The 72,089-nt window shown below is 37.8% G+C and overlaps 1 long non-coding RNA gene across 1 annotated transcript; it reads left to right on the forward strand.

Annotated features, from left to right (window-relative positions):
- The first annotated feature begins 1,876 nt into the window (after positions 1-1,876).
- LOC117599916 (uncharacterized) lies at positions 1,877-43,068 on the forward strand. The gene is made up of 3 exons (XR_004580245.2): positions 1,877-2,398; positions 40,675-40,787; positions 42,891-43,068. It is a non-coding gene; the product is annotated as an uncharacterized LOC117599916 (long non-coding RNA).
- The last annotated feature ends 29,021 nt before the right edge of the window (positions 43,069-72,089 follow it).

Here is a 72,089-nt window from a genome sequence, read left to right on the forward strand (position 1 = left end):
TGATTTCTTAACATTAAAGCTCTCCACCATGACAGTCAACAAGTTTAACACTCAGTGTTCTCAAAAGTACATCATACAGCATTTTTTAAAGCAATTGTCATAAAAACACAGGAATCGGCTTCAAACTCTAGTTCCCAGATTCACGGCTTACAAACATGTCTGCCTCAAACTCCAGTTCCCAATCCACTTCTCACCCTACAACCAGCATTAGTATTGTAGCTCCAGGGCAAAACTGAAGTAAAAAAATTCTGACAAAAAAACATACTGTATCTTTGGCTATGTTTAAGTTAAATAGATACATTTTGCAAATTTAATTTTTGGCTACACTTCTTCGGCACTTCTTCTGTAATGATCACTGAGCCTATATAAATTTATATATAGTTATTTTTTTAAATAGGGCATCAATAATGAATAAATAATCAATTCAAAGTTAAATCTGAGTGTGGAGATCCGTGTCTAGCCAATATTTATCCTCTGCTGTCTTCACGCGCACACACACACACACACACACACACACACACGCACAGACACACACTCTGACTCCTTCATTCACTTCACTGTGGTCTCTACAGAACAAAATAATCCTGTTAGGGTATAATCTGAACCAGCTCAAGTGTAAAATTGGAATTATAAAAAAGGAGCACTGTATAGAGATTGTTTTATAGTAAAAGGGCAGTGGTCCAGGCACTGTGCTAAAAAGTAATACACTGAGTAAGTAGACAGATGATTGGACTAAATGTAGCTGACACATGGATAGCCCAAACGACATAGTAGATATATTTAATATTAAAAATCTTACAAAATTCAATGACTTTTTGATACACATTATAGTCCTAATTGGATTGCAGTTCTTGTTTCTGATTGGTCAGAAGGTGTTGATTAGTTTCCTACAATATCAGTCTTCAGGAAAGAGCATTTCTGTTTTCTTGGTAACATTACAAGGTGATTTTTTTTTCTTTTCTTTTCTTATTTTCTTATTAACTTCAAGACAGAGAAGAAAAAGAGGCTGGTGAGGGAATGACTAATTAGAACTGCTATGACGTAAGTGATAACAGGAACGAACTGGAACTAACACTGAAAGTAACTATAAATGGATAAAAAAGTACAATGTAATTTTTTTATACATGAATTGCAATAAGTGGAAATTGCTGTGGTTTAAGAGGAATACAACACTTCGGAATGTGCTTTTATTAGAAAGTAATCAATTTCTGGGTGGTAATAGTGACTCCGCTTCATGGTGGGTTGACCCTGACGTTGATTATTTTCCTCTAACAGCATATTCCAAAGCGTTTTATTCTTCTTAGAGCATAGCTATTTGCCCCTACATGATGTATTCCTTACATAATGAATATTAATGAAGGACTGCAATGGAGAGGTAAGTTAAAGATTGAGAAATACACGTTTTAAAGGTGGAAAGTGTGTGGGAATGAATAAGTTTCACAGCTGATGTGTTACACAGAAAAAAAAAAAAAAACGGCAATTGCTGAGACTACTAAGCTTGGACACATGGACAGTGATTAGAGTGAATGTTGAATGTGTGAAATGTGCCTTTGGGTGCTGTGACACAATGAAGTAAAAAAAAATAATTATAGAGCCATGATATTTTTCCTGAGCAAATATCTTTCAGCTGGAAGGAAAAGGGCACGATGTGAAAATGGCTCATTACACGACGTGCACTCAGATTTGGACCACTGTGCCCTAATGAAACAGTGAATGTTTTCCAGAAATAGCCTCATGTCTCTTTTCAAACTGTATTCTGGACAGAGGCCCAATATAATCTGCCATAATCATAGTAATTACGTTGAGGATCTCTCTGAATCAAAGTGTGTGTGTGTGAGTGTGTGTGTTGGCATAATGGATGGACCCCCATCACAGAGGCTGTGTAGATAAATTAGGCTGCAGTCCTTCATCTCGCCAGTCTGGTTCTTCTCCCTCTCTCTCTCTCTCTCTCTCTCTCTCTCATATCTCCCATGCCATCACACATCAACCAGCCCCAAGATGTTTCAATTACACACCCACACACCTCAGCTACAGTGTCAAGTGTCCATGTGTACCCCAGCACAGCTCCTGTACTGGCTCTTGGTCATACGTTATGCAGTAATACACACTCGTACATTCTGTACCTTCCCCCAGGAGGTCAGAGCTACCATTTTGTCCAGCACTGTAATAAAAGCTTTGCCCATTACTCTCCCACCGAAAAACGCCGCCGACGGTTCACTGACAGGTTATTGGTCCCGCTGCGTGAGAGTGTGAAAAGCCTCGGTGAATCGATTCTTGACAACGCTCTGGAACTTTCCTTATGCGCCGCCTCAAAGACTTGATTTTAACAGCAAAGTGAAGATCTCAAGGTCATCATCCTCCCACTCTCACCTCTCAGAGGGATAGCATATGCTCTGTGGTTGGTTTCTAAAGCACGCTTCGCTTCGTCGGTTCTAGTCCTGAAAGACCGTCTCTTTTATGCACTAAACGGTTTCAATTTAAGAAGAGTAGTAGGTAGTAGTAGATGGCGGTTCTTTATGTGTTCTCAATTATTCTCAGGTTGAACTTTGTGTAGATGGAAACACTTGTGAAATATGATGGCAGCATCAAAGCTCCTTTTTTTTCCCGTTCTGATCTGTGGGCGTTCATTCAAGTATGTCTCCTTTGTTAATGCACTTTAGCTTTTTAAAGAACCTCCACTGCACTTGTAGACTTCTGTGTTGTACTGTAGTTATGTTTCAGTGCTTAAATGCTATTCCACTACATTTAGAATAAAAATTCACATTGCAGAATGCTTACTGCATGTTTTCGTTTCTTTTTAAAAAAAATCAATATCACATAATGGAATGATGTGACAATGATGTGACATAGCTTGCCATTTAAATAAGGGTTAAACTGTAAAATTGAAAAAGGCAACTTGGTACATGGTGGTAAGATTGACATGAAAGCCTGTGATATAGCACTGCTACATACTCCATGCTAAGGCAATGACAGACTTGTTTATTTTCTGTTTCTTAATTAAGATGGCTTTCTTATGTCTGCTTATAATAGTGTTATGTCATGACACCATTTTATGTGGCCCTAAATTAGACTTAGGGCATTTTCACACCTGGCTTGTTTGGAGCATTTGTTTCAGAACCTGGTGTGTTTTGTCCCATGGTTCGGTTCGTTCAGACATATATGAACACGGCAATTGCGCTCAGATCCGCGCCAAAACAATTGGTCCGAGACCACCTGAATGAGGTGGTCTGTAGTTATTATAATTTGTCTGAATGAGGTGGTCTGTAGTTATTATAAGTTGTCTGAATGAGGTGGTCTGTAGTTATTATAATTTGCCTGAATGAGGTGGTCTGTAGTTATTATAATTTGTCTGAATGAGGTGGTCTGTAGTTATTATAATTTGTCTGAATGAGGTGGTCTGTAGTTATTATAATTTGCCTGAATGAGGTGGTCTGTAGTTATTATAATTTGTCTGAATGAGGTGGTCTGTAGTTATTATAATTTGTCTGAATGAGGTGGTCTGAAGTTATTATAAGTTGTCTGAATGAGGTGGTCTGTAGTTATTATAATTTGTCTGAATGAGGTGGTCTGTAGTTATTATAATTTGTCTGAATGAGGTGGTCTGTAGTTATTATAAGTTGTCTGAATGAGGTGGTCTGTAGTTATTATAATTTGCCTGAATGAGGTGGTCTGTAGTTATTATAATTTGTCTGAATGAGGTGGTCTGTAGTTATTATAATTTGTCTGAATGAGGTGGTCTGTAGTTATTATAATTTGTCTGAATGAGGTGGTCTGTAGTTATTATAAGTTGTCTGAATGAGGTGGTCTGTAGTTATTATAAGTTGTCTGAATGAGGTGGACTGTAGTTATTATAATTTGTCTGAATGAGGTGGTCTGTAGTTATTATAATTTGTCTGAATGAGGTGGACTGTAGTTATTATAATTTGTCTGAATGAGGTGGTATGTAGTTATTATAAGTTGTCTGAATGAGGTGGTCTGTAGTTATTATAAGTTGTCTGAATGAGATGGTCTGTAGTTATTATAAGTTGTCTGAATGAGGTGGTCTGTAGTTATTATAAGTTGTCTGAATGAGGTGGTTTTGGCCCGATTGCAAATGAGCTCTGGAGCGCTTTGCTTGTGGCGAGAAAGCAATCCGACCCAGTGGACCAACGAACCAACCTGTACAGCAATGCATGATGGGAAACTGCGCTATGAAAATAGCATGTGTGTTCTGCTAATGGCTCGCAACTGAATTGCTAATGAATTGTCGTTTAACTTGAACCAAAGACAGGGTAAAATACCTCATTGAAATTTGATCTGATGAAACACAGAGCTTTACAAGGTGTTTAGTGAGCGTCCCAAGGAGTTGGGCTTTAATCACTCTGTGAAACATCGATTCCTGCTCAAACTGATAAACTATAATAACTACAGCTAAAAAGAAAGCCACACTAAGCACACAGAGCTGCTGTCTATCCATCTTGATGGATGACCAGTATGAGCAGAAGCCTGGAACATAAACAGACTCACTCTGACCAATGAGAGGACAGTTTACGCACATGTGACTTGCATAAACACATTTTGATACACTTTGAAACGTTGCCTCGTGAAAGTGAACCGAGCCAAGAAGAAAACGCAAGATTGTAACAATGTAAGTCCCTGTTTTGGAACAAAGCACAGATCTACAGGTCTGAAAACTCCTTACTGTTACCAACCCAAAGTAGATTATTTTCCAATAACAGCTCATGCTGAATTGTTTTATGCCTCTAATACCACAGCAATTCACCAATGATCGTGATGATTCTTTATTAGAGAACGGCACGCCTTCCTTTATGTCAATTTGTATTTACGTTCAGTGTTGTAGTGTGTCCATGAAACAAGTTACAAGTTATTCCTATTATCACTTATGCTATAGCAGCTATAAACAGTCATTCTCTATCTTGAAGATAATAACTAGCTTGTCATCTTACAAAGAAACCGGAAAGCGCAAAGTCCTCCTTTCTTTAAAGTTACCTCTGATTATTTCAAAGTGTTGACACTGGAGACTCCTTCCAAAAAGAAAATCTTCTCAGAAAATTTTTATCCATTTATGTGAAGCATCCACCATACAAGTATAGAAATGATAATGTTTTAGAACATACAAACCTTGTAGCTGGAACTATTGTTCAAGCTGCTGTTATGGAAAATGAATCAACACCTTCTGACCAATCAGAATCGAGAATTCAACAGCACCGTGGTATAAAATGTTTTCACATACGCCAACTCAGAAAGTGCCATAACACAAGCCATAACACAAGTCAACAAAAATGTACATCACTTGACGTGAGTGTAATGTCCAGTTTATTTCATTTGATGCTTATTAGAATATTTAAAATGTTTAAGTAGATTATTTCAGTTGTGATTATGAAGGGCAGGTGTCATGTATTTCAATGAATGCTACTCTTAAGTAGAGTTTTAACAATTTTTCATAGCCTAATTAACCTGCATCACACATTTTCTCTAGGATAGACCATGTGCTAAAGATTTTGCAAAGTTTAATTATTTAAATTTTTTTATATAAACTATTTCTACCATTGCTTTTGCTTACTTGTGAAATCTACAGCTGATAAAGTTCAAAATAAAGGTAGTCATTCAGAAATCAGCCATTTAAAAATACAGAAAAAAGCTTTGTTGTCTCATTTTATTTAAGGTATATGGTGTTACATTATTCCACTGTAATTTATTTTTAATAATAACAATAAATCCGCCCAGGAGCTGTAGATTAACTCATGCGCTTGGGTGGAGAAAGGCTATAAAATGGAATTACAATCTGAAATTTAGCTGTCTTAAACAGTTTTCATGGTAAACATTAAACAGAACTGCATTAATGAGATGCATGGTTAGAATGGATAACAATGGGAAGCATTAGCTTGTGTTGTAATTACTGAGCTGCAGCCAGTAAACATTATTCACAGCAAGCCTTACAGGCTGTTAAAGCACAGCATTTCGGCTTGCCGAGATATCCTTTCAGCTTTGATCCGAAGGTCATGTTCTCATTTTAAAACATATTTATCAGACATTCTGAACACACTGAACACACTCTGAACACACATTCATCTTTGATACCTAGAAAAAAAGTGCTTGATAACTTTTCTTTTCTCTTTTGCTTGAAGCTAATAAATTCACTGTAAATAAAACATATACTACAACATGTCTGCAGTGTATGTTTGTTAAGGGTTTTACGTAAGAGATAATGATGGCAGCATCCAAGTTCGATTTTTTTTTGGAAGGCACATTCACGGTTTATATTGATTCACTCGTTCTAATGAGTTATTGTTTCTATAGCAACAGATCATTCAGAAGGACTTGCTTGGAGGATGCTCAATAATAAACAGATGTGTGTAGTTGTTGATATGATATTTAGCTTATTTTGGAAGGAGTCTCCAGTGTCAGCACTTTGTCACAGTCGGTTTACGCAGTATGGTAGCACGGGTATTTTCAAAACGTCTGTGTATTCTCAGCTGCGTAAAGAATTTACAGCTTTTTCAACATTTTGAAAATACCTGCCTTACCATACTGAAAAGGAGGTAAAGTCTAATTGTATCTTGTGAAACTCTCGAACTTTACTCATGAAGTAGCCTACACTCAATATACTTATTTATTACATATAGATTATTATTCAAATAGTGTCATGATAGAGGTGGACTTGGTTAAATTATATTGGTTCGTATGTAAAGTATGCTCGTGACAGAATGTTAATATTCATTGAATAGTAGTTGCTGCAGATAAGTTGCATGCAAATGTTTTTTTTTCTTGTTAGACTAGATTGGCTATTGCTCATAAATACCAACCAACAAAAACCTAATATCTCACAATCTCATATCTGTACAAATGGAACTTTGTTTAAATGTGAAAGAGGTATTCACAGGGCTCCATGATGCCTACATAATCCCAACACAACAGCCAGCATAAAACTTGATAAAAGAACCCATAGAAATTAGGTGGTTTTGCACAAGAACCAGACATCTATCGAAAGCATTATGAGAAAATGTTAACTCAGCTGGTCAAGGTTGTGAATTCATATCAGGACTGCCAGAGAGCTCAATTATTTCCCTTAATAATGGCCCTTACCCTCAACTACTCAGATTAATTTGTTGATTGCAATCTTCCTCACTTCCTCACTTTGAATAAAAAAAAACGCCTACCAAATGAATACACGTCCCCCTTCATTTGATTAAACACAGACATTTCAGCATGGATTTCAGTCTGTAAAGGCCACAGCATACCTTTTCCATTGCCCATCTCTCACTTTCGTTTTTGTCCATTTGGGGGAGCCAGCAAGCCACGGTTCAACTTTTAAAGCTCAGATAGCAATCAGGCCCAGGATGGGTGTTTCTTTTCTTTTCTTTTTTTTTTTCCTACTCAACCACCTCAGAGCCCTGGCCAGACAGTTATTGAAAATGGCGAAATTAAGATGCAGGCTGAGCTCTCAAAACTCAGCAGTCAGTCTGTACTGATGCCCACACTGAACAGAAAAGAAAAAAAGAACGTACAAGGGGAAAAACAAATCCCTAACCAGTGGGTTGGAATTAAAATCGGATGCATTTTTAGGTGCATTTTTAACATTTACTAAAAGGAACTAGTGTATTAGTGTGTTACATTTGTAAAGCATGCGCCTTTTTCTTCCTCTTTCTTTTTTTTTGTCAGACAAGCTGACAGACACATGCATATATCTATAACAGGTTGCTAAGTTGCTTCTGAGTGGAGTGTCTCTCAACATTACGTGCAGCCCGGAGACAACAGTGTCAGCATGACAGCATCTTTAAGAGGTTTCAAAGAGTGTTTACCAGCCAGAGGCAGGTTTTCATTTCTGAGTGCAGTAAGAACTCCTGATTCGCAGAAACAGGGTTTCTGCAGTGCCGAAATGGCAAGAGAATAAGGAAGTGCGAAGTCGTGGTGCCTAACTAGGGAGAAACGCAGCAGGACCGTGCTGTTTAAACATCAACAAGCTCATTAAAGCAAAAATAAATAAAATGAAATAAAAAGCTTATCTATCACCCAGGCAAATTCTCTCCGAAACTCTGTAAAGTCTGCTCGGATACGCTGCAGCTATTAGGATCACTAGGACAGACTAGTGATTAAAGTATCTCGGTATCTTGAAGTGTCTCTAAGTCAAGCAGCCTTGCTCAAGGGCAAAGCAAAGGCACAGAGAGCATGAGAATCTCGCCAGTGGTGATTTACTGACTTCCACAGCTTCAGAGCAATCAAAATGAGCTCTATCTCTCCACTGTCTATGTCTGGCTCTCTCGCCCTTCGCTGCCTCTCATCACCCCGACTTCAAAGGAGTGCTGGCTCCTATACAATTATAGCAACTATATCCCCCTACTTCCTGGATCCTCCTCATCCTGTTTGCTGTTTGTTTTAAGATTAAAGTTGCTTTTTTTTTATAGTGCCTATTTAAGATGAACAACAGTGACCTAATGGATGTTGTGTATCTTGGATTAGATTACAGAAAAAAAAAACAAAACAAAAAAAAAAAACAAAGAGCCATTACAGAAACCAAATCGAATTCAAATCTGCAAAAAAGAAAGAGAGACTGAATTGACACAGAAATCAAAGTGATACTTTTAATGCTGTCGTTTTTAACCCCAAGCAATAATCACTTGCCCTAAAAAATAAAACACATTTACATTCTCTCATTTCCGACTCCCTGTGCCGTTATTAATGTCTTAATATTTGCAATGCTGATAACAATCAACACTGGGGACAGAGAGGAAAATAAATTATTGTTAAGTGATTCTCCATATCAGATTAGTGCCTGTCCCACACCCTTGTCTGTACACAGTTTGAGAAGAGTAATGCGATCGGGTGGCATTGGGGGAATGGGAAGCATAAGGTTATTAAGATGGCAGTGCAGATATGGATGCAAGCATCCTTTAAGCACCGAGAGTGCACCTAGGTGACAAACAATGCAGGCAAGCAAGCTAAAGAAATACAGCAGCTCTTGAGAGCAAATATGAAGGCGCACAAACAGCATCTGTTCTGTTAATGCGGCGGTCAACAATTAATAATGAATATAATGCTTCAGGATTATAAGTGTAGTAGAAGGAGAAAGTTTCAAGACACGAGTAACAATGCACAGAGTTGCATCCAAAAGTCTTACTCTACAATCAGGAACAGCTTTGCTGCTGCTTTATAGTAAATATCTCTAATATCTTGCTATGAGTACAGTATTGTGTGCTTTTACAGGAAAATAATCAAAGACTGAGAAGTGGAACAATTACTGGAACAATGCTAACGTTGATTATTTGCCTTTAACAGCATGTTCTGAAGTGTTTTATTGCTCTTGTACCACAACAATTTGCCAATGATTACTATTTTATATTTCATAATGAATGACTGATCATTTTTATCTGTTTAGAGGTACTTTTAATGTTGTGGATTGGCCATGGAATAAGGTGCTTCCTGTTATCATTTGTTATACAGCTATAAAGCTATAAGCAGTCATTCACTCACCAGCCTCTCTTTGTACTCTCTCTTGAAGTTAATAAGACAAAGAAATGTACAACCACATGTCGCCAAACTCGGGTTGAGGTTTAGGATCAAGACACAGAGAGTTGAGACAAATCCAAAACAGCCCTGTACTCAGAATATTAAGCAAGCATCAAACAGTATGAGGTATGAAATAACCAAACCATGGGAAAAATTCAATTAATAAGGCTAAGGGTCAAAACACAGCAAAGGCAGTAGAGGGGTAATATCCTGGGCTGGTATTACAGTATTAAAGGTACATCTATGGTCCCTTTAGTTGCAAAAATACAAATAGTTGCAGAAAAACAACAATAAGGATCATAACTGAACTCTAAGAACCAATATTCTACCTTTGAGGGTACATTTATGTTGTAATGAGTTGAACCTTTGTGCCTGCATGGTACATTTCTACAGACAGTGTATGTTATACAGTGGATACGTAGAAAAAATAGAAAGATTTTAAAGGAAAAGAAAAAAAGAAAAAACTTAGAATAACCTGGTTGCACAAGTGTGTATACCCCTTTATAATGAGGCATGTGTCTGTGCTCAGAATGAACCAATCACATTCAAACTCATGTTCAAAAGTAATTATCATACACCTGTGATTCTGTTTAACCCCAAATAAAGATCAGTTGTTTTCTTGACATCTTCTTGGTTTCATCCAACTGCTGAAGCCATGGTCTGCAAAGAGCTTACACAGCATGTACCAGATCTCATTGTCTAAAGGTATTGATCAGGAGCGGGGTACAAAAGAATTTCTAAAACTTGTATGTACCATGGAACACCGTGACGGCAATTAATGAGGCACCAGGTTGACCAAGAACAGGACGTCCCTCCAAAATTGGCAAAATAAGAAGAAGAAATCTTAACACGGAGACTGGTAAGAGACCTACAGCAACAGGTAAGAGAGCTGCAGGAGTATCTAGCAAGTATGAGTCACTCCCTGCATGTGACAACAATCTCTCATATTTTTCCACATCTGGACTATGGGGTAGAGTGGCTAGACGGAAAGCCTTTTCTCACGAAAAAAGAAATAAACATCCAGTCCTGTCTGAATCACCCCAAACCACGTGGCACAATGTGGTATGGTTTGATGAAACCAAAGTAGAACATTTTGGGCATAATCCTTAAAGGCACAAAAACAAGACAGCTTATCACCCAAAGAACGCTATACTTACGGTGAAGCATGGTGGTGGCAGCATCATGCTATGGGGCTGCGTCTCTTCAGCTGGGACTGGGGCTGTAGTCAAGATAGAGGGAATCATGGAAAACTCCAACTTCCAATCTATTTTGGCACAAAATCTACAGACATCTGTTAGACAGCTGAAGATGAAGAAAGGTTCACCCTCCAGCACAATAACAACCCAAAGCACAAATCCAGGTCAACAAAGGAATGGAATTTTAACTGCAATTTTAATTGGGTGTGTAGGCATTTTATATTCATTGTATGTAGGCCTACATGTTGAATGTTCTAGAACTGATTTTCCAACGTGCCGAATGTCGATATACTTGGATGGCAGTGAGGCTCAAAATGTTTGATGATTGATCTTTCTGACTAAAACAGCTGAGTTTGGAGTATAGATCAAAATGGAGGTTCATGTTTATGCTGCTTCCTGCCTGATGATGTGAGCAAAAGTGGTGCCAATGCTGATGGACGTGATGACCTCAATATGTCTTTCTGATCATTAGAAAAAACGAGCCTCCAGAATATCCGGGGGAGTGGAAGTGGGAAGTGGTGGCTCAGTGCTTGGAAGGTTGTGAGGTCATATCCTAGCAGCATGAAGCTAACCTTGTTGACCCTCAACTGCTCAGTTGTATTCTGTCTCAATTGTACACTCTCAGGAAAAGGGCACTAAACTGTACCTTTCCTTGTTGTTGGAGTGGTGCCCTCATGGATAAATATTTTGATGGTACCTTTTTATAGGTTCACATTTCCAGGTGAATGATAGAAACTAAAGGTATGAAAGAAGTACCCTTGCGTGTACCATCTCAGCCACAAGGAAAGATAAAGGTCAGTACCTTTTTTGCCAAAACAGCAAATGTAAAATTTGATATAAAATGTTTGAACTCTCTTTACTGCTTCATATTAACCTACTTTTTTAGGAAGAAGCTCCTTGTGTTTTCCTCAGGAAAACAGCTACCGTGACTACCATTAAGCCATTTAAAGAACAGTGACGTTTTACAGACAGTCTGCTCTTATATTGCAGGAAAGAACCTCATCTGATTGCTTGGACATCTTCAATACAGATACATAAGGCAATTAATCTAAGGAAGTAGTTTACTTAAATTTTGGAGTAGGATAGAGAAGCACGGTCCGGAAAATAATTTATTTTTCACTTCCTAGGTCATAACTATGAAGTCTCAAGAATAATGACCCACCAATAGCTCTTAACCTTACCAACCTCCTTGAGCATACATCTCTTTTATATCGCTGGATGGAAGAGAAGCAGTAATTCCTTTTTTTTTGTAATACATAATTTCCGGCAGGCAAACTTAAGGAAATAAAAAGTAATATTTTTCATATGTTCTGAGCCTCAAGTCAAATCCTTGACCTCAACCAATAGCAGTGGCCCAGACGAGGTTTTTCACACACACTATACCGCATCAATAAATTTTTTTGCCCATGCCTTATCTCTGGCTATGACAGGAGATTATTACACAGCAGAGAGGACAGTTTATAATATACAGCAAAAACAAAAAAAAAATGCTAGAGTCTCTCAGCATACAGTATTGTTTCTGAATTTGACAAGATAATAACTGTGTTGCAAGCTAGAAATGCATGTATATTACAACAATACAAGGTATTAAAAATAGAGACGCGGTAACAGTACGCATTGACTCCACCGCTATCAAGCCTGAGAATTCAGACGGGTGGATAAATCCTCTGAAAATAAACTTGTCACAATCAAGAAGGAGAGTGGAGTGCAGAAACTAATTAGAACGGTCTTTATTTTGCCGAGATGGGACGGTGAACTTTAATTCATGCTGGCTGGAGGAGGAGCAGATTCATTTATTTGGGTAATTGAGGATCCTGATTAGCTGTCTGCGACGGAGAGAGGAGGGAGAGAATGATTACTCTGAAATCCAAGCTGAGTAACAAACCCAATCTCCTTCTTCCAATTTCCCCTCATATAGCTCTTTTAATCTCAGCTAGCCATGGCTATTGAGAGAGGAAGAGAAAGATAGCGAGGCAGCCTTTAGGTTGGGAGGTATACAGAACTTGTCTCTTTTTTTAATCATGTGTATTTGATTTCTATGTAACTGAGAAGATACTCATATGAGAGATCTTTACAACTAGCCATACATTATGGATTGTCACCTCTGAAATGCTGACATCCAAGTCTGAGATATTGAGGCAAGTGAAAGATAGACACACACTCAATACCTAAAGTGTGCCTGAATCTCCGGAGGCCTTTACTGAGTGCTCACTAAGAATCAAGGTCGGTTTATGAAACTGTGAAGTTGAAGTAGTTTGGCAATCATGTTTTTTATTCAAGCTAAATATGTGCTCAAATCACTGAGCAGCAAACAATTGAATAAAAGGGACCTAGCATACAGGATATAAAAGATGATGGAAGGTGTCAATGGGAATGTGTGTGTGTCCTTTCAGAAATGAGCCATGCCTCAGCCCATATGAAGAAGTAATATGAACAAATAAACAAGGCCAGACCAAATATGAATAAAATTGTGTGGCAAAAAAAAAAAAAAAATGAATGGTAAAAGATGTGGGATGTGGGAAAAGAAGAGGCCCTAAGAGTGTTATAACCTGGAACTAAAATTGGGATTATGTGTCACGAACCTACACAAAATAGCACATAATATCGAACTGGGGAAAATCAATATAGTTTCCCAAATTATTTACAATTAAAAAAATCATTGTGATTGCATAAATATTCACTCCTATTGCTATTCACAACTTAGTTCGACTGCACCCAGATGCCATCAGAAGTCTCATAATTAGTCAAATGGCATCTATCCATGTGCAACTAAAGTTTCATGTGAAATCAAAAATATGCACACTGGTTCCTGGAAGAGAGCATGGTGAGTGAAGCATGGTGTTTGTAGCATCGTGTTGAGCATTACATTTGACCTCTTGGTTTCTTGTCTGACTTATGCCCTCCTTACCAGTCACTTTTGGTGGAAAGGCTTCATGGTCGCACCTTTGTTACTGGCATAGACTCTAGATCTACTGCAACACTGACAAGGATAAAGTGCTTACTGAAGGTGAATGAATGACTGCAAATTTAGCTGCTAGCTAGCTAATATTACCATTATATTCCCACCAAAAAGCACATGACATCAGAACTGCCTGATTTAATTTTCTTCACCCTGGAGATGAAATGAGTGAAATGAAAATCCACCATCACCATTGTTTAATCATATCATTAATCAAAACTGCTTAAGTAGGATAATGTCCAATGAATTTTGACTGAACTTTACATTTACACATTTAATAAGTACTTATTGGGTTGTATCACTGTTGCTATTAACATCAAATTAATCATTAATCATCATGACTTCATTCAAATGTGGATATAGTGTACCTTTAAAAATAATGTAAAGTACAGAAACGGACCTTAAGGACCTCTGATGTACCTTAACGGTATGGCATATGCACTTTCTTAGGTGAAATTAAAGGTACAAAACATTACCACCCCAGCAACAAGGAAAAGAACAGTTTGCTACCTTTATTTCTGGGAGTACAGTATTAAAAGAAGCATAAAAAGAAGTTTCTCCTCCATCATCCCAGGATAAGTCTTTTGGGGACTGACTGCACATGATAACAAGGACTGTTTGAAAATGAAATATCTCCTTGATTTGATGCCTGAACTTTGACCTTCTTCAAATATGCCTCTTTGGCTGTGGACTTTACCCGATTGGAACAGGCATTGGATGAAAAGCGTCCTGCAGATGTAGCTGCTTTCCACTTTCACCCTTCTTGCTCAGATCCCTGAGGCTGTATCTCAGGGGGAAGGACTATAAAAGTTATCAGAGGATTCTATCGCAGGCACTCTGTCTGGGGCCTGATGAGATTCTAACTGTCCTCTGTGAGAGACTCATAAAGCCTCCAGTACAGTTTAAAAGCCACAGTGGTATGGGACACCGATAACCAGGATACACCTTGCCTGTAATAACTTTAGCGAGATGCCTGACAGTAAGCCTGCAGATTAGAGAAGCGATATCCTGGAGGAGACTGTCATGCTGCCACGAAATGCCTCACTGTTTCACGGTATTGGGATTGTGCGCTTCTTAACAGGTTGATGAATATCAGAACGAGGCTTTCTCCGGGTTGCATCATGCAAACGGATGTCTTTGAAAGAGCATTTCCATACAATTTGGAGAAGCCTATGACTTTATTATTCTGGGCTAAATTCATGTATTGTCCAATCAGAGGCAGCATGAAGGATGGCTTATATAATATGTTCAAGGCTTTTTTTTTTTCTTTTTTTTTGTCAATAAATCTCTAAAGATTTATTCATGTTGAGGTTGCAGTGCAATCCACTCTACAATAAAAGAATAGTGGCAAATTAATAAAAAAAGATATAGAGAAAACCAGAAAAGGGGTGGGTCATATATTCTGAATCCTTATGTGAACCAGTGTGAAGATTTCATAGTTTTGAAAGTAAGTAAGATGCAACCTTCTTTAGATTTTAGACCAAAATGTATTACTGTGTGATTTTACTGTGCGATTTACAAAATGTATTACTGTGAGATTATTAGCCTTGCACTAAGAGATTGGCATTTAAATATAAATTGAAACCAACAAAGTTCAGGACAGTAATCATCAAAAATCATCCAGTGCTGGAACAATTCATTTACATGTCTTGAATTGGCAAGTACTACCGTAATAGCAGAAAAACAAAAGGCTATTTTACAGCAGAAATTTGCAAAGTGAAGCTGATAGCAATGAATACTTAAACCAACATGAAGATTGCATTCTTTAGAAATAATTGAGATGCAACCTTTTTTAGATTTTACACCAAAATGTATTACTGTGTGTGATAAAAAATGATTAGCTTTGCACAAAGAGAGTGTTTAAAGATAAAAAGAAAGTCGAAAAGTTCAGGACAGTAATCATTAAAAACAATCGTCCAGTGCTGGAGCAATATGGTCTCTACATTTGGCAAGTACTAACCTCAATGTGAGAAAAATAAAATGCCTTTTTGCCTTGTTGCTAAGTAAAGCTGCTAACAATGTTTTCTGTTCCATTAAATATGGCTTTAGGTGCTAGTTGAAATTTGTCTGGGATACAAGACAAAACAGTGAGTCACTTAGACACTAACAACACTTTTACTCCCCCACATATATGCCACTTAAGGATATTTTGCTTTTGTTTTTGGATTAATTCACAAAGAAATGGCTTTGTCTATGACAGAAATGCTCAATTAATTACTGCCAGCTCAATTCTTTATCAAGAAGACTTTTTTTTTTTGCTTTTTCCCCACCACCAGCTTACATGACCTGGGCAGTGAAAAGCTCCTTTCACATGCCTCGCTCCTGTTCTGACATTAATTACTGTATCAATACTGTTTGCTCGATCTACATTCAGTGGGAGAAATCAGTCATTATGAAGATCTCATTATTCAAAGAAGTGCCTCCTCTATCTGCAACATCACAACTGATTTCCTTTGATTGGCCTCCCACGCTCACAGCCATGTGGACACTTTGCATTAAGCAGGACTGAATCCGGTGGCCTTGAGTGGCTATCACACAAATATAAAGCGTTTAAGGGTCGAAAGTTTTGTCACAGTGAGGCAGAGGCAGTTAGAGATAACTGCAAGCTGTTTATTAAGTAAGACAGTCCAAATTGGCAAGCAAAAACAGGGCAATGAAGACAAATTACATTTATAGAAACAACAAGAAATTGGAAATTGGCAAAAAAATTATTTATATATATATATATATATATATATATATATATATATATATATATATATATATATATATATATACGCCATATTTTTGTGGAACCTCTTAAAATCTACACTTCGATCACATCTTGATTGTTTTATTTCAAATCCATTGTGGTGGTGTATAAAGGCAAAATCACAAAAACTCTGTTGGTGGTTCCTTGGTGGTTCCTGGATTGGTGCTGGATCTAAACATGACATTACAGTTGACCTGGGAACGTCTTGGCTTGGGATCCCCTCAGGAAGAGCTGGAATCTGTGGCCTGGGATAGAGAAGTCTGGGCTGACTTTCACAGATCCCAACCAGGAAAAGTGCAATAGATATATAACTCTATAACTCTATAAGTATCTGTAGCACAGTATCACAACTAAGCAACAGGTTCTCTATCACCTTTAAACAGGACAATGATAAGAGTTTCAGAAATGCCATTTTCTTAATGAGGCGTGCCCTCAGCTGTGAAAGAACAACTTCAGAAAGAAAAGCTGGTTTTGAAACAGGTCAGAAGTTGTTTAAATCTGTTTTTTTTTAAAGAAGAGGCTGCATGACACATTTAGGAGCAATGCCAGAGTTTAAGTAGGTGTTTATAATATAAAAATACAGAAAACACCCTAGGACCTGTTGAGTCAAACATTCTTTTTAAGAAGCATGGAGAAATAGCATTGCAGGGGTGTAGTCGTTGGCTTTATGTAAGATGCAATATCCTTTACAGACTCAAACTGATTAAAAGGTTTAGTACCACATTAGTTCCTACAGTACAATAGGTAATATAATGTATTATGTAACTTAAATTGCTCATGCCTTTGCTTATACCTTGTATGTTACATAATGTAAATACTTAAATACTTATTTATATAGTATTTATTTTAGAGCGTTCAAGGTTACATAAGCAACTGTATTATACTCTATAAATGTATTTATAATGCTGTATGAATGCAGGAATTACTGGAAGTGTTGCCAGAATGTTGCTGTGAATACAATTAAACCTAAAATGTATTCATATGCCAGGCTATAAGGTGTTATGAAAGGAATAAAACACTTGGGGACGTGCTATTATAGGAAAATAATCAACAACAGGGTGGTGTGATATGGCATGACAACAAAGCAGAGTCACTGTGACCACTACAAGTTGATAATTTTCCAGCTACAGCATGCCCTGAAGTGCTTTATTCCTTTTACGCCACAACAATTTGTCAAACAATTTTTTTTATTAATTAAAGAATGACACATCATACTTTTTTCCATTACAGCAGCTGTAAACAGTTGTTCCCTGGCCAGTCTCTCTCTCTTTCTCTCTCTCTTTTTTTCCCTCTTTGCAGCTTCCATCCACCATAGAAGTCTCTGAGTATGTTGTTCCTATAGAAACAAGCATTCAAAAGTATTATGCTACCAGTATGGTATATAACACATTATAACTGAATTCGCAATGCTTTATGAATACAGCATTCGTAATGAGAGCGTACACAATGTCAAATCCTCCAGGTGTGGAAATGAAAAACATGAGCATGAACCTTATACAAATTTTCTTCCTTGGTGGACTTTTAGTCTAGATTTTCCCACCTGCACTCATATGATCTAATAAAACTGCAGGATTTAATAGAAAATGCAATTTCTCAGTTATTACATTCCAGAAATGTAACTCTGTAATTAGAAACCGATTCATTACTTTGCTCATCCTTTTGGCTATTTAGATTTATAGTTCCAAAATATGTGTGTTTACAGCTTAAGGTGCAGCCTATCATAGATTCTAACTGAACTCCAGGTAGTCGATTTGCATGTCTAAGAGCTTGGAAACATCAGCAGTTAGAGACAGCAAACAAATCACACATCCAGGAGTCAGGAGTCAAAGCAGATCAGATCTCCAGCCACTCAGATGAAAGGTTACACTCTTAAAAACACGCTCTAATACTGAGGCTTGCGTGAAAGGCTTCCAGTGGTGAAAATTAGACCTCCCCCCCTTCTCTTTTTGTTTCCTACCTGCCTGATTTTTAATCATTGCCTCAAGGGCCCTTGCATTGGAATTCCATCTCTGTTGTCAGTGAGACTTGCAAGTTTGATTTCTCCTGTCCTGTTCAAATGCTTCATCTGCATTACAGATGGGTTTTTTTCTAACAGATTTTTTTTTTTAGCAGTTACACATTTGAAACTCCCTTGATATCATCAAGGTAACAAGTTAACATGGGTGCGGAATATTAAAAAGAGTCTCACAGTTTGTCCGCTGAGCAAAATGACATTTTTTAAATCCTAAATGACTGCAAATTTCGTGTGAATTCCCACTGATGAAGGCCAGGGGGAGAAGCAGTAAACATGTATTTTTGTAAAGCTGTAAAAAATTCATTTTTTTACTGACAAAGAAAGAAACCTGAATAGGCCACACACACACACACACACACACTGTCATTGCCTTTTCACTAGATTCCAAACTAAACCCTCAATAGACTTCAGTGTATTTAAAAGTTAGCTGAAAGAATTTGCACACTTTTGTATCAGCATCACTATAGCTCTAGCTTCTATTCTTTTAAAAAAAAATGTACAAAAAAAACGCTTATTATATATATATATATATTATATATTATATTCCAGCCTTTATTTTTTCAAAATGTATTTATCCATTATTTATGTCTCTTATAAGAGACCTTCTCGAGAAAGAAGAAATACATGTACCAAACACAAGAAAAAAATCCACATCAAATCAAGTTAGCTGAATATCATAAAATAATGTAACCATTTCAGTCAATTAAAACTGTAACTGTAAAGGTTTTGTCATACTTCATGCGGAGATGACGGTTAGCTAGCTTCCACAAACAATATGATTGAACAATAATTGTGGAGCAAATGGATGTTGTGCAGAGGCTTTGCTCGGTATGTTGCGTACATGGCAGCTGGGAGAACTCTAATGAACATACTACTTGACAAATCCAGTGATTGGAGCATTCATATACAACGGTCAATGTGATACTGCAGAGAGTATATGAGCTAATAAGTGTGAAGGTGGTTTCATCTTTGTGCAATCCTTGCAGCCATCAAAGAAATTCCCATCCACATGAACAGCATTTTTGAAAACATCTCCATCCACGTGAAAACACTTTGAAAACCACTCACATGGGCTGGAGTGCCAGTGGGCTCCTTGCACTCGGCTATGACGTATTTCCATTTTGATGTTGCGCAAATCTCGTGTATCTGATAGCACTGTTTACATTTGGCAGTACAGCAAGACAGCAGTGCCTTACATTGTCTAATTGTTTTTACAATAAAGTCATAGTGTTGGGCTAGCCTTAGCTCGGGTGTTTGTTTCTAATAATTGCTATTTTCTTACCTTCATAGTTGTATAACATAGTTGTATAACCATGTATAACGAAGCATACAGTCTGATGCCTTTCTCTGGCTTACTAAAAGGGGCTTTGCAAGTGTTCTTACACATATGAGGTTAATTTTGAGGTTCATTTTCAGGAGCCCCTGCAGACACTGCGTCTGCCATTATAGTGGACGAGCCGGAGGCACAAGTGCCATTTTGGTTATAAAGTGTTTGTGCAAGTGGCCCATTAGTTTGCGATAGTATTCCATACTCTCTGTAGATGTGAATATGTCTACATTGTTGTGTGTAGTCTTGAGGAATGGCACGCAAGTAAGAAACTCAATGTACTACTTCAGTGCTCAAAGTGACCTGGCTCATAAGCTGTTATGTTTAAAGAAGAATAATGTTAAGAGCTTACATATTCAATGGAAGAAAAGTGGAAATGTGGGAAAAAACACCAACATCAAAAGCTCATTCGTTCATTCATTCATCTTTAATAACTGCTTTATCCTGGTCAGGAGATGGGTCGGCCAAAAATGACGAACATGAGGATTTATATGTGTGGCCTGACGATGAGGTGAAACTTTTACGTAATGTTACACTTGGGTCTGAAATCTTCGTTCGTAGTGTGGTTCTTCTCAGGGTTTCTTCCTCATATTGTCTCAGGGAGGTTTTCTTTTCCACTGTCACATCTGGCTTGCTCATTGAATTAAACTGAAGTCTCTACATAGGCTTTACAAGTCAGCGTGTCTTTTGTGCAGTTCCATTTCCTCTGCATGGCTGTAATCTGATTTTTATAAAATGTGCTTTGCTTAATATCTAAATCATGTCAAGACAATTAATTTGAATATGAAAATTGGTTAAAGTATGAAAACTGCAATTGTTTTTTTTTTTCACATACTTGTAAGAACCATGGAAATTATGGAAATCATGAAAAAAAAATTTCTTGCAATCTTGGTCACTATTATTGCATCCTAAAATTTAAGATCATGTTTCAGTATGCAAATGTACACCATGTAATCCTGTGAGGGGGAAGTGTTATTAATTAGCATATTCCTAGAATATGGATTTCATGATGTTAGTCATGTTAGCCTTTTTCTGCTGTCTAATGAATTTTTTTTTTGTAGAACTGCTGCATTAAGCCATTTATCATTCAATGTAGCAAAAAATCTATGGTGTTTGGGGGGCTTTAAGATTTATAAAGGCACTATATAAATAGTTTACATATTATTATTGAGAGATGATCTTTTCTGAGTAAACATGAAGCCATGCAGATTGTTATTATTATTTTTCCGCCATGTGTAAGCAGAATCACAAATGCACTGGTTTCTCAGAAGAATTCAGGATATGAGAAGAAGTAAATTACATTTGGGTTCTGTAGGGGAAGTGTTCATTATAACAGTCTGGACACAAATCTCTCAGCTAAGTATTCTCATCTCATAAAAAAATACCATAAAAAATAAGGCAATGCAGTTACCTTGAAGCGATCAGCACAACCCCGGCATTGGAATGATATAGCTTTCAGTTTATGGGACATATTATTACTATTATAACCCTTTGTATCGTTATACAGCAATGTGGTGTTGGTTATAAAATCACTGCATTGGAATAATTATAGGTATCTTTTAGTAATGTGGTTTATGACTTGGTTCTTTACTACAGTATGTGGGTGACATTCTTTGTTTGGCAATAAAAAGTATAATACTCTAATATTACAAATCCCAGGAATATATTCAGCTTTTTAACTATAGCCTAATTTTTTCAAATACTTATCACAAATGGTTTATGAAATACATGTCAAACAGTTGAACTGTATCTCCTTAAACATTAAAAACAAGCATGGTGAAAGGGAAGAAAGCAGCCTCTGGTGAGAAGCAGTGTGTGCCTATTTACAAAGTAATAACAAAGTGTCATGTCAGAATTTAACTGAATTTTACACAGCCCTTATCATTTTATTGCCATTATAATTAATAGTATAGTGTAGTTTGCATCTTTAGCCTATAGCTTTTTTTCCCCGCTGTAGCCTTCTAGCTCAATACAAACCAATGAAGTTGGTTTAAACCATTAATATATGGTTTAGCTAATGGCTAGCTCTCAAGCCTCTATCCAAGGAGATGACTAGCTTCATGTAGAAACTTCATCAAATCATTAAATACACTGGTATGACAGGTTCTTTTTCATAGGTGCCAATAATTTTGCACTGTACAGCCCTGATTTTAGGTCGTGCGCTTGTCTAAGGTATTATGTGGATTAACATATCCAGATGCCTTGTTTAGGAGCAGAAAGTGCCAGAGGTGCCCTGTCCTCTCCAGTGGCTCGCAGATGTGAGTGCCATTTAATCGGGCTGATTGGAGCATCTGGCATGATGCTGTGACTAAAGCGACACCTTCTGACTCAGTCAAACCTGCCAGCAATGTGCCAGGATCGGATAAACAGAGGTGACATTGCCCAGAGAGAAAGACAGAGATGGATCATGGGACATCATACAAAGTTTCTAGTATTGTCTCATACACTATATTACCAGAAGTATTCGGTCACCTGCCTTGACTCACATATGAACTTAAGTGCCATCCCATTCCTAACCCATAGGGTTCAATATGATGTCGGTCCACCTTTTGCAGCTATTACAGCTTCAACTCTTCTGGGAAGGCTGTCCACAAGGTCGAGGAGTGTGTTTATAGGAATTTTTGACCATTCTTCCAAAAGCGCATTGGTGAGGTCACACACTGATGTTGGTCGAGAAGGCCTGGCTCTCAGTCTCCGCTCTAATTCATCCCAAAGGTGTTCTATCGGGTTCAGGTCAGGACTCTGTGCAGGCCAGTCAAGTTCATCCACACCAGACTCTGTCATCCATGTCTTTATGGACCTTGCTTTGTGCACTGGTGCACAGTCATGTTGGAAGAGGAAGGGGCCCGCTCCAAACTGTTCCCACAAGGTTGGGAGCATGGAATTGTCCAAAATGTTTTGGTATCCTGAAGCATTCAAAGTTCCTTTCACTGGAACTAAGGGGCCAAGCCCAACTCCTGAAAAACAACCCCACACCATAATTCCTCCTCCACCAAATTTCACACTCGGCACAATGCAGTCCGAAATGTACCGTTCTCCTGGCAACCTCCAAACCCAGACTCGTCCATCAGATTGCCAGATGGAAAAGCGTGATTCATCACTCCAGAGAACGCGTCTCCACTGCTCTAGAGTCCAGTGGTGGCGTGCTTTACACCACTGCATCCGACGCTTTGCATTGCACTTGGTGATGTGTGGCTTGGATGCAGCTGCTCGGCCATGGAAACCCATTCCATGAAGCTCTCTGCGTACTGTACTTGGGCTAATCTGAAGGTCACATGAAGTTTGGAGCTCTGTAGCAATTGACTGTGAAGAAAGTCGACGACCTCTTTGCACTATGCGCTTCAGCATCCGCTGACCCCTCTCCGTCAGTTTACGTGGCCTACCACTTCGTGGCTGAGTTGCTGTTGTTCCCAAACTCTTCCATTTTGTTATGATAAAGCTGACAGTTGACTGTGGAATATTTGGAGCGAGGAAATTTCACGACTGGATTTGTTGCACAGGTGGCATCCTATGACAGTTCCACGCTGGAATTCACTGAGCTCCTGAGAGCGGCCCATTCTTTCACAAATGTTTGTAAAAACAGTCTGCATGCCTAAGTGCTTGATTTTATACACCTGTGGCCAGGCCAAGTGATTAGGACACCTGATTCTGATCATTTGGATGGGTGACCGAATACTTTTGGTAATATAGTGTATGTAGTGCTCTGATTTATACCACAGCACTGTTAAATTCTCAGTTCTGATTGGTCAGAAGGTGTTGATTAGCTTTATATTAATGCTCTTGCTCTAATGTGTATCTACTATGGACCAAGCTCCACAATCTTCTTTCATCCAGGCCTTGTTCAGGATTTGAGCTGAGATATGACTCAAAGCACCTGCTCTCACTCTGCTCTGGTGGCCCAGTGGGCAGGTGAATGATTAAGTGTGTGTTTTTCTGTTATGTTCATGGATCAACACTTGGTTCTGGTGAAACATCAACAACTAAATGTCAAGATCTTTCTTTTTAAGCACACACTTGTGGGTTGGTGATGTAAAGTGGTGGATAAACACCTTCTGCTGAAGGTAATAGTAGTCTGGAGGCGTGCTCTGATCCGGCACTATGAGGAACACAGGACTGAGGCTGCTTGCATGTGAATTTTGTCAGCACTGGTTTTCTATGAGTTATCATGCACAAGAGAGGGAATTTAGACAGCAACTCTTTTCGTAAGAGACTTTTTTGTGAATACTTGTCATTACTATTGCTAGTTGAAATCTGGAACAATCAGCTACTTTATCTTAAATTAGAGAGAAAATAGAAAAAGTTGTCATGTGAACTTTTTAATGTATAACATATAAGACTTGAAATGAGAACAAGAGTCAAGCAGACGTCTATGTATTTGTTTAGAAAAACTGTACAAATTATACAAAAATTTAAATTATTCCTGTTCAGTCATCAAATCATCAAAACTAAACTAAACTTTAAGCAAACCAGGAAGCCACAGGTAATCCTCTATGTAACAAAAAACACTGGTTATAGAACAAAAGACAGAAGATCATCAAACTAACATCAAGTAATGCACAAGCAAAGTGAGATAAAGGGCTAGACTAGAGAAGGGCCATATATACACAAGGAACACTTGGGACTATTGATGACAAGGTGGGGTAACTAAAGACCTATAGCTGACAAGTTGGAGGCATGACCAAGCCAGGACATGATTAAGACTAGATGTAGAGTGTGAACCAAGACAGGAAGTGACAGTGACACAGTTAGGCAAACCATGACAGAAAGAATCAGAGAAATATGACTTATACCACTCTACTGCAGTACCATTGATCAGTGCATGACTAGTACATGTTTGATTTAGTGAAGAATTACACACGTCTGACATGTCATGCATTGCTTCACAGATCTGTGTCTGGATGTTCCACAAGGTAAGAACTGACCAGCAACTCCTTCTATTAAGTACTTCTTATTCTCAGCAACATGTGATTTAAAATGGAAAATAGAAATCAGTTATTTTCATTTCATTTGCAAATCCTTTGCAGTCACTGACTGGCTAGAGCCCATAGACATCACCAGACGCTGGTTTTCTTCCCTGGTGATGCTCAGCCAGGCCTTTAGTGCAGCTGTCTTCAGTTCCTACTTGTTCTTGGGGAGTTTTGCCTTCAGTTTTTCATCAAGTGAACTGCATGCTCAATTGGATTCAGGTCCAGTGATTGACTTGGCCATAATAGAGCATTCCACTTCTTTGTCTTATAAAAGTCTTGGGTTGCTTTCAACGTATGCTATGGATCATTGTCCATCTGCACTGTGAAACACCATCCAATGAGTTTTGAAGCATTTGGCTGATTTGAGCTGATAATATAGCCCTATACACTTCAGAATTCATCCTGCTGCTTTTGTCAGCAGTCACACCCCCACAGTAAATACAAGGGAACCTTTTCCACATCCAGCCATACACACCCACACATAAAACGTGCTGTAATTCCTACACTGTTCACCCAATTTGGTTTGAGCTCATATATATCATTATTTAATTTCAACACAAACATATTGTGGTACAGGTAAGGACTTAGAACTGAATGAGTTAATTTTAATTTTGTGCTGTACAACTCCAGGGGCTGGCAGAGAGACTTCAGAAAGGATGTGAAGAAAGGACAAAATGTGCCCTGTTGGTTCATTCATAATAACAGCACAACATAATAACAGAGTCATTGGAGACTGCATTGAGATTACATTGAGACTGGCGTCTTCAAGACAACCGGAGAAAAGAGACAAGGCTACAGTGGACCTGATTAGATTGGACACCTTTCTCTCTTTTCCAATTTATTACTGCTCAAATATATCTGAAAGGACACCATTCAATTTAAAGCACACTAAAATGACCTTGTGTCTTTAGAAAGGTACACGTTCACTTCATATTAAACATCTCTGACAGCTATGCAAACAAACTGCATGTCTGTCTCTTCTACTTGGGTATCAAACCTCAAGTTACAACACCACAAACACATGCTCAGGGAGCTACTGGTGCTACAGAAAGCATGTCCTGCTCTGTGTGTGTGTGTGTGTGTGTGTGATAGTCATGGTTTGTGGCTTGGTTTTGGCGAGACAACTGCCTTTTAAAAACACAGCTTTGTATATAAAGATAAAAAGAAAATGAAGTAAAGAAATAGATAAACCCAGCCAGAACTACTTACAACCTTGGTTTAGTGGACAAGGAAACAAGTATGTGTGTGTCTTTGTGTAACAGGCTTGGTTCAGGTGGAATGTTTTACTTATAAGCACATGTGTAGGTGATGTAAAGTAAAAGGTAAACCGCCTTAAAAAAAAAAAAAAAAAAAAACAGCATAAAGCAAACAGTGTGGTTAGTAGGCATTGGTGGCTCAATGGGCAAGACTGCTGGTCACTGTATGTCTGATAGTCACGGTTCAAGGCTTAGCTCAGGTGGCATATTTTCTTTATAAGCACATGTCTGTTTGCGCATAGGTGTTGTAAAGTAAAAGATAAATCCCTAAAAAAAAGATTTGTATCTCAGAAGGTACTGGTGGCTCAGTGGGCTGGGGGTGAGGTCTGGGCTGTCCCTGCAAGCACACAGGATCGAGACTGCCTCTGGTGAGCTGAAGGTGCTGGAACCCAGTGGGGCACTAAATCTGGCAAAGTGAGAGAAAGAGAGTGAAAGCCAGTATGTCCCACCTGGGGCTCCTGGAGAGGTGGAAGGAGGGGTTATGCTGCTCTGGGCCATGTATTTATTGGTTTGTTATTTTACACTATACACACACACACACACACACACACACATACACATACATACATACACCCCTGTTTTCTGCTTACTATGCTGTGCTATATCAGCCATACTGTTTTTTTTATTGTACTAGTTACTTTATTCTACTATCTAACAAGTTACTTAGTATGTTAATAATATAAAGGTGAATTTTATTCCAGATCAGCATAAGCCTCACCCTTCATTCCCAGTCAGGCTTGACCGCAGAAATTTCAGCAGCACACATGTACACACCAGGCCTAACCTGCTGAACCACTAGTACTGATAGATATAAGGCTTTTTTTTTTATTTTGTACTTTTAATTTTTGTACATTTATTAGCATGAAGCAAAATGTGGCCTGAACCAGGAACTTCAGGGTTAAGGGCTGAGCACACTCCCAGAAAGCCACCAAACCTCACAGCAGTTGCTTTGTTTGTTGAAGATTTAGCCTGAATATGGACCAGCCTCCACAACCTTCTTTCATCCAGGCTTTGTTCAGGATTTGAGTTGAGGTGTGACTCAAAGCAGCTCTTTTCACTTTGCTCGGGTGGCTCAATGGGTTGGTGTGTATGTAGTTCAGTATGATAATCATGGTTCAAGGCAGAACTATAAGGAAACCACAAGTCAGGATTTCTGTTTATCTTAAGAATTTTCTTAAGTACACATAGTTGTATGTCTGTCCTGTGAATTGCAGGATAAACAGCCTTTGTCGAAGGTACCAGCGACTGAGTGGTCCAGAAGTGTGCACTAACCAAGCACTATGAGGAACACAGTATCATGAGACCTTGCATGTTTTGTGTTGGTGATGTAAAGTGGAGGATAATCACTTGTTAAATTTATTAGCAGTTCAGTGGTCTGTTGTGCTCTGACCTGGCAATATGAGGACCACACAATTGAGGCTGCTTGCATGTTATCACAAATCAACACTGTATTATTGGGACATTTGCCTTTTGAAATTCAGCAGCATTCATAACCCGGCCTTTCCACTAATCTTCACACCACCCAAGGTCACCTTTTATCACCTTTTAATATTCTAATATAAGAAGGTGAATTAATATTCTAGAGTTTTATAGGACTTTAATCTTCTGATATTTGCTGAATACATCATGTACATGAGGGCAAATTTAGACAGCAACTCTTTTTTAAAAAAAAAAGTGAGTGAGTGTGTAATGTATTTTTATTAGGTTTTGAATATCTGAACAGTTTTAAATTTTGGCAGAAAGACAAGGCAGATTAAGAAAACAGACTAAGTGAAATCATTACCACCTTGATTTCTTCAAATATATTCTTTTTTTTTTTCAAAGTGTATTATTGTTGTATAATGTTATTGAACATATTTTTTTTTCTTCATAATGGCATGCCCTGTCATATTGCATTCCTTTAATAGCCAATATTGCATGATATTACAGATTAATAATTTGACTTCCTGTACAGTTTGGCATCACATATTTATAATGGCTTATTTTTCATTTGGAACATACCAAATGCCTTGGTGGATTCTGTGCTCCAATTGCAAATCTTAGCTTAGCACTGAATCCGTGGCTTAATGTGAAATAATGAGCCGAGAGCCTTTAAAAGTGACTAAAGGAACTGTGAGAGCAGCTGATTTTAAGGTTCACTAATTTGCCCGCCACCTAATCAAAGTCTTACTTATGAATAATTTATTCTGTGGTTAAAATTAGGGACAGCAGAGAAAATTTGTTTCTGTGGTTTACTTTACTTTTAATTAATTCAGAAGCCAAGTTTGCCACTCTGATCATGATTTTTTTTTTTAGATGATTTCATTTATCGGCTCTTGATAAATTCTTAATGTACATAAAATTATATTTCTTTTTTTCTCATGAGGCACCTTTTAGACATGCTGGCAGTCAGTGACATGCAGATTAATCGAACAACATTAGAGTCAGATGAGGAATACAGGCGGTCTCTCCTGGACCCCATTGTAAGTGTTAATTAATTTATGCAAAAAAAATATATATATATATATAAAAAACATATGAGACATCTAGTTGTGACACTGTTCGAGGATTTCTTTGGAGGCATTATGAATACAACTTGCAAACCAGCTTCTTGATTTTTTTTTTTCCTTTTATTGTCGTACTGAGCGATTTTGGTTAAAATATGATGTTTTGTATCCAATAATATTGCACATATGTTGTTTAATAAGTAAACTTAGGATTTTTTTTTAAATGAAAGTCAGCCACTGTCTTTTTCTGCATCTCCTTTTTTCTCTTTCACTTTGACTTTCTTTCTGTCTCTTGCCCTTTCCACATCATCCTCTCTCTCGCTTCGATTTTTCTTTTCACATTTCATGCACTGCACTCCCTCATAAGGTGACTTTAGTCTGCTTGAGCTGTGTATGTGTCCTGTTTTCACTCCATCATGGCCTCTCCTTCATGGAGAAACTTTTCCTTGGTTTCGCTCAGGCAGCACTGGTGCTTAGCGGCGTGTAAATGCCCCTTGGTACCTCGGTCCTGCTCATGCAGCATTTTTGCATGAGTGCTTTTCAATTTCACAAACACTCGTTGCCTTGCTTCAGCCTGATGCCTCTCTAAAACAGAGCAGGGGTATACACATCTACACTCGAACAATCAAAGCTGTGATTACATCTACAGCATGACTTTGCCTTAAATATAATAATCATCAGTAGCAAAAGCCTCAGCGCTCTCTGTTAACAGCATTTCAAAGCAGAACGAGTGGAAAAACAGCTATAGGGTGTATTTTTTAAGGACAGTGACAAATCAGTGAGTTTGAAAGTATTTGATTTGGAAAACTACAGAAATAGGTTTCCCCTTTGCATGTATCTCAACCAGAAGTAAGGTTCTAGCATTTTACATTCTGGTTACCTCGAAAAGTGAAACGTGATTGATCTCAGTTCATGTTAACATTGGTGGGGAAAACGCTCATTCTTAGGTCATTTAAACATTTGAAAACTGAAAATTGTCCACTGTTGTCTGCATAGTCTGTGTAAGCACTCTTCTTTTTTTGACGACAGCAGCCCTGGTTTGTTTCCGGGTCACGGCCCCACTCATGCCCACTCTTCTTGGCATAGGCTCCAGATTCACTGTGAACCTGTCCAGGGTAAAGTAAGTGAATGAGTAAGTGAATATTGTACTTTTGTATTGCCATTTAAACATTTCAAACTTACTTTTTGGGCTGTTTGGCAGAATTCAGGCACAGCAACATCCGATGGGTTTATATACATATATTTAAACATTATTGACAGCAATCAATGACTGCCTCAACTTCTCTTTTGAGTAAACATCTTTTCCCATGTTTTTTCTCCTCAGTACGAAGAAAAAAGTTCTTGTTCCACATTGATAATAGCACATTTTATACATTTATTTCAAGACTTTCTCTATACTAACTACACAAAATGATGCCGCTATATAAAGATGGTACTATCGTGCTAAACGAAGATACATGAATAGATATGACAGAATGATTGAACAGGCCAAACAATGAAAGATAAAAGGGAAACAAGGATTATAAATACAAATGTTTGACATAGGATGCAAACTTTAATGCAGTGCTCTAGTTTGGTCTTATGAGGATTTAACTGAAGAAATAATAAGACATAGGAACAGTTGTCTGTTTATGTGGCATGTTAAATGAAAGGTTGTCAACATGTGTACTCTTTCTTTTTTCTTTTGTACCCCCCTCATATCCCTTCAGAAATATAAATGTATTTATGCTCTTTGTCAGCAGAAGGAAACATGGTCAGAAGGATCAGGCATAGCAGAAGGATAAAAAAAGGAGGAGCGACCTCGAGAGACTGGGCTGTTTGAGAAGCAGTGTAGATTTTAAGACCACTGCAGAGAGATCAGTGTGACTCACAGTTGTGTGATGTCTCTGCATCTGATTTCATGAGTGTCAGCCTCTAGCATACATCTTTCCCTCTATTACAGTATATGTTCTATATTGATGTCCTGTAATCCAGCAAGGGCTGTCAATCCCAAACACCATGAAAGTGTTGATAGAATACATGTGAAAATATAGCACAAAAGATGCAAGAGAATTCCTGGAGTGTTGTAATAATTTTAACTATTTGATTAGGGGACATCATCTGGTGGAACTCAGTCTGGATGCAAACCCAGAAGAGTATTTCATTAGCGCTAGCTCCCTCTCAAAACTGAGATTATCAGCAAAAGGCAAGGATGACTCACAAACTCATGAGGAAGACTCTCCTATACCCATAGCATCCTGATTACTCATTGGCATACTGTATAAAACAGCACTAACTCATTCGGTACTGAGAAATTTGAACTGAACTCCTACCAGTCGAACTCTTATTTTATCATCAAACTGATTCTGTCATCTAGCAAGTTCTTTGACAGGATGACCCACTCACCCGTGCTGACACGTGTTCATCATGGGACCACAGGATCACCGGATCAGATCAGATAGCTGATGATGATGTCTGTCATCTGGGGCATCACAGGGCACGGATGGAAAACATCACTGTCCCACCGGAGTCGCCAAAACTGCAGTAAATCATTCTGGATGACCATCAAAATACTACAGTTTCATCAGAAGTAAGATGACTGAAGAATCAGGAGACCAAGAGTCAGGTTATAGTAACAGACATGGCTTATTGCATGCACAAAGACAACCTGGGTGTCCTATAGTCTAAACAAAAGTTGGACACAGCAGGCTTTTATACTGATGTGTGTGTACAAGAAGACCATATAGATAATGCCCAACACTACGATAGGTGAAAAAGCAAAAGGCTCTAGTCAAAAGTGATAACCTGAAGTGCCACCATGAAAGAAAACTGCTTCGAATTGCATAATTTGTGTCCATAACCAGTTGTTTGCTAATGCCTCATTAGTGGATAAGCATTAAAAAGTAACTATCATTGACAATCATTCATGTTAGCCATGTTTCCAAACTTTCGTAAGGAACTTTATGGAACTGGGCCTTCACAAATCATAGAGCTCATTTTCACTATGGTCTATGATCATTCATCACACATTATTCTTGTCATGCACTAATTGTATCTTGGTAGTCTTTGTACCCATTGGTTTGTACAATTTTGACTTTTTGTCCTTAATTGGCTTTTTGGCAAATGGTTGTCCAGTGGGCCTTTTGCTCCTCTTTTGTATCTGAGGCTTTCTCACTTGGGGTGCTGGCCAATTAACACGTTTAATACAGGGCTCAGGGTTGGCAGGTCTGTTTAGCAGAAGCAGCCAAATAGGCATTCAAAAGCAGACCAATACCACCAAAATATCTAATGTCTCACTCTGCCCCTTCCTTATACCAAGAACAAATAATAGTTCTTTCAGCTAGGTCCAGAAATATTGTCATAAAGAACAGCTGTAAGAATTAATCAACCAATTCCCTGATGCACAACATTATATATTCACAAAGTAACATAGATACTATAACTATAACGTTTAAGAAATAAAACCGCTACATTACCAACCTGAAGTTGATTGTTTTCCGATTCCAGCACATCCTGAAGTCTTTTATTGCTCTTATACTACAGCAGTTTGCTAAAGCTAAAGTTTTTTTAAATTTATTAAAGAATGACACATAATACTTTTTATCTGTTTACAGTTACGTTTGCTATGGTACATCCATGAAACAAGTTTGTTCCTGGTATCACTTATGTTATAGCAGCTCTAAACAGTCATACTCTCGTCAGTCTCTCTTTTCTCTCTCTTGAAGTTAAGACCAAAAAAAAAAAAAATGTTACCAGGAAACAGCAAACTGCAAAGCTGTCTGTCCCGAAGACGTTCTCATGTCTGAAAAGTGAAAGTTACACCTTCACCTCTGTCTGGCACAAAGAGCTGAAACTAGAGACTCCTTCCTAAAACTGATAAATAAACTTTTTTGTGTGAAGTTTGTACTTTAATTCACACAAAAACAATTCACACAAAAACTACTTGTAGTGGTTCCAAGTTCCCTTTTGGGGTAATTTTTGGGTTTGCTCCCTGTCTGTCTCCTTTGAGTAAAATGATGGATATCATATTGTTTATTTTGTGTTATGGTAAATCTAACCCCTGCTCAGATGTATAAATATTAATCTTGAATAAACTCTAATAAAGTTATTCAGCAAGTATAGCTAAATGTCAGTGGCTTTGAATGCAGAGACAAAAATTTAAATAATTCTTGCTAGGAATTAATTCCACTTCTGATGGTCTTGGGAAACAGTCCAGTTTTAGTAATTTTCATATTTTTTATGAAACAATTTCAGGCTAGAATGTGATATGAACCCAATCAAATGCACGCTTGTACAGACAGTGAATTATCCTTAATAATAGCTAAGATGGTCATGACACACTGCTTTTCACGTCAAGTTGAGGCAATTGAAATAGAGTTTGCAATTTGAGACAGAACAGAACATCCTATCACTTCTCTCATGGCAGTGAAAAACCGTATGGTGTTTCAGAAGCGGAAATATGCAAATTGGTACATAATCACAATATTGCAGGATAAGATAACTCCAGGAGTGATCACCGGGGAAACTAATTAACATCCGCTTGCAGATAGATTTATGCTTGCTTTCTTAATTGTGGCCTAACGTTTTAATGAGTGTCTCAACAATGCATAAATAACCCCTGACAGGCTCGAGAATAACATTCCCTTCTTCTCTTTCACTTGTTTCCGAATTGCAAAAGCTCGTCTTTGCCTAGTGTAGACTTTTTCTTTAATCATTGCCTGCTGTTAGAGAAACTACATCGTTAGGGAAGATGTGGCCCCTCTAATTTCCAACTATAACTCACATAAGTCTAAATGCGCTCGCTGAATGCCAAATGTTTCACATGGAGTTTGGCAACCATAGGCTGTGGGAGGCTTGATAAACTTGTACTTGCACAAACAAAAATGTCTTCTCCAGTTCATTGTCACGAAGTGTGATGAAACCAAGATGGCATGATTTGAAGAATTCTTTGGTAATTTTAGTCCAGTGCTGCTCCAATGCCACCGTCTAGCAGTCTATAGGAATCTGGCATTCTAATTGTGACATACTGATTACAGTATCTGTGCAACGTTAAGGAGATGTTATAAATAGCCAAGTGTTGTAGCCTGGTTGGTACTGAATATCTTTTATTTATATGCATTTAAATGCAAACCCATGAAATCAGGTTGTCACTTCTGAGATGTGGGAAAATGCACACCAGCTTTCATCAAGCAAACTTTGAAAGTCTGTAATGTTAAAGCATCATTTAAAAAGTTTAAAGCCCCAGCCAGAATGTTTTTTGAATCACTTCTTTCTGGGGCAGTTCAATTTGTCCTAGCTATATTTCTCATAACAAATGGATGGCAGGAGCTATGCCATCTTGATTTGTCCATCCTGAGTGACATTTTCATCAGATTTATTCAGCTTTTTGTGGGTGCAAGGATATATTAATCAAAGTGGATGATGTTTTGCTTTAAAAAACCTCTTAACTCAAGCCTTTGGAGTGGGGCAAATGTCATCCTTTGTCAAACAATATATGTGTGTGCACTGTATATTGATCTGAGATAATTTTGTTGCCAAAAAGTAAGACAAAAAGTTTCCGTTGTCTTTTTTTCCGTGAGGAAGATGAAATGATAATAAAAATTCATAATCGTTCCTGATGTCGCCATCTTTAACTGGCGCTAGTGCGTTCCTCCCCCTACTTTGCATGTGATGCAATTTTCTTTGTCAGTCTTCCGCAACACGCCCACTATTTGCTAAATCAGAGCCTCACGTTTTCTTTACTCCATTGCTCATTGTAGCTGTGTTTTGCATTACAGACGTTGCATTCTTGGGTTCATTTAGTCAAAACTAAGTCCAGATCAGCTGCCAAAATGAAGTGTCACAGCAACCCCTCCCTGCCGTCTCCTGAGTACTAGCCTAGTTCCCTCATTCACTTCTGGTTTACTTCCTGGTCCAAGTATATATAAACTTGTGCATTCCTCTGCGAAGTCTTACCAATCATTCTGTGTTAAGCAAAATTTGTGCGCTGTTATTCATTCTTGTTTCTAAGACCTTGCTATGTTCCTTGATATTGTCTTTGGATTGCTCTTTGTGTACTGATCATTGCCTGCTCGACTTGATGGAGCTGTTGCAGTTGCTCTGGAACCTATCCTGGGAACACTGACAGGGGTGAGATAGGAATACACCCTGGATGGGATGCCAGTCCACCTCTGGGCATCATGTACACACATTCACATCCTTGTTTACACCTGGGGTAATAATTATAGCCAATCCACCTACTGCCATGTTTTTGGGAGGTGGGACGTGGGAAATGGGACTACCTTGAAGAAACCCACATGGACATGTGATGAACATGTGAAACTCCAAACAGACAGCAAACCAAACTCAGGATTGAGCTAATCACCCTAGAGCTTTGAAGTGGCAAGGGTGGCACTGCTCCCTGTTGGAGGATGCGCACTCAATAAAAATTTATCTACAGAGTCTTGCCAATCATTCTGTGTTATGTAAATGTCATGCATTATTATTTTTGGTTGTTTATGTGACCTTGCCTTGGTCCTTGATATCATCTTTGGGTTGCCTTTTGTGCACCAACTATTGCCTGTCTGACTTCACTGAGATGTTAGATAATTCATTTACCCATCTTCAGTGCACGCTTTATCCTTGTCCACTGTCACTTTATCACCGGTATCCGGGAAAATCCTAACATCACGCAAGCCCTTGCAATGCTTATTTTCCACTTGTTCTCTTTATGTTTTACATTTAGTCATTTTGCAGGTGCTTTTATACAATGTGAATAATAATTCAGCTAAGCAGATTAAGGCTAAGGGCATTATTCAAGGTAGTGGCTTGGTGTTGCCAAGATTTGAACTCACAACCTTGCAATCATCGGCCCAGAGTCTTAACTGTTTAGCCTTCACTATCCTCCAGTTCACGTTACACTGATTTAATAATTGGAGAAGCTTGTCACCCATCTGTGCCTTTGGTGACGGCCCACAGTATGAAAGGTGAGTGAACATTCAGCACACGTTAAAACAGCTTTTACATTGTGATCGCCTCTTTTAATTGCCCTCGCACCAGAGACCCCGGGGCCTCGATTTCCTCCTGACTTTTATTTAATGTGCCATTAGTGCTAATGAACCCTCCACTCATGGAGACGTAGGACACACTGTGAAATCGCCTACCACGTCTGATCCCCAGCCCAGGCGGGAAGCACATTCTTATCAGGCCACAGAGCTCGCAATCACCCAAGTGTGGAAAATAATAAAGTTAAAGGGAAAAGTGTGCTTTGAGACAATATAGTGCCAGCACATTTGGTGGTTAGATGAAGGCCAATGTGTCTGACCTGTTTCTTTTTTAAGAAGTGTAAATATTCTACCAAGTTTGGTATGTGAAAAAATGTTATCCCTATTTCATTAGTCTATCCCTTTTAGTACGGCAGCACCTCCAGCCACCAGTTTTGACAAGGTGAAGTCTTTTTTGCTTTTTAACTGGGCACAACTGATATGTACTGTGTAGATATTCCCGCTGCTCTCCCACTTAATCGTATGAGTTACTAAATGGACATTTCATTAGTTTGAAGGCCATTACTGAACTTGCTGCCACTCACAGATGCTTCATTGATTCACAGGAGTTCCTTTGACCTGACTCTCAAGAACTCTCCATATTTTGCAATAATGAAATCATTCTTCAGAGTCAGTTAGTTGATGAAATGGCTTCACCAAGACCTTTAAAACTTTCATTATCTTTTAGACCTGCAGTGCAGCCCGGAAAGTCATAATGTCTTCTCTAATGACTACGGGCAGAGGCAGTCTTCATGCTATTGAAATGCCTTGCACAATCCATTTAGTAGCTACTTTGATCCGAAACTACATTTCCCACGCTTCTTTGCTCTTTACCCTCTCGCAGTGAGGTCAGGGCCACTTGGCTATTAACCTGTAGCAGAGATACAGACCAGTTTAAGCACTGAGTTGAATGGAAAACTGCAATACTTCTTTTTGTAGAGACTTGTGCAATCCAGATTGGAGATTAGTGTATAGCATAAGTGTGCACTTAAAGCAAAGAGGTGTAGAGGATGAAAGGGCAGATGAAATGCATATGCTATGATTCCATTCAGAGCAGTGCAGTTGATTGGTAACTCAAGGCAATTTTTTTCTCATTGAAAATGGATATAAAGTCAAAGTTCAGAAGTTCAGTTAACTTTAATTAATGGATTGGTTTCTTAAGGGTTCTTTACTGTTTCCTCTGGAGTGACAAAGTGAAGAACAGTTCCAGATTTAACCCTTTTTTAAAAATATATAGTTTGTCTTCCACTGTTATATTGTCTTCCATTTTAGAAGACAATTAATAAATGAAAAAAGCATCAATAATAACTGCTCAAAGTCATTGAGCCTCTTAGAAAATAGGTTTCTATAAGGGTTCATTGGATAGTTAAGGGTTGTTATCTTCTGAAATGGGTTCTTCTTGGTACCTTTAGGTGAACAAACAGTTGTGGGCTTCTACACAGAACCTTTAAGGCTACACTAAATTGTCCTAGGTGTGAATGAGTGTGTGAATGGTGCCCTGCGATGGATTCAGGCTGTGTCTCTGTCTCACACCCAGGGTTCTCAGGATTGGCTCCGTATCCACCATGACCAGAATAAAGCATTTATTGAAGATAAATGAATGATAAATGAAACATAGGTCTTTTTTTTTTTCATAACTAGTTGTCCATAGTATTTGGAACAAATAGCAAATAATGACTGCCCAAAGTCTTTGACCCTCTTACAAAAAGACTTTCTTAAAGTTTCATTGGATATTTAATGGTTTTTGTCTTCCTAAATGGCTTCATCTTTCTGAAAACGAGACACTCTGTTGTAGGTTCTCTACAGACCCTTCAAGGTCTTCCCCAGAGTGACAAACTGGAGAACCATTAAAAAAACTGGATTCTTAGAAAAGGGGTTTCTTAAGGTGTTCACTGGATACTTCTTTTTTTTTTTTTTTTAAACTTTTTAACTTTTTTTGTTTGAACCTCTATCTTAAATGGAAACACTAAATTGTAGGGTTCTATATAGACCCTTGGAGAGGTTTCTTGATTTGCGTAGGAGTGGAAAAGGGTTTCTGTGGTGCATTAAGTTAGCATATAATGAACAGAACTTGCAGGTGTGAAAGCATGTTAAGAAAAGAACTGAGCAGCCAATTATCTAATTATGAGCTCTAAAATGATGCAGTGCAAGAAAAGATGTGAAATCTGTATAGACAATTATAGATATAAACAACATCTGTTCTTTAACATGTGCACATAGTTTGCAGTGCATGGCTGAAATAATAAGTCCTCAAGTTACACATTCACACTCACACATGACTAATTTTTATGGCTATTGGAATGATCCTGCTTGACTAGTGCCTTCCATAAACTAGTATCGAAATGGATTGATATGTGCATGTCCGTCCCTTTGGTGCCTCTCCACCCTACTGAGTGCAGGCTGTTAAAAAATCTGCTGAAGGTGAAGGTTAATTGGAAAGCATTTCTCTGAACATAGCATGCTCCAAAGTCTGAATACTCCAAATTTCCCTCCAACTGTCATACATCGGACTTTGGATGGATGCCTGTGTGTTTACTGAGGAATTCTCACCAACCCAGCTTTTCACCATGCCAGATCTTTAGAGATATGTCTTCAAAAACACATTTAAAAAACCTTTTAGCTTTTCACTGTCTTGCCTAATGGGCAAGTGGTACATAAATCTTATGAAAATGGAGATTACAAACTTGGAAGCAGGATGAAATTCTTTATGCAGCTGCTATATTGGCAGAGCAAGGCTCTCTAAACTCATCTGAACTGAGAGAATTTTTGCTAATCTCTAGATTTTATTAAATAGATGATTAAAACTTCAGCCGACACCCGACATGGCTTTCAGACATTTTTGGATTTATCGTGGTTCACATGTATTCACCTGAGATATTAAGGGAGTCAGAAAATAAGATTAAAGGTGAATAAATTGGGATCTAGAAGATCCACAAAAAGATGATGATCACGCCACAATTTAAAAGACTGAAGCAATGATTTGCAGAGCTAAAACCTTCTCGCATAAGCCTCGTGAATATTTCAGTCCTATTGGGCTATTCTATTTAATTCTTGGATTATTCACACATGAAATATCCAAAAGTTTTGTTAAATAGTTCAAACCACCTCACAGGCAAAGTACAACTGAGCAAGTGAGAAGTGGCATATTAAACAAAGAAGAAACAAACTTTGATCTTGTTGGGGAAAGTCTGAAGCAAATACAGAAGTACTCGACACACTTGATGGCATATGGATTTATTGAAATGTATCACCTCTCCTGAAAAGGCCCTGCAGCACACAAGCTTATCCTACGCTCTCTGAAATCCATATCATATTATACGTAATGGAGAGGGAGGCCAGGCCTACAGTGGGGGCGGCAAGCTGAAGACATTATTCAAATCTAACAGCAGGTGCGTGTGTGTGTGTGAAAGTGAGACAGTGTGTATGCGTGTGTATTGGAGATAGACAATGAGCTCAGTATTTGCTGCTCATTTGGATTTGGAGGACCACTACGGAGTGGTTTGAAGTGTTTTTTTTTCCTCTTTGCATATGCACTATGCAAATCTTTGCGCACACTCTTCATTTCCCACCTGCAGCGCTCTAATTTACTCAGTGAAGTTATAGTTCTTATATTAGCACTGATTTCAAATTAAGATGAGTATTCCATATTACCATTTGGTATTAAAAAAACACTTCCACAGGGCAATTGCTGTCATTAAGAATAACTCATCTGAGTGCAACAAATCGAATCAAGGAATAAATTGAAAATCACAAATCTTGGACAAGATTTTGTTTTGTAGAGGATGCACAGCTGCAAGCTGATGTTTACAAATCACAAGAAATAAGTTTAATCTCAGCTACTTATTCTCAATTAATTAGTCAGTTATTTTGCAAATTATATACATGCAAGTTTAATATCCATAATGATCAGATTGGTACATGATTTTAAAATCACCTCATCAACTGAGTACACCAATTGATTGGAATATTCAACAAACATGCAACAATATACGATATACAACCCATACACACACACCCATACACACACAAGAAACAACCTGAGTGCTATTATTGATAAATAGTCAGTGACACGTTGCTGTGATGGGAAGCAGAAGACCGTTACCACTCTAAAGTCAAATATTTTCACGCCATAATTTTTTTAATTTATTGTTTTGTGCAAACAAGTTCGTTCCTGTTATCACTTACATTTTAACAGCTATATCCTTTTTCTTGAGGTTAATATCACATCTCCAAGAAACCACAAAGCCCTCCATCCTGAACTTTCCCCGCGTCGTTAAGATTAAAATTACAGCTTTACCTCTGACTGTTATAAAGTGCCGACACTGGAGACTCCTTCCATAAATAATAAGTAAACGTCTCCTCAGAGAAAATGTCACCATATCAACAATTATTCATGTTTTGCTTTGTTAAATAACATGCTTTTTTGATTGTTATTATTATTATTCCTAGACCCTGTGAAGTCGCTGTGAATTAGCTGTTACTATTGAAACAAAAAAGTGTATTCAAATGAGCGCATTACTATAAACCTTGCAGCCAGAACTACTGTCAGAGCTGCTGTTGTAGAAAATAAATCAACAACTGCTAACCAATCAGAATTGAGAACAGCGCATAGTAAATACTGAGTACTGTACTGATAAGATCCTGTGGGTCTATTTTCTTTTCCATAATTGAAACACACATGCAGCACTAATTCCTGTAACGATACAATATTTATTTCAGGACTATGATGATTGTTCTTGACCTACAGCTCTGTTCACTCATCCCAGTTTCCCAAAGACAATAGATGAGGGGACACCTGACTCTTTTTTAATGTGTGTACATTTTCTTACATCTTTTAATGTCCTATAAGGGTTAAAAGGGTCAAACGGAGGGAAGAGATTTCATTTTGCACATTAGAGATGCTAAAGTAGTTTTGCAGCCAGGTAAAATTTTGGCAATTATAACAGATGATTAGAGTTTATAGAGCTTCTAAAAATTATGAATAGATTGTAACACATTATCTGCTAGGTTATGCGCTTGACTTGAAACATTTGACAAGGTCTTTTGCAAAACATTATATGCTTATTGTGTATACACGTGTGAGGAAAATAATTACATTCCCCAGATTAGTCATTGAAGCTGGCAAATATAACACACACACACACACACACACACACACACACAAAAATGAACCCACACTGTTGTTCATTATGCACTTCCTGTTTCATAGGGATCTACCACAGACTGTGGCCATCATACCCAGCCTCATCTTCTCTTTCCTCTCCATAATCTGTGGTTAGAGTCAGGATTGTGTGGCCATCTGCCTTCGACTGCAAATAGCGTGTAAGTTCTGTTTGACCGTGAGGAAGATGCCACACTTAATATTGCTCTGGCATCAGGATTCCTACTCAGTGCCAGAGCTCATTAGCACACCACCGGCTCGGCTCAAATGCTGAATTACTGCCTACATCTTCTCAATTCACTAGGATTCCTCTGAAATAGTAGCAAAACAATACATGCGCTTTGCACCTGTGTGCAACGTTCTACGAGTTATTGCTTCACATCACACCAATTTTGTGTTAAAAGCACATTCTGAAGTGTTTTATTCCTCTTACACCACAGCTTCTTTGCCAACATTAATGGCACATCATACGTTTTATCCATTTACAGCTACATTTTATGTCGTGCAACATTTTTTGAAATTTCCTGCTATCACTTGCATAATAGCAGCTGTGAACAGTAATTCCCTCACCAGCCTCTATTTTTTCCCTTTCTTTAATTTAATAAGACAAAAAATGCAACTCGTAATGTTTCTGAGAAACAGTAAAGTCCATCTGACACATGGTTGACACTGGAGGGAGATGCCTTTTAAGTAAATGTCTCCTCACAGAAAACTTCACCATATCAACTGCATGTTATTTAAATCCGTTTATGTGGAGAATCTAGCATACAAATCCCTGTCTAAGTAACTGGAGAAATGATAATGTATTAGTAAGAATGATTATCATTAACCAGGGGTGCTCACACTTTTATCACAAGGGATCTACTTTCTCATATTATTATGGTAAGATCCACCATGTAAAATATGCACATACACTATAAATTTGAGCGAGTTTGAGAAATTATTTTGAGAGATGTTGTTTTTATTCAAATAATGTTCGTGGTCGAACGTCAGCAGTGGACAGAGAGGAGGCGGGTTGAACCGGCAGGTAATGCGTGATGATTCTCACCTGTGTCTTACGCACGCGCACACACACACCCACACACTGCGAAGTGTGAACATTAACGTAATGGAGCCAAAGCTGTGAGTCCGGGACGTTTCAGTTGAGTTGTTTTGGGTTTGTTGAGTATTTGAAAGTGCGCTGAAACATGCAGACTGAATAAACGCAAGCCCGGAGCTCAGCTAAAATTCCACCTGTCTTCCTGAGTCTTCCGGCACACTCTTACACACTATTAAGAAGATCGACCAATGGTTGTCTTGCAATTGACTGGTCGATCGCGAACAATGTGATGAGCACCCTGGCATAAACCTTTGTGTTACAGCACAAAGGCAGAAGTCAGTAGTGCTGCGGTAGATACACTATATGGTGAAAAATGTACACCTGACCATCACAGCCATATGTGGTTCTTCCCCAAACTGTTGCCACAAAGTGGGAAGCACAGTAATGTCTAGAATGTACAGGTATGCTGTAGCATTAAGATTTCCCCTCACTCCAACTAACCTGTTCCAGCATGACAATGCCCCTGCGCACAAAGCGAGCTCCATAAAGCCATGATTTCCCAAGGTTGGTTTTGAACAATCTGAGTGGCCTGCAAGGAGCCATGACCTCAACCCCAGGGAACACTGACTGCATCCCAGGCCTTCCTGCCCGACATCAGTGCTCTTGTGGCTGAATGAGCACAAATCTAGAGGAATTCCTTCCCAGATTAGTGGAGGTTATTATAACAGTAAAGTGGGGCTAAATCTGGAATGGACGAAGGACTTTGGTCTAAAACATCCTACCTAATTTTTACCATATCAGAGATGGAATGCAATATTCATTAATTGTATTCAAAGTAACTTCTACGGTGGATGCACCTAACAAAATGGGCAATGACTGCAGCTATCTGAAGTACAGCACATTATAATTATATTAACTAAAATAATAATTTAACCTATAAATTATTTCTCAGTATATGTTTGCTTGAAAAGAGTGCTCCAACTCTGAAGTACTTGTTGCATGTCCTCCGTGTACATTTTGACATTTTCAATGACACACTCAGGAGTACCAGAGATAGCACTCCTATTTTGGATTTTTGGATTCGGAAAAAATTCTGAATAATGCAGAAACAGTGTGCAGTACAGTTCTTACACCATCAACACTTCTGTTCAGAGTTTCAGTGTTTAAAGATATCCAAACAGAAGTTTGCTTTGTTTAGTAATCATGAATCCTTTTGCTTTTCCAGATGCCCACTTCCCTACTTCCCTCATTGATGCCTGCTATGGATTTCGGCATCGTTATTGCATCATTTTATGCTTTCTGTACACCTGCCGCTTTCTTAGCTGTAACTGGCAAACGACAATGACAGGGGCGAAGCCTGCATTCATGCGCCGCTGACCTGAAATCGCTGCCTTTCTGCAATAATGAGGTGCTCTGGAAAACCAAATGTACTGCAATAATGGCAATTTGCAAGCTGCTTATTTGTATTATTAAATTCCAGACGTGCTTGAATATCTTGCCCTGTCTATTATTATTAGGTTTGTTATGCTAATAACACCAGGACCAATTAAGCCGGCTCATTTCCATTCAAATTCTTTCTCAGCAAAAGCCACAATATTTCCTCATACAGCACACCAGTGACAGCTGTCAGAAAATATACATGAATAAGAATAAAAAGCCCTTGAGCTGGAAAGCGTCATTATAATGAATGACCAAAGCATTCCAACAATAACTCCCTGTTTCTGTCATGTATGTGGAATTTTTGAGAAGCAAAAGAATTATTTAAGCAGTAAAATAGTCATTAAGGTGAAGAATTTTTTAAATAAATTCTGAAACTAAACAATCAAACTGACAAATATTAGTGACTCGCAGTAGTAGCGGTGCATATGTTAACCCAAATGGCATGCACATTTGCTCATACACCCTTAGCGGCACTTCCTAACTAGGATGACACGAGTCTAGTGACTTCGGTGGCTCGATGTTAGCATTAGCATACACCAAAACACTTTTCACCAAGCACATTATGTATAAAAAAATATTAAAAAAAGAAAAAACCTCTAACACAATAATGTCCTGCCAGTCATCCTCCATCTGGTCGATTCCTATTTCAGACTACTTCAGATAGATATCAGATGCAGTGGAGTGTCGAGAGCCAGGAACAAGCAAAGCTGCCCCATAAAAAGTGATGCTCAGGTACTTTTAAGAGAGATTGCCAGCCTTGGCTTGTTACCCCCCACACCCCTCAGCCCCCACCCCAAAGACCAGACCAGAGCAGAGGGGAAGACACTTATGATTGGAGTCACACATGAGAGGTGATCGAGGGAGTCTCATCTGCCGAACAACCTGAAGAGGCCACAAGGTCTGATAGCAAATGAGTGGGCCATTTTCCAATCAACCCAAAGTCAGGCTGAAGTGGAGACCTGGCAGAGACTGAAGGGTTCTGCTTTCTGCCCAAGATGGCTCAATGCAGACATCTAAAATATTCACTGGTGATGTTTCCTAAAAATAAAGTGAGATATATACATATATATATATATATACAAAAAATGGGATTTAGACAGTAGGTATTATACAGGTCAAACATGGTCTCAGGATTGTGCAGTTTGAAGAATCTACATTAGTCTACTCATAAAAAGTTTTAATGAAAAAGTATTAATGTTTGCATAACTGGAAGACAATTCTCATGCATGAAACAAATCTTCAGAATTTGAGATCAGGAAGTTCACTTTACTCTTCTGGGAGTCTCTTTGAAATCCGAACTTGCCATGGCTACCAGGAACCTTTAGTGCATGCAAAAATCTTATTTACATATTGTTTATTCCCCCGACTTTTCACATGATATAATTCACCCAATTATTTTTTTGCAAATCACCAGCAACACACCCATTATTTGTGTGTACAGTTTATCGCAGGGTCAGGGTAACTCATTACTAATGAGTGAAGTGTTACTGTGTGGTTACTTAAAAAATATTTACAACATTTGGGAAAGAAAATTAATGGGGAATATTTGGCATCACTTGCAACATTATAAAAAAGATATCTCTAAATAAAGCTGGACTTGGATCCATCTCTACTCTCAGGTCTCATCACAGATGTGAAACGGTATTTATTTAAAGAAGCAAATGGAGTTTGTAAAAAAAAAAAAAAAAAAAAAAAAAATGTACCGTCTTCTTCTAGATATACAGTATATGTCCAAATGTTTGTGTAAACCTGACCATCACACCCATACTTGCTTTTTAAACATATTATTCCACATTTAGTCCCTCTTTGCTGTTATTATAACCTCCACTCTCCTGGGAAGGGTTTTCTATAGATTTTGGAGTGTGGCTGTGGAGATTAGGAAGAGCATTAGTGAGGTCAGGCACTGATGTTGGATGAGGAGATCTGGGGTGCAGTCGGCGTTACAGTTCATCCCAAAGGTGATCAGTGGGGTTGAGGTCAGGGCTCTGTGCAGGACACTCGAGTTCTTCTACACCAACCTTGGCAACCCATGACTTCGTAGAGCTCACTTTCTGCACAGGGCATTGTCATGCTGGAACTGGTTTGGACCTCTTAGTTCCAGTGAAGGAAAATTGTAATGATACATCATACAAAGACATTCTAGACAATTGTGTTCTTCCAACTTTGTGGCAAAAGTTTGGGGAACAACCATATACGCATGTAATGGTCAAGTGTCTGCAAATTTTTGTATGATTGATTGGCCTGGAAAACTCATCAGATGTATTCTGGAAAACAGCCCAAAAAAAGAGGATAAATCTGATTTTGGCCAAAACTGGGTTTTTCAGTTTCAGTTCAAAAGTATCAAATGTCAAAATTTCACCTTGTGAAATATGTTTCCAGGCTCCCACACATATTTTAACCCATCTGATCTTAAATATACATGCGTTTGCTAAAATGTTGGTAGACTTTTGATGTGAGTCAAATCCAAAAGGTCAGTACTTGCGCTCTCTTCCACTCATCAATTCTGATAAATGGCTCCTTGTAACCAGACATGTTCATATACAGGCATTTGAAATATGTCTCCGGAGGGACACCTGAATCTGGAGCCTTCTGGTCAAAATCAATTCCAGTGTGCACAAAGAAAGACAAAAGTCCCCAGAGAAAAAGTGCCATGATATAAATGACAGGTGATGAGCAAGTTTCTGTCTGAACATGACAGATGAGTTAACGCCAGGAGACCTCCATGACAGCTGCTCAAACACGTGTGGGTGGGGGGGGCAGGGGGACTTTACACAAGGGAATAAATGGGCTGAACCACCTCTAGATTGAATTTGCTCCAAAGATCGACAACCTGCAGAAACAGAGGAAGGTTTTGGTGGTCATGGGTGGGTGTGCATCTCTAATATGAAGCCTGTCACAAATTATTAAAGAAATGTGCGTGTAATATTTACACTTGTATCTAAGTTTGACATTTGTATTTGTGGTATGTTACAACGGAAAGCAAATATGCATACATCCATTTGAATTGCACAATTAATCATATTAGGACCGATAGAACGATAGGAAAATGAACAAAATAGTAGAAATTATCTTCTGCATCAAAATACAGAATATATTGCAGAATGTTTTTCAGTCTCAAGGTGGTTGAGGCATGGTTCAGTGAATTGAACCACATAAAATGAACAAACAGTGCTTTGCTTTGGAGTTTTTTGGCAAAGGGACTTTCAAGTGTGCCATCAATTTCACTCTTTGTCATTTGCGTATTTCTGAAGACTTCAAAACATTAAAATTGTAGACCTTCTGGAACTGATTGTGTACATAGAGATGTAAAGTGGCAATCTGTTTAAAGTTTTTTAGCAGTTCCTCTGTATGTGTGTGTATGACATATATATATATATATATATATATATATATATATATATATATATAGTGTGATAAAATGTGTAGCTGCAAAAGCAGTGTGGCCCAAACTCTAAAGAGGCAATTACCTTTAATGGCTGCATTACGGAAAGACAACATCAGAGAGACAGCTGAGTGATTGCCACAAACATTTTTGAAGATTTATGCAGTGCCTTTCATTATGTGCAACACTTCAACACTAAGCAATAATTTCTAAAAGAAAGAAAGAAGAACAAATGAAGCACGCATCTGTAGTGAGATATAAAACGTGAATAACACATGAAATCTGCAATAACTAGGGATGCACTGATACCGATACTGATATCGGTCTTTCATGTAATACCATGTGACATAAGCCTAGTGTACGTAGTCACACTAATGAAGAGATGACATAAAATGACAGTGATATGGACTTATTTCATGATTAATAATGGCAATCAGTGCAGACTGCAAAGTGTGTTCTGTAGCATTTTCCCACAATATAAGCAAACTGATAAAATATCTTAAACAAACAAACAAACAAACAAACAAACAAATAAAAAAACTCAGCACAAGGAGTTCATTGCTAGCAAAAGTGAGTGGGTGGGTAAGATCAGCTCTTACCCGGTATGTTGTTCTTGATGATCGGCCACTATCGGCTACAAAGGGGGCTCCGCTGCAATGAAAAAAGCTCTATAGTTGCAAAGCAAAACAAAACCCGCCCTTCTCCATTGCAACCCTACTCGATCAAACATAAATAATGTAGATAGCTAATGCACTTTTATCTACTAGCTAATTTTATAAAGAATGAGATTAGTAGCCTAAGTGCATGAACACACGTTTGTGCTTTTTTTGGCCACTATGTAACCTAAGTAAACATAAACGGAGCTATATAAAATGGTCTGTGACATTTTTCTAATTGATTAAAAAAGCTGCTATCGGTATGAACAAGTATTAAAACCTGGATTAAACCTCAATCAATGCAGGTATTAACATTTTTAATGTTAATGTTTCATTAACATTTAAACAATGGTGAATATATGCATGAGTTAACTTTCTTCGTTATTTTATTTATATTACTTAGGATTCATTAAAGCTGAAGTTTATCATTTATTCATGTTAACTAATGCAGTAATTAATGTTAGTTAATGTAACCATTTTTTTAAAAAAAAAATACTTTTTACTTTTTCCCTAAAAAAATATAATAGAATCTCCTAATCCTATGGGCTTGAAATGGTGCTTCATGCATTATCTATGTTTGCTGAACAAATACACATTGGAGACCTTTCTTCTCCCCCTGAAAGGCTGTGCATATACTTTGCATATCATGCAGATGTTGCAGGTATTACCCCTCCAAGAGGTCAGTTAAGGCCATACAATTTGTATGCAAATGCACGGAGTGGCGTAGGTGAAAGACTCACTGACTCATCGCTCTATATCTCGAGATAGTACTGTTAGGTATGCATAGATTTATAGTCGCACTAAATATGGAGTGATTAACCTGGCTCTTAGCCTCTGATGGACACGACAGCCATGTCTGGTTTTGCTTTTACTTTCCTTTATTTCTTGGTAATTTTTTTTAATGTTGCCTGCTAATTTCTATTGGTATTTTATCTACTAGAAGTTGAAAAGACAGCTTAAATACAGACTAATTATGATTTTACTTAATCTGTTTGCAGAGTTACTCAAACAGAACATAAAAAAGGGTTTTTTTGTTTGATCTTTTTTAATGTATCTTCCTTATTCTGAATAAACAGATTTCAGTATAGTAGGCCTTTATACTGGTCCTGGGGTGCAGGTGGTCTCGCCTTTGAGAATTTAAGCTGTTTGGATAAACATTATAATGATAATCTCTTGCCTTCTGCCATTTTGATTCAAGGCCTAACAAACAAATGATAGCTGTGGTGTAACATTATCTATTCCGGAAAATGCTGACAGAAAACTAGCATTTCTTATTCTTTCCATCTGAATGCTGAGATGGAGGTCAATGGGAGTGGATATTCTTTATTCACTTAGCATGCTGATTCATTTCAACCTCCTCCACCCAGCCTCCACAGCTTCCTCGCTATAAAAGCACTCAATTTGTTGCAGGAAGGATGCCAGCGGCCCAAAATAATCACGATTGTTCCGAACCCCTTAAACTCATGTTATGACGAAGGCAACTGTCAAGTGCTAAATAGAAAAACATTATGGTCTTTCTTTGTGGAAAATGCACCTGTCATTTCATATAGGAGTCATACGTATCCCCTGGTTGACCACAAAATACTATCTGTCGCTTTCACTCTCCTAACACATATCTCTTAAAGCACAAAGAAATAACACACTATATTGCCTGCTATTCGGGTTGTGGCATCGCCCTGGCAGGGATTCTGAACAGTGCTGTTTCTTTGTCTGTTTCTTTTTCTCTCCATCTTTCACCAAAAGGGGACCGGGGAGTTTGAGTGCAATCCATGATTACACGGATTAGATTGGTTTAAAACCAAAAGGTGCCCAAACATTGTACTCTAAAGGGCAAAACTAGTGCAATTTAAAATCTCCCTGGACAGTTTGTTTCAAATGGCAGGCTCAGGGAAGGTGGATTTGGCGGGGTGTATAGAAGGGGTGTAATTTCACTGTGGGCACTGCCAAGCCAACTGTGAATAATGTCATTTGGAAGTGTCTGGGAGAGCCGAGTATTTGGGAACCAGGCCAAGAAATCTGCCCTGTGAGCCCTAGATGAACTTTTAAAAAACTCAAACGTCAATGGCGTGTTTAGGCCCTTTAAAATAAAAATTAAAGCAAATCACACACACTAATTAGACTAATTCTGAGTATTAATTCGAGGGGTCATTATGGCGCAAGAGACTAAGCTCCATCAAGCCCCCGGAAAGCCGTTTAGTGCGACTGGTTAAGTGCATTGGAGCATAATGGAAGAGGCAGAGGACAGCCTTGTAGCCTCTGCTGTTATGACTATGTTATGATAGAATTTCACAGACAAGGGACTTGTGTAAAATACACACAACATGGCATGACATATGTCGAGGCATGGGAACAAGTCAATCTTGCTGGAGGAAAAGCTACTAGCATCACCCCATCGTGGACTTCTAAAACATTTAGCATTGACATTCAATTACCTCGCTTAGCAATCCTGTGTGGTAATAATCTCGTAGCGTGTTAGGAGATAATGAGAAACTTTACTGTCCTAATAGGGAAATTATTTTCCCAGTAAAAATCCATAAGGTATAACAGTGCAGATATTTAACCCACAAAATTACAACATATTTAATCCCAGGATATTGAAATAATTGAGACAGACCTCCCTATTTTAAAGAGACCTACTACTTTTTAGTAGAAATAAAGGATTTAAAATGAGAGCCCTTAAGACTTTATTAGCTGTCCATCTATGGGATCAAGGAAACCTTCAATGGAGTGTTTTTCTTGATCTGAAATTCACAGCTTTGTGCAGCACACTTTTAGAAATGGTGTTCCATAAAGTTCTATGTAAAACCCTCAAGTGTTTCTTTGGAAAGTTTCGGAAGTAATCTTAACTAAAAAAAAAAAAGTTCTGGTTGGAACCTTGATAAAAATTCTGATGCGTCATTGGCAAATTGCTGTGGTGTAATAGAACACGGTATTCTTTTATAGTGCGCAATGAGCACACAACGCAGGACCGTGTTCTTATTCCTCACGCTGAAAAAGGCTGATGTGCTGGATTTTCAGCTAAATTAATGAAGTGTCTCCCTGACAAATAGCTAGTACAATTATTTATGTATGAAATAAACAACAGGGAGCACAGGACACAACCCTGGGGAATACCTGTATAGATAACCATTTTGTCAGGACCAAATCTGTGGTTTAGCATATTTACAAGCTATCAGGGCTAGAATATGGGTCTGAGCTGCCGCAAAAGCAGAAGGAAAATCCACAAATAATGTCAAGAATTTTTGAAGCCTTAACATGTGAGTAGACAAAGTGTAACAAGGATGAAAGGGTATCATTAAACCCCTACTGTGATGAGTTGAAGCAGCTGTATTAGTCAATGAGTGTGTATTGAGTACTTTTTTTTTATTTTTTTGTTTTGTTTTGTTTTTTAAATCAGGCTTTCAAAGGATTTCTTTACTGCTGAGCTCAGTGCAACTGGTGCAAGAGTCTTTGGACTCAGATGGTTTAAGGATTCTTTATTTTCAACCTGTATCATAACCCAAGCTTCAACGTTATATTGGTGTATAGTGGTGAGGAGTGGTCTAAGATTATAACACACACCTTTTAAGTCATCCACCACTTGTGCTTACTGGTGCTTGGCACCCCTGCTTAACTCCTGGACAAAAGTGTTGTACCTGCTGTAGCTCTGAGATAGAGAAAGGATGGGAAGGAATAGCCGAAGCTACCAAACAAATGGAAATGGAGCCCCACTCCTCCTTATCCAACTCTGTATTTAGAACCAAAAATAATGAGCTAAAGAACAAAATAAATAAATAAAAAAAACAGTTATTATACTTGCATACAGATAAAGAAATAAAGTCATCATCACTCAAATCACAATACGCTAATTTATCACACCAATTAAAAACTTTTTGAATAAATCGTCTTCTGGCTGAAGCTAGTCTCACACATTCCAGCGGCCTACAAAATCTAAGAAAATACATGACAATATTAATTAAACACTGAATAAATATATAGATTTAAATAACAGTACAAAAACAAAAGGACAAAGAGAAAGATATCTTCAACTTAAAACAGTATGGCCTCAAAATAAATATTTAATGTTACAGAACATAATATAGAACATGTATTTTCTTTTATTTAAAAATATTTTAAAATATTAAAAAAAAGTTAAATATTAAAAATAAAATTAATAATATGGAGTAATTAATCATTATTGAGTCATTTATGACAGGCTGAAAGACAATACACAGATTATATAATATAATATAATACATGGAGAACACATATCAGTTAATAAAAATACACACACTGGTAGCGAACAGAGGTGATGTATTTGCTTTCTACACTGTATTTTAGCTAGCTAGCTAGAATTGGTTTGCTGGCTCTATTTATTTTCTTTTTTTTTTTCTTGTTTATTTTTTTTTTCATAATGCTTCTGTAATGCTAAAGAAACAGATACGTCGGCCGTGTCCCCAAGTGCACACTACTGCACTAAATAGTTTGTCAGTACACCACTGGTTACTATTTAGGCACACTTAGTGTGCATTATGCAGTCCGGGATGCAGCCCTTAAGCCTCTCTGAATGTGCAGCCTTGAGATTAAGTGAAGAAGTGTGCAGCAAAACCCACATTGTGAAAAGTTTTTTTGTTTTTTTTCCTGCAGATAGCTTGCAGCATTTTGTACCAGAGACAGAGAGATTTCAAACTCTTACACCCAGCAGCTTCACCGTGTGCCAGGCATCTGATTTAAAATGCAGGCTGGTTTTCTTCCAAACTAGAAAACACATTTTGCAACTTGTATACACCAGTGACTTAAAAGTGAAACCGGCCACGAAGGCACTTCCTCTGTTATTGCCCATGGGCTTGTGGGCATTGTAGTCATAAAGCACCTGCTGCCCTAATACTGTACAAAAGTTGTTTTTTTTTTTTTTTAGAGGACTGAAAAACAAAGGACAGCTGCTCTGCACAGTTTTTCAACACAGTAATATTATTGCCAAGGCTTGAGCTCTTGCGTGTATTGATTTTTTTTTTTTTTTGAAAAACGTTAAGGACATCTGATTGTTTGATAGCAATATTACGGGTTGTTGTCAGCAAAGACTTGACCTGCACAACCTCAGCCTTTTGTTACAATATAAAAACGGCAAAGAAAGCAGTTACTTGATATCTAGTCATAACTTTATTGCCCGGCCATGTCTCCCTTCGATTTCTGAGGCAGGGGTGGATTCTACTTTATTGTTGTTTCTAATTTTTTTTGGCTGTATTTTTTTATTCATATTTGTATGTCCTTCTTAGTTGTCTTGTGCTCAGAGTATGCCTGTTTTCTTTTGGATTATCTGCATACGACTCAATCCACAAGGAACCTAATGGGTTAACACTTAATGGGTTAATAAACTGAGATCACACTTGAAAGATTATTAACATGGGTTAATAAGCTGAGATCACTAATTTTCAGAAGAGAGTAGAAATGCTTGTAACAGGAGTAGTACCTTCAAGAATACACTTTTAGCACATCAGTAAGGTTCATTAATGGATCTTAAAGTTACAGAAATATGCCTGTGCCATAATATATATGCCATACAATATGCCATACAACAGTTTAATCGCTCATGTATCTTACACTATCAAAATGTCCAGTAATGTTTACTTCAATTATAGTATATTACCAGACCAGCCAACCTTTATGCCTTTTGCATAAGAGCTGCACAATTTAATGCCAGAGTATGCTAATAAGAGTTATCACTCACAAATACGCCAAAAGAACAGTCTTCACAATCGCCACTGCCGGCAAGCAGTTCCCGACTGCACAGCTGGTAAGATTATTACACACTCCTCCTTTCTCCTTTAACCTGAAATGGTAGAAATACTCATTTTCCTGTCTTTTCTTATCTGTTCTCGATAAGTAAATCATGATCTCTTTAAATGGAAAAATCAAGAACAAGTCAAAATCAGTATCATACAAGCCTAGCATGCGGTACATTTATGTCTGAAGTGCAATGTTTTGTTCATTTAAATCTGGGCTGTAAGAGCTGATGTGTTTAATACTCTCTCCACAGTCAGGGCAGGACATATGGATAACTAGATGCATCCAGTGTTAAGAATATCAAAACAGCCATCTGAAAGTGTTTTCAACTTCTGTCCTAGTGTTTTTTTGGCTCTGTCCACTGCCAGTCCCTCAGTGGGAAGCCCGCTGTAATCAGTCTCATTAACTGAGCTCACCTGTTACTTCAACCATGCCAGGCCTGATTAAGCCTCGGCCAGGCATCGAGACCAGGTCAGCTTGCCAAGGACGGGGAGCGGCTCGATGTGAAAAATCAAGAGCTGGAAAGAATCGCTGCCATCCAGCATCGTTAACTGCTGGTGGGAAATAGACAAATCTTGCAAAGTTCAGAGGATGAATCCAAGAGCTCCCACAGTGCCGAGCAACCCGGAACGTATCAACGCCGCAGTTCCAGCAGAAACAACAGAATTCATTCCTGTTCATTTTTAATTACACTGGCAATCATAACGCACTATTACCCTATGTGACAAAGCTGTGGGATTAACATTCCATCCCTACCAACAAAATAGCAATTTCCTGAGCAAGACTTGAGGTCCTACAACACCAGTGTGAGGATGATAGACTCGTCGTTCGTTTCTATTTTTTTTTTTATTTGGTCAGGTAATTAGTTAGCTAGGGGACTGTGGAAAATAATGACAACAAAGACAAGGCTGTAAGAATGAGGAGAGTTTTTTTTAATACACATAATATTCACCAGAATACAGTTCTTCGATATTAGCTTCAGGCAAAACTGCTGTTTGTACCCTCTTACATTTTGACACAGAAAATTAGTGTTATGGTTCCTACCTAAAAAAAAAGGAAAAAAATCACAAAAGTTCAGCATGCGATAAATTGGAAAAGTTTATCTTGATTTCAATAATGCAAGTACACCATAGCACAGTATACATACAAATGGACTTGAAATCTACAATATGTTATTAATGTTTAAGGAATATGTCTCTGTGGGTCTGTTATTGACCTGCCATTAATTAAGACCACAGGGAAACGACTGTGCATCTCTATATTTCATTACAGCACCAAGCTCATCCCTATTACCTCTAATTTAGCCTTCTCTTGTTATTACATTAAATTGATGTTAGAAATACTTTCCTGACATAATTTGTGATCAGTTTGCTTCTCTGTACTTCAGTGCTGATTGGCCAAGATGTCAAGTCTGGCCACTAGCACTACATTACATCAGTCTTTCTGGCTTATATAAGATGTATTTCCTGGAACATATCCTCTGGCTGTCTATTGGAACCTAAATAGTCACTCAAAGCCCCAAAAATGAATTGCCAAGGTCTACTCGGGAGCAGAGCTGTAACCCATGAAGTTGAGGCGGTCATCATTCTTTAAGATAAAGCCTTTTAAAGCGGCCACAGCTGCTGTCCAAGGCTTGTTGGCTTTGTGGAAGCCATCTCATTTGCTCATTGATCTTCAGTAAGTATTATACAGTATTTTATTAGAATATGACATTGAAAGCCACTGGAAAAATGAGTGAGAAATTTAGCTCTTGCTTTTTTTGTTTTTAGGAGCAAAGAGCATCACCTGACTGTTATCCCTTATGTTTAAAACTGCTAATTTCTCATGAGAATAATGAAAATACAGTACCAACCAACAAATTAGCACCTAAACTCATCACAGATATTTCCATATAACATATTTAATGTGTTTCAGTGTGGAGTTTTCCTTTAACACAGCCGTTATACTATGGCATATTTCATATTCTGATATATTCGTTCCACTCCCAAGTCCCTTACTCATGAAGTGCTCTTATAGTCTACTTTAATATAAAAATAATGCAACCAGGTGAAAAAAACCCAGAATGTCCTCTCAATCTCCTTCTATTCAGCTCACATTGACTATATATAGTCATTATGACTTGGACAGCTCTGCCTTTATGAGCTCTCAGATGAGAGTCCGGCGGTACAGAGTGAGCCGTCACACTTTATCTTGCTCATCAAAAGGATCAATTTGGAGCTGGATTGAGGCTGGGGATAAGTTATAAAAATGGTTTAAGAGGTGGCGGTTTGTTGTCCTGGGTCTCAGGTGGTACATTGCCATTGAGTGATTGTGTGATTGAAGCTCTGCAGATATCTTAACTGCTAACCATCTGTTGAAACTGGTATCCCCAAAAATCTCACAACTTCGCCAAACGAAAGCATGAAATGAACAAGATTGATGCAATCCTGCTTCTGCTTGAGCATGTCTTTGGTTAAATGGCTGGATCCGTAGTGCGGATCTGTAATTACGGGTGAACTGCATGAAACAAAAACAAATGGAACTGAGTAATATTGCTGAGGACGTGATTCCATAAGAAGAGAAGGATTTAGGGTGTTCACATTTAGCCTGAATATTGAGTCACAAGCAGGATCGATTTTGGGCTCATTTGGGGGAAGAGATCCTAATCTCAGTGTTTCATGTAGAAGAATTTCTTCCGAACTGTGGATTGATGCGTTCAGGTTTTTTCATCCATTTGCTGTTTTTTTATTATTATTACTTTCCTTTGGTACCAACATTCAAGTGGCAAAGAACAGCACTTTTCTGGATGCATGGAATGTCATTGTGCATAATAGTTACAAACCAGAAGCCGTTCTCTTCGATTTTTAGTCACGTAGTCCAGTACGAGACGTTCGTTTTTTTGTGATGTTTTGTGAATTACAGTGCTCCAGTCTGGTTTTATGTATCAATAAGGTGTTCCACCTCTTTCAATGGCCACAACAACCCTTTCCCAACCATCACAAAACGTGAAACAGGAAATATCGTGACAAGAAAATGTACGGCTGCGAGTTCTTAATAAATAAATCAGTTCAATAAAAATGCAAGTGTGAACATGACCTTAGTGTCAGTGAAGCTAATTTGAAATGATTTATTCTTGTTTTCATTCTGTCTTGCTTGGACACAATGATAAGATAAAAAGACTAAAACTAAAATCTTGCCTGGATCTCTAGATTCTTGCATCACAGTCATACAACAATCATACGTCCATATTGATTTTTCTTTCATTAGCTACAAAGCTACAACTGACAGACATCTGAAACAAAAAGAGAAATAATCAAAGAGAGCACATGTGTAGGATGAAAGGGTCTCAGTGTCGAGGGCCAGCTGACAGACTGGACTACAGTTGTGGTCTTCCTCATGATCCAGCTGCTTGCTATTGAGAAATGAGGCCTAGTGACCCCAAAAATTGCTCATCTGACACCATAGCCCAAATCTGTCCCGAGCAATCTTATCTCACTGGAACATGCACAGGATTTGACATGTGGTGTAACTCACTTCATCGCTTTGCTCTGTGATCTCTTCTTTCTCCCCCAAATCGTACTGTTTGCACAGGCAAAAAAACTGCAGGTCATGGATTACTATGAAAAGTGAATATCACTCTCAGGCTACAAATTAGGCTGAAGGTAAAATCACGTAGATCATGACTGCTGCAGGAATGAACTGTACATGAGAAGACTGTAGCTACTCTTGTAATATTTTTAAACATTGTAAAAAAAAATTACTGGATTTTCTGTACACTAATTAAGGAATAAACGACTTGGGGGCGTGGTGTTTTAGGAAGATTATCTTCAGCAGGTTGGTGTGATGCAGCCTGATGTGAAGCCGAGTTACCGTAACCGCCATCAAGTTGATTCATTTCCAATAACAGCGTGTCCAGAAGTGTTTTATTCCTCTTATGCTACAGCGATTTGCCAACGATTACAATTTCTTATTTACTAAAGAACACGTTGTACTTTTTTTTATCTGTTTATAGGTACATTTAATATGGAATGTTCAAGTTAGGTCCTTTAGTAACTTACTTTAGAGCATCTATCAACAGTTGTTCCCTAACCAGCTTCTCTTTTTTTTCTCTTAAAGTTAATAAAATTTTAATAAAAGCAAAAAGCCCCTTTTCTGTGGTAGAAGGAGTTTAACAGCTTTAACACCTCTAACTGTTACAAAGCACTGACTCTGGAGACTCCTTCCAAAAATGCTAAATAAACATCTCACACTTTTTTTTTTTTTTTTTTTAAATCTGTTTCTGTGGAGCATTTTCATGCTGTGTTAGATGCTACTATAGAAATGATAATGTACTAGAACAAGCATATTAATATAAACCTGTGATTTGCCTTGCAGCCGGAACTACTGTCAGTGCTGCTGCTGTTATAGAAAATTGTTCAAAAGCTTCTGACCAATCAGAACTGAGAATTCAGCAGCGCTGGAACACTGGGCACAAGGCAGGAACACACTCTGGATGGTTACAAACAGAAAAATACAAACTGGTCTCAAAATGCCTGAACCTACATTATGGTTAACCTATCCTAATGTAAATGATTTTTATTAATACTGCAGTTCATGATATTAATTAACAGAATGAGCTAACAAGATGTTAATACTTCACTATTATCATAATTAATGGCTATTCGTATGCGACTATGCCTATGCTTCATTATTTCCTGATGTGCTAAGGATTAGTGCATAGATTAATTCATCATTCTGAAAGCATTATTTAAGGATTAATATATGCACATTTGTGGACTTTAGAGTAGTGTTACCTTAAAAGCCCCTCTCAAATTACACACACACGTTAGTGTATGCTTGGCATGGATGTCCATGATTGTGAAAAAATGATAAAAGTAAATCCCTACATGCACTCTGTATGTTCAAATGAGAGTAAGGGGAGTGTAAAAAGAATTGAAGAAATTCAAAAGTTATTTCTCTTTCTTCTTCCTTTATTCTTTTCCTGTCTGGTCCCTTCTTTATTGCAGTAATAGCCAAGTGAAGCAGTACAGATTCTGCCTATTTCTGCTAATGTTCTTATTAATCTACTTAATGTGCAGAAAGCAGGAACATATCCACCGTAGTAACCAATCCACTACGTCTGCAAGGCATGACAGAGCAATGCAGCTGAAGACAAGCGATACAGATACCTGCACGCAAATAATTTGCATCTGATAAGCCATTATCATTCATCTTTTCCATAATATCAACTCATTTTTTTTGGGTGATGTAGCGAAAGTGCCAGGCTGAAGGCTGGGAATCTTTAAATTTGCATGTTCACAGGAGCAATCCAAGCTGGCTTTCAGAAATTTAGACCATGTGACCTCCTGTGACTGAAAAGAATGAGCCTGACTGTCAGTTTAATTCACACTGATGTCACTTTTATTCACAGTAATGCCACTTCTATTCAGAGTAATTATCACAAGTCATGGGCTTTCATTTCGAAAGGGTAATTGCATTCTTTTCTTTTTCTTTTCTTTGAACATGCACTCCGTCTCACTACTGCATCGAGCAAAAAAACCCAAAAAAAACAAAACAAAACAAAAAAAGTCATTCTGATCAATTCATGTCAGTTTGTCTTCTCTGCTATTCCCTTTGCTTAACCTGTGTCTGCTTTAAAACTGGAGGGAAGTGGAGTGTATAAATTAGGTAACAATATCATGAGGTGTGCTGTTGTAGGAAAAGAATCAATCAAGGAGAGGTGTGATGCAGCTAGCCTCGTAGCTGAGTTACTGTTACCATCCAGAAGTTGATTATTTCCCTATAACAGCACATCTTTAAGTGTTTTATTCCTCTTATACCAAAGGAATTTGCCAATGAATCCAATTTTTATATTTATAAATTAACATGTTGTACTTTTTATGTATTTATAGTTACTTTTGATGTGGGACTTCGGTAAAATAAGTTAGTTCCTGTTATCATTTACTAACTTTCCTGTCACTGTTACAAGTGACACTGGGCACTCCTTCCATAAACAAAATAAATGAATGAAATATTAATATTAATGCTGTATTAATTAATTAAATAGCCTCCACCATACAAGTTCCTATATAAGGTGTTACAGTTGAAGTGATAACATATTAAAATGAGTGCATTAATATAAACCAGTGAATTTGTCAGAACTACTGTCAGAGCTGCTGACAGCATGAAAATGAATCAACAACTTCTGACGAATCAGGTTCGAGAACTCAACAGCGCTTTGGTGTAACGTTTTCAATCTGAGAGTTGAAGAGTGAGGCTTTATTTCATGATAAGATCAATAAAGTGACAGAGTTGAGTTTAATAATGTTTCCATCAGTAACATGCTCTCTCCTTTTCCACTGAGCTTTGTAATAAGGTGTTGTGTAATGGGATCAAAATTTAAAACAAAACTATATATATATATATATATATATATATATATATATATATATATATATATATATATATATATATATATATATATATATATAGTGAATCTAGTGTTGTTTTTGATACTGTCAGGCTAGCCTAGATGCATTAGATTGTAATGATTTGTAATGATTTTCCTTTATTTTTTATGTTTATCTTTAAGGTTTTTTGTTCATATTGTTATTCCAATTTTTATGACTAGAACTTGACGCCAGAGAAAATGAGAGCTTGTCTTCAATGAGTTTACCGAGATTTAAATAAATGAAATGTAAAAAATAAAGAATAAAGATCTGAAAGCCTCTATGTGCTGCTAGTTTGATGTTCCCTTTCCTTTCCTTTGTCCATTTGAACACTGAAACTCCAGTCTAGGTAATGCAGAACAGTTCTTGCTCCACTTAGCTATACTTTGCATATTCTTGAGCTTGTAAAAAACATTTAGGGGTGTGCTGTTTTAGGAAAATATTCATAAATGTGGTACTGTGATATGGCCTGACACAAAGTGGAGTACCTGTTACCATCCCAAAGTTGATTATTTTCCTATTTTCTGAAGTGTTTTTTCTTATATCACAGAAATTTTACCAACGGTTGCAGCCAGAACTATTGAGAGAGCTGCTGTTATAGAGAAATAATCAACACCTTCTGACCAGAAATTCAGAATTGAGAATTCAACAGCAATGTGATATAAAATATAATATGCAAAATACTATATAAGTGGGTGGGTTAAAGTGACTAAATGACAATAGATATCCAATGACTGTAAAGTGACTCAGTGACATTGGGAAGAGCGGGAATGTCAGGAATAGTGGGACTGGCTATATTTTCATAGTTCATTTCAAGGGTCTGATCATGGCCTCTGCTAATACAGAAGCACTTTTCTACACTCTATGCAAAGACGACTCTCTCACTCATAGCATTAAGGTCAAGGAACTCTAAAGAGAAGAGCCAGCCTGAATGGTGAACTTCATTGCCTGATGGCATTTACGCAAATGGCTGTGAAGGGAGAAAATTGTTCCTTTATGATCCCTTGCTTGGCCGCGTCGAGGAAAAAAAAATCATTAATCAAACAGTGACAAGTACTTTGTTCTCATTAGAGGAGTCGAGAAATAATCTAATTCTGTGCACGCTGTTTTTAATCCCAAAAGGTCATTTTTAAATCTTAGCCACCAGCCCTGGGAGCCAGGAGGGAGACTTGGCACACAGAAGAGTCTATAACAGGTCTTAATGAATACATTTCATGGACAATGCACAGTCCTCCAGGAGTCCTAAAATAAGAATACCAAACGCCCCCACTTTGTGAATATATATATTGATTTCCACAGAGCCCAGTGCATTCAGTGTTAGTCTCAATCTAAAAGGCTGTTATTATTAGGGATAACACAGTTCACAGGGAGAGAAAGCATAACGAGAGCAGTGGAAATTAGAGCTTTCACCTGTATCGATTGTACAATGTGAAAGAGACAAGAACATTGGGATTGCCGACTGACGTCGCACACATGTTGCTTTATTCCTTACTGCCACTCCCTATAGTATGCCAAAATAACAATCTAGAAATATTTGTAAATCTGATACTACTGCAATCATCACAGGGAACAAAATATCAGCTCCAGTGATGGCTACAGTCTGGGCTAGAAAGAAAGCAGCCCCATCCTCGCTACTTAATCCCATCCTGTGTATATTTATTATGGCCAGTGGTGGAGCTGTTGTGCCTGATTACACAAAAGTCCAAAATAATCCACTTTAAGACGTTTGTTACTGGCAAATAATCTGATGTGGATACAAAAAACTAAACCTTATACTGATGTCTTTTTATGTTTCCAAGACAGGGGGTGCTTAGCCCTGCTAGTCCATTTATACCAGCCACCCCTGATCAGATGCCATTACAAATGGAGACAGAATCCAAAGTGTGCATTGAAACTGTATTCATTCCAGTGGTGCATAGTTTCTGAGGCCTTCAGTCAAACTTTGAAAAGATGGTGGATGGGGGTACAATCTGTTGTACAGAAAATAAATGAATAAATAAATAAATAAATAAATAAATAAATAAGACAATAGCAAAATTGCTGGATTCTGAGAGCAACAGCAGTGCCTCTGCTTTTCTTTAATATTTCAAGCATGTATTAGGGTGTATTATGTCGCATGCCACAGTCACTCTGAATGCCACACTGTGTAAGCCACAATGATATTCTATTGCGAATAAGTAAGTAGTATGAAGCACTTAATTTCAAACTCACTCACTTTCGAAGTAGTGGAAGAACCCACTGGGAATCCACACTGAGAAAAACCATCAACCAAATGGAGCCGCCTGCTCCAAGTGCCATTCTGAAAAACACACAAAACTAGAAAAGTAATTTGCTAAATATATTACTTCATATGCTGCAAACGCAACACTCAACCACCACAATGACAGAAGAGGGGGAAATTGTGACATTTTTGGCCTAAGATGGTTATCAAATGCATGTATGTTTTGCAATGTAAAGTAGGGTCTCACTCTAGGGGGTCTGAATCTGTATCGTATTCCAGTTCCATCCTTATGGGTGTCACATTTGCATGCCACTTGGCAAACAAACTGAGAAAATGAATGACGTGGAGTTTCTGCATTTTAAAGATGGTGCATTGGCAGTAAGTTTATGGCTGTGAGAAAAAATATACTGATCATATGTCTTTGCGGTTGCCCCTTCAGATACTAGAGGAATAAGATTCATGTTCATTTAGTGAAATGAGTGGAATTATTAAGGTTTGGGAGAAAGACCACAACAAACAGCAGTTACTGAAGATGAATGCTTGATCTTCTGAATCATCGTGTCTGATGACTCATTTGAGGTGTATTGTGACTCTCCCTGTGACACCAGACAGTTGGCGTCATCCAAAGCCTTTCCCCATCATCGCAATCCCTACAGACCCCTATACCATACCTCAGCCCTTCCCCAGCTCGCCCCACACTGTCCCAAAGCCTCTGCAAAACTTTCATGGGATTCCTCCTCCAAATCGTGTCTTCTTTGCATTTCTATCTCGATGGTAACCAAGATACAAAATATCTTGAAGGGTATAGTTTTCGCAGGTAATGAACAGCCCCAGCCTTCTAGTGCCATGGATCAAACAAATGACATTACCAGTCTTGTGTGCCCATGCAGCAAGAAAGCTATCGCTTTGATGCGCATTCTACCTTGATTCTGCGACTGATCTTCCGACTGAATTGTCTCCTCTCTTCTATGTTTTCTCACTTCAGATATTCTCTCCTGTTGTTCTATGTCTCAGCCTTCCCCCTTTGATCCCCTTCTCCTTCTTTCAAATTCTCATGATCTTAGGACAGTTACATGGTGCAGGATCAAACCATCCAAATTCTATTCTGGAGTTCCCCAACATAAACCTAGAGCATATCACTTCAGTTGACCGTACCATCTACCCGTTCCAAGCACAGTTTGCGTGATGAGTTACAGCCTTTGTAATCTCAATGTTCTGTTGTTAGCACATTTTGTGGTCATATGTGCATATTTTAAGTTCTGGGTATTTGACCCAGAAGCCAACTAGAACTCCAAGGCAAGTTCTCAAAGTTTTCTCCATTCTTATGGTTCCAAAATGGTTCTTTTCTACAAGGTTGTCATGTGACAAAGTTTTTGCCCCCCCACCACCTCCTTATCTTTCCTTAATCCTCCTTGACCTTATACCTTTTTCTTTTTCTAATTTTACTTTGCTGAATTCACCATATTGCAAGAACAAAACTACAGGCATGTACACCCGCCATACACACCATTCTTTCTGAAATCTTCCTTCACATGTCCATTCAAGCTCGTCCGATGTGTTCTTGCAAAGGGCACCTAGGATTTCCTGTCGTAATTGATTCTTGGGTTGGAGTGACAGTGATGGATGCGTTGAATTAGACATATGCTTGACAAATGATACACAGCAACATGAAAAGAGCCTGGATCCCTAATCACTGACAGAGGAGAAGAAAAGGAAGGACTTGAAGCACTAAGCAGACCTTCAGAGTCCTATTCCTATATAAGCCTTTCTCAAGCTAAAGTTGTTTGCTCAGCAAACATTTCACGCTTCTCTATAATTCATAAATAATATGGCAGTTTAAACCAAGTGCTTAACTATTCCATCTTCCTGTGTACACTGGATTCACCTGCCTTTCTCCTCCACATTGAGCTTTTGTGCTCAGCTCAAACTGCTATGTCTAGGCTGGTGCCAATATCTAAAAAAAGGCCTCAATTTTCATCATTTAGCATTACATTTACATATTCTTCTTCTTTTTTTTCTTAAAAAAATCATTTTTATTCATATTCCCTCACCAATCAAGTTTCAAACATCAGGTACAAATCATTTCACTTTATTGAAAACAAGACTAGTTTTATCTCACAGATAAAGCTAAAAAAAAAAAAAAAAAAAAGCCAGCTAATTTTCAGCTCTGGTCTCATTTCCATGCTTTTGAGATCGTGAGCCTGCTGTCCTCGCTGTGCAGCGCCCCTCTTCAAGGGCATGAAGCGAGTGATCAATAGAGAATTCAACAGCAACCGTTTGGAAAAATACACGTTTCCTCAGCAGCTAACCTGAATGCCAATCCTCTGGGATGCTTATGCACATTAGTAAAAGCAGCAATCTCGCACTCAGTTCTCATGTTGGGAAGATCGCACGGATCCAGAATACTAACAGCAGAGAAGGAGAGGGAGGTGGGAGTGCTTCATAGAACGCACTGACAAAAGAAATGCAATTAGAGATGATATTCGGGAAACGGCAAGGTGGAAGCGATCATATTTCTTTATTATTCAATGGCTCAAAGCAACTTGCTTAAAGATGAGTAATGATCAGAATCTGCATGCACCCAACAAGTAAAAGGAAGAGAGACAGTTTGACTGCAGCCATTTTTCAGCTAGTTAGCGCTGCTCGGCACAAACATTGATAAAGATATTTTGTGCAAGGCAGAAAAAAAGTGGGACTTTTTCTGCATAACTTACAAAAAGTTGCTCAATAAGAATTGCCGTGGAAAGTTTTCAAGCATAATTCCAGGCAGCTTACATGGACGAAATAGACACCAGGCAAAATATGTGACGTAATAGTGCTGTGCATAAGTTTTCACCCCCTTGAAGTTTTCCACATTTTATAGTGTTAGAAACAAGAACTGAAATGGACATAATTGGGATTGTATGCCATGAATCTACACCAAATAGCCCATACTGTTGAAGTGTTGGGGGGATTAAGAAGCAGAAACACTATAGTTGCAAAAGTGTTCATCCCTAAAATACGTTCTGATGCAACTAGTTGCCATCAGAAGTGACACAATTATTTGAATGGAGATGACTTGCGTGCAATTAACGTCACATAATCTCAATATACAAATACCTGTCCCTGGAAGAGCCTAGAGTTTTTTTTAGAGAACACACCCAAACAAACAAGACCATGGAACTATCAAAAGGGGTATCAAATAGGGTTTGGTACTTTTTCAACATCCCACTGAGCAACATTAAATTAAAAAGAACATGGCACAAGAGGAGGCATTCTAATAAACGTTAGTGACTGGGCATTATAAGAGAAGTGACACTTATAAATATGTATATGCATTTACAAACCCAGGGTTCCAACCCAAAGCAAAGGTTTCTAACCCCCTCTGCTTTGATTGATTCTTGAATCATTGAAATCTGCACATTCTTTCCATGTCTTCCGTCAGTTCAGTCCACTGTTGGTGACCACATGTGCCTTTTTTTGGCAGTCAACAAAATTAACATTCTCACCTAACAATATTGAGCTTGAAAACACTCCAACAGCCTTGCAGATTGTGATCGATTCAACACAGTATGTCTGGCACTTCCCATCAAAGCCAATTAACCTACGCTTACAGCTTTATTTCTTGACCACTGTCTTTCTACAAAGGCAGCAAGCCGATGACTGAGTGCATTTCAGAGTGGCAAAGAAATAAGACATCAATAAATATTGAAAATATGTGATTATGTCGTGCACATTCAAAATAACAACCCTTACATTCTAACAGTGAAGGTCTTGACATGAGAGACATGAAAGAAAGTCTTATTAAAGCTGTTCTTTCAGAGGTGTTTCCTGTCCAACACTGGAGTAATACAATAAAAAAGTCACTCTGCTTAAGGTTTTGTGGCATCCATACACAATCAGATGGCACTTCCATATCTAATAATAAATGGATGAGTAAAATTCTGTTTTTTCCAGAAAAATCCTTGATATGGTTACGTTTTCTTTGAGGAGATGTTTATGTAGTATTTATGGAAGGAGTCTCCATTGTCAGGAAATTTTCCACCATGGGAAACTCTTCAGGACAGGATTTCTCTCCAGTTTCTCGCTAACATTAAGTTGCATTAAAAGAAATTACCCTCAGGAGAAAGAAAAATGACAGCCTGGTGAATGTTTATAGCCGTTATAGCTGTAATAATGTAATTAATAACATTTTGTGGACTAATGTGCTACAGCAAATAATGTAACTATAAGTGGATAAAAAGTATGATGTGATGTTTATTAATATACCAGAATTATTCGCATTGGCACAGGTATTTAAGCAAGATCGCACAAGCAAGAGTGCTGTTATATTGTATATCAGTACAGCTGCTGATATTCTGTACAACAGCATGATTGAGAGAGTGATATTGCGTTTATGACAGTTCTATTAAGTTAATAACAAGTAACTGAACTTTCAGACACAATGTGGTGAAATATTTTGTTCTGTTTTTGCTCCATCAACAAAAATAGTTCCCAAAGAAGCTGCAGCCGGACAGAGTGTTGCCTGTCGCCATGCCAACGCGCAAACTGACTGACAGCCCATAGTAAGTGTAGTAATGGTTTCAAAGTAACAAACTATTACTAGGGATACAAACAGTGAAATATCCCAGTGCTGTTATAATAATATCCGCATGCTGATTGGAACGCTGCTTGTCCAGTCAAATTAATGGATCGAATAAATAGTAATGTCATAAAAAGTCATGCGGTTTTGACCCGGATTTGCGTCCTTATTCTTTTGTATATGATTAAGAAGGCGAATTATACTTTGTTTACTTTCTTCCTTACTTTTTGTCTATCGTCATCTTTGCATAGTAACAATGCTTAAACAGATGAAAGCATTTTCTTCACATACGTGTGATGGCTACGCTGACTTTTCCATCGTGTATTTTGTGATATTACAGAAAAAAAAACAAGTTCTGTGTATATAGTTCACAATCCATTTGCAGGTTGAATAACATTAGCATTATTTCCAAGCTCTTTAGAGATGCTTGACGTTCAAGCCATGAAACAATGTGTTTCAAAAGCAGACACACAATGTACTCAGCCTTTAACGGACAGCTTTTGTTTCCATAGTAACCCTGCCGCATTTATCAGATGCAGCGTTTTCAAACGCAGCGCAGGTCAATGCCAGTGGCTCTCATAATGGAATCTTGCTCGCTTCAGGTTTATCAGGTTTTTTCACGTTATTTTTTTTTTCCCCCATTCTTTTTTGTTTCACCATCATCTCTAAAAGCACATGGCGCTGATCAATATCAAGCCAACGTGTATACATGTGACTGTTCAGCAAGCTTTTTTAAACTCTGAACACTTCCACATGCACATGTCTGTTTCCTCTGCTCATGGTCTCCCCGGCCCCGAGTGACGCTTTTTTGTGATGTTCTCTCTCCGACAGCTATTTCAGAAAATGACACGCTGTGAGAGAATAGACACTTTATTGAAAATAGACGCTTTCCCAGAACCTCTAGTTTGCTCCTGTACTCTTTGATTTTCTCCACCTGCCCTTTAATTGTGTACTTTATACTTCGCCACTTTACTGAAAGCAACAATTTCACAGCACAAACTCACCTACCACATTCATAATCGAGACGTCAGGTAAAATAAACATGGCCGATTCATCTTGCCACTAATGCTTTTTATGTGCTGAGATGCTAAAGGATATAGAGAACAATAACTCATCAACCCCAGGCCCAAGCCATAAGTCATGCGAGTGAGTTTAACAAGACAGCCAAAATAGAGACAAACAGAGAGTAGAGAGCGAAGATGATGAAGAGTAATTCCTAACCTAAGGCTGTTCAAACATCTCCACTTCCAAAAACCCATTTGCTAAGAAGTATGTGGGAGGGAGATTTAGAAGAAAGTTCACTTTTATGCATGCAGTGCATTTAGATTCCCAGTATACCTGTTCCTGAAAAAGTCATGTGACTGAAATTTTAGACACTTCACTTCTCATGTTTCACACATTTGTCACGTGGGTGACAATGTATTTTTCGCATTTATTTTTATATGTGATTTTCTTACACATAATTTTTCACATCATAACTTTGTTTTTATGTGGAAATTATGTTAATTTTCCACATATGGGGCATGTGGGTGTTATTGATTGATTGATTGATTATTTTCTGTTATTTCCTCTTTTGTTATATTTGCACAGGATAATTTTTAAAATTTTTGTATTTATTTATTTATTTGTATTTATTTTTACATATGGATATGTTTATTTATTTATATATTTATTTGTTTGTTTGCTTATTACAAATGATTTACTTTTTTTCACATTTGATTTTTTTCTTTACAAAGGATTCATTTATTTGTAGGTGTTTTTTTAATATATATAAATGATTAATTCATTTTCATGTGAATTTTTTTTGACAAATGATTCATTTATTTGTATCCTTTTTTTTTTTTTTTTTTTAGAAATGATTCATTTATTTTTTTTTCTTACATTTCATTTAATTTCACGTTAGTCTTCACATTTCACATGCCATCATATTATATCATATTAAATCACATGACGTTACACGTGTGCAATTTCAGGGCATAACATGGCAAAATGCACTTTGATGTGTTTTTGACATGAAAATAATTTTATATTTTACATAAATCTCACATTGCATTCTGTCGATCTCTCTCTCTCTCTCTCTCTCTCTCTCTCACACACACACACACACACACATGCACCCACCCACCCACCCACACACACCGAGTCTGTCCGTCTTCCTCTCTTTTTCTCAGAGTAATCTATTTTTGTCATGGCTGGCCGATCAGACCCAACTTTCTCATTTAGGCGTGTATGCAGGCTGCCTCCCAGATGGATAGCTGGAGAGAGTGACGACAGGAAACACTGCTGCTTCTGGTTTTTGAGGGAAAAGACTCATAATGTGCTACAACAAGGAACTTTTGCTCACACTTTCTATTAAGTCTATATTCATAAAACATATAACTGTGCTTATAATTCTTGGAAATGCCATAATTCATTAGAGTGCGATGTGCTCTACTATAGAACCTTTATAACTAATAATGACCTGTCAATAATTATAAAACAAATGTAATATGTATTAACAAAAAGGAATAAAACACTTGAGGGTGTTCCGTTATAGGAAAATAATCAACGATGGTGTGATATGGTCTGGTCCTGACAAGAAACAGACTATTATTACCACTCTAAAGTTGATTATTTTCCTATAACAGCACATCCTGTAGTGTTTTATTGCTCTTCCTTCACAACAATTTGACAATTATTCTTTTTTTATTATTAATGAATGACATCATACTTTTTTTTATCCATGTATAGTTATGTTTAATGTCATGGACCATCCATGAGACAAGTTAGTTCCTATTCTCACTTAAGTTAAATCACAAACACAAACTGTATCTCCTTCACCAGCTTGAAGGAGGAAACGGTTATGACGTTACAAAGCTCTGACACTGGAGACTCCTTCCACAAATCTCCTCACAGAAAACATCAACGATTCCAAAATATCAATGATTGTGTGTTTTTCTTTGTTAAATAACAGCAAGTCTGTTCTTTTATTTTAAATTCGGGTTAAATTATGTTTATGAGCTGTTACTATAGAAACGATAACGTTTTAGAACGAGCGCATTAGTAGAATCCTGCGATCAAGAATTTGACAGTGCCACGATATAAAGCACATTAATAGATCTTTACTCTAAGCATTAATACAAGGAATCATTACCTAGATTACATGAACAAAGTTTTAAGTACTGTTACAATGAATTATAAATAGGAAAGTGTTATCGAAGTCTTGCCATCTCTCATATTTGCTAGAATGATTTCAGCTGTGCAAATGAAATGACACGGTGTCCTCGTCATCATTTTTACACTCATCACACTGTGCATTACACTTCAGTTCAAGTTGTCATTGGTCGTTATTAGGATCACAGTTGTTTGGTTTTACACCATTTCCAGTGCTCTCAGACGCCGTGCCGTTTAGCAGCTTTCCTTCTTTTTATCGGTGACATTAGCGTCATGTTAAAACGTCTCTCGGAGTCACTTAAAGCATATGGCTGAGGCGCAGTGGGACTGTTTTAAGCGACAGTGAGAGACGGGCTTTTTATCTGTCAGCCTTGCAGACCCCTGAGACATTCTTTGCACTTGCCAATTAAAAACAATTTACATTTGTTTCTCGCACTCAGGTTCACAACGTGGAAAATGAACGTTCTTGTCAATGGAAGCTCTCGAGAGTGTGACGAATCCAGACAAGGCTACGAGTGTGTGGAAGAATGAACACAGTTCGGAGAGAAATGTCTGATGTTAAGGTCTTTCATGTTATCTGTATCATTTCAATCATATTAATCCTACGATTCAAATCGACGCAAGCTAATTTTTCAGATGATTACTTTCATGTGTGATTTTTGGACACAATTTATTTATTTTTGCATCATTTTTCTTTACATAGTTGCTTTATTTTCATGTGCTTTATTTATTTATTTATTTTTACACATGATTAATTTATTTTCATGGGGTTTTGTTAAAATGATTAATTTATTTTAATTTATATGATCTTATTTAATTTATTTTAATTTATATGATCTTTTACAAATGATTTAATTCTTTTCATATATTTTTAAAAGATTCAATTGCTTTCACTGGATTTTTTCCCCCACATGATTTGTTTGTTTTCACGTCACTTTTACATTTTCACAAGTGATTTTTTTAATGATTATTTCCACATGGGATTCATTTACTTTCATGTGATTTGGTAAACACGATTCAATTATTTTCACATGTGTGTTTTTTTTTTTTTTTTTAACATATGATAAAATGGCAGTTTTTTTGTGATGTAAAAAAATAAAACCAAGATAAATCATCTCATAAATCATCTGCAACCTACAGATTAAAGTAAAAAACAATAAGAATCATTTTAGGGAAAAATACAAAAAATAAAAAATGTACAATAACCCGGTTGCATAAGTGTGCACACCCCTAGACTAATACTTAGTTAAAGCACTTTTAGATTTTATCATGGCATTCAATCTTTTTGGGTAAGAGCCATAGTTTGGCACATCTTGACTTAGCAATATTTTGCCATCCTTCCTTGCAAAAGCATTCTAACTCTGGCAAATTGGCTGGCATCTCCTTTACACAGCCCTCTTCAGGTCACCCATCAGATTTTTGATTGGATTTAGATCTCTACTCTGGCTGGGCCATTCCAAAATGGTCCTTGATCATGTTTTGGTGAAGCCATTCCTTTGTTGATTTGGTGGTGTGCTTTTGGTCTTTGTCATGCTGAAAGGTGAAATTCCCCTTCATCTCAAGTGTTTTAGCAGAAGCGTTAAGTTTTTGTGCCAAAATTGACTGGTATTTGGAGCTATTCATTATTCCCTCCACCCTGATTAAAGCTCCAGTTCCAGCTAAAGAAAAGCAGCCCCAAAACATGATGCTGCCACCCCCATGCTTCACCACGGGGATGGTGTTCTATTGGTGATGTGGGTTTTTTTTTTTGTTTTTTTTTTTTTTGATCTTTTGGTATTATGGCCAAAAAGTTCAACTTTGATCTCATCAAACCATAACACATTACTCCACATGGTTTTGGGAGATTGGATGTATATTTTTGCAAACTTTACCCAGGCTTGGATTTTTTTTTTTTCTTGTTAAAGCTTCCATCTTGCCACTCTACCCCATAACCCAGAAATGACGAATTCAATAGATTGTTGCCACATGTAGGGAGCTTTAAAAAAAAAAAGAAATTGCTGCAATTTTTTCATGTTGCTTTAGGCTTCTTGGCAGCCTCCATCACCAGTTCTCTCCTGTCCTGCTCTTAGTAATGTCATTACTGTGCTATATTTTCTCCACTTGTTGTTTACTGTCTTTACAGTGTTCCATGGTATATCCAATGCCTTGGAAAAAAAATTTTCTGATGCTTTCCTGATTGATATTTTTAAACAATGAGATCCCATATCTGCTTTTTAAGCTCTTTGTGGCCCATGGCTTTTCCAGTTGGAGTTTACCAAGAAGATGTCGGGAAAATCCTATAGGAACAGTTGTACTATTTGGGGTTAATCAGCCACTTTAATTGATGGCAGGTGTATACTAATTAGTATTTAACATTAGTCTGAATGTGATTGGTTGATTCTGAACACTGCCACATTCCCAATTACAAAATGGTGTGCACAAGTATGCAAAGCTGGGTATTGGAGGTTTTTGCTTTCTTTTTTTTTTCTTCCTAAAACATTTCTGTTTGTTTGTTTTGTTTGTTAATTTCACAATAAAGGTGTTCTGAGATGGTTTAATTTAGTTTCACTTTTTAACATCACAAAAACCTGCCATTTTAACAGGGGTGTGTAGACTTTTTATGTCCACTGTACAATTCAATTTTTTTACATCATGTTTTTTTACATGATTTTTTTTAATAGAATTCATTTAGTTTTTACAATATTAAATTATTTTCACATGATTTTTAAAAACATAAAAATTTTTACACTATTCATTTTTTTCACAGGTTATTGTTTCCTAATTTCTTCATTTGTACGTGAAATTTCAATTAAGGTTCAGTAAAGCAAAAAAAAAACAAAAAAAAACAAATAAATAAATAAA

The sequence above is a fragment of the Pangasianodon hypophthalmus genome, chromosome 20 (genome assembly GCF_027358585.1).
Source record: "Pangasianodon hypophthalmus isolate fPanHyp1 chromosome 20, fPanHyp1.pri, whole genome shotgun sequence".
NCBI classification, from domain to species: Eukaryota; Metazoa; Chordata; class Actinopteri; order Siluriformes; family Pangasiidae; genus Pangasianodon; species Pangasianodon hypophthalmus.